Source organism: Callorhinchus milii, unplaced genomic scaffold (genome assembly GCF_018977255.1).
Source record: "Callorhinchus milii isolate IMCB2004 unplaced genomic scaffold, IMCB_Cmil_1.0 Scaffold10, whole genome shotgun sequence".
Classification (NCBI taxonomy): domain Eukaryota; kingdom Metazoa; phylum Chordata; class Chondrichthyes; order Chimaeriformes; family Callorhinchidae; genus Callorhinchus; species Callorhinchus milii.
This window is the reverse complement of record NW_024704751.1, coordinates 10,432,489-10,493,436: the sequence shown is the minus strand read 5'-3', so window position 1 is coordinate 10,493,436 and position 60,948 is coordinate 10,432,489. Positions and strand designations below refer to the sequence as shown.

The 60,948-nt window shown below is 41.7% G+C and overlaps 1 protein-coding gene across 7 annotated transcripts; it reads right to left on the bottom strand.

Moving 5' to 3' along the window:
• Nucleotides 1-2,505: 2,505 nt before the first annotated feature.
• On the bottom strand, nucleotides 2,506-30,893 carry mettl27 (methyltransferase like 27). Of its 7 annotated transcripts, XM_042338928.1 has the most exons (7): nucleotides 30,822-30,893; nucleotides 27,791-28,059; nucleotides 6,075-6,195; nucleotides 5,828-5,956; nucleotides 4,658-4,793; nucleotides 3,881-3,973; nucleotides 2,506-3,158 (listed from the first exon to the last, which is right to left on the bottom strand). In XM_042338928.1, exons 2-7 carry the CDS (start codon nucleotides 27,814-27,816, stop codon nucleotides 2,920-2,922), a joined length of 744 nt encoding a protein of 247 aa, XP_042194862.1. In that variant the 5' UTR covers nucleotides 27,817-28,059; nucleotides 30,822-30,893; the 3' UTR covers nucleotides 2,506-2,919. The 7 variants fall into 7 exon arrangements, with proteins under 7 accessions (XP_042194862.1, XP_042194863.1, XP_007894593.1 ...); XM_042338929.1 differs by lacking the exon at nucleotides 27,791-28,059 and having other exon boundaries at nucleotides 30,814-30,893; XM_007896402.2 differs by lacking the exon at nucleotides 27,791-28,059.
• Between the last annotated feature and the right edge of the window lie 30,055 nt (nucleotides 30,894-60,948).

Sequence of the window (60,948 nt, the reverse complement as noted above, 5' to 3'; positions counted from 1 at the left end):
GAGGGAATACTGTATTGGAGGTGCTCCTTTCAAGTCAGACATTTCAACGTTATAAAAATGAAAGTTCATCCTTTACATAATGGAACTCAGAAGGAACCAACAAAACCTGAGACGTTTTGAAGAGGCAAGTCATTTCAAATGCAATGATGACAGGCTTGGTCATCTGTTTGGAGTGAGTCCGTCATTTTAAGATGTTTAGTATTTATTTTAGTGGGCAGTAGCATTACCAATACTTCCCTTTTATGCCAAATTTCTCCTCTCTTTCATCTGAAGGCCCCAACTCTTTACTGGGTACGTTCCACAGGTGCCTCCCTGGCCATGTCCTTATCCAAGGGGGCAGCCACTCTGAATGATTATGTGCAATGAGTAGAAGCAGGTTATCCAATCGTGGGGATGGGGCAGATGACAGTCGAGCGCGATCCTGTCCTGATCCACACATGCACAGTTTCCAACAAAGGTCATTGGATCAGGTGCAGTAATATTGGTTGATTTTGGAGCTACTCAGTATTCCTAAACTGGGAAAAGTACAGCCAAGGATCCTATTCTTGTTCACTAGCCAATGGTATATTTGCTGGAAAGAGGGCACAAGTGAACAGTGATTGGACAAGAGCAGGCTTAACTATGATACTCCTGTGTCAAAGCAACAAGTTTAATTTATATAGTGGCCCTCACGCAGGATAGCGTCCCAGAGCATATACTGGCTGCCAACACTCACTATCTAAACTTCATATGTGAAGAATAATTCCTTGGTCAGAGTGTTGCCAGCACCCAACATAACTTGGTGTCTCAAGGGGAAAAAGTATTGATAAATATAGATAAAAGGCTAGTCTTTTTATGCTGTATTCTTTAACACTAAACAACACCTACCCAATGTACCTATCTGTATAGTTGAAAGTTTTTTTACAAAGGTATCTGGTGCCACCTAGCTGCACATATTTGAAATAAAAGACATGCATACAGTACCTTTATTCTGATGTAAGCAAACTTCATTCTTGATAGCCATTTATAAACGTATAGAATTTGAAAAGCAGGATATTTTCAAGCAATATCATTCAACGGCTTTTAGCCATTTAGTGACTGGATAGATTAACAATAAATGGCACTGAACGCTGTAAATTTAAACTACATGTAGGGCTTGTGTTAAAATTAGGAGACGTAGAGACCAGTGGAAGAAATACGATTATACATGGTGCAGATAGAAACATTTGGGTGTATGGAAATTGCCCATGTATAATTTGCCAACATTTGACAAGCCAAATAAAGTGCTATACAATGCAAGTACTTTTGAGGCAGCTCTTGGAGGCAGGTACATATATAATTAAGAGAAACAACAGACTCAGACGTTCAGCTTACCTGCAATCAGAGACACAACTATTTTAGAAAAATGAGGCAAGATTGTGAGGGAGGCATTACGATAAGAGTTTGCTTGGAGGAGTATCGCTAGATCCACTTTGGAGCCTCTGATCATCAAAAGATCTGCAAACGTGATCAATTCTCAATCATTTTCTTAGATCAAAATTAATAGCAGGAGTCAGCGGAGTTGCTTGCCAGATAGCAAGCATGCAGTGATCCACTGAGTACAGAACTATTAGCTCATTATTCAATTATCTGGACTATTCATACAAAACAATGTAAAATTGGCAGTTGAAGGTTAATTCTGATAATTCTACAATTCTGGTAGTTCTGAGTCAATGCGTAATTGGAGCAATGAACAATGTACACAAACAGAAGGATGAACATGTGAGATTTATTGAGTAATTACTGTCTACACCAGATATTCATTTTAAGTAGCAATTGTGAAGTACAATATTTTGGAAACAGATTAATCTGAAGAAAGTGACTGACTGCTAAGGTATTGGAGGCAAAGGGGATGAATCAATTCTCACAGGGCGATTTTAAATATTAAGAGGCCCAGAAGGCTTGCAGAAGTTGTGCAGTTGTTGCTAAAAATTGAAACCATTTTTTGAAAATCCTATAACTTCTTTCTTCTAACAAAGGAAGAGGCAAGCTTTATCTAATATCTAAACAAAAAATGGTAAATGAAACTATGAAAACAAGAATTAATGGCATTTTCCCAAAGTTGCCCCTTTATTCTGAGTAGGGAGAGAAGAGATTAATGTCCCAAACATTTTTTAAAAAGTACATTTTTTACATATAATTCCATAGATACAGCATTTGAAACAGACTACTTGCCTCAACTTGTCTCGGTCAGTGTTTATACTCCTTTCAAGTCTTTTTTTCCTCCACATTGTACCTGAGAGATATGTTCCATATTCTGCAGGACAGAGCAAACACTAGTAGTTTTTCAAGTGTAAATGTAGCCAACTATTGCTGATCTAGTCTACACTGGATTGAACTGAGGATTTTCCTCTTTTTCTACTGAAGATGATGACAGTGCCTCAGGTTTTCAGATCACACCTGAAGACTTTCCTCTTTGCCGGTTCCTATGGTCACCTCCTTCCTCTCCCCAGCTCAGTATCAAGTCCCACCATGTTAAGCTCTCTGAGATGCTACTCCGCTTGAATGGCACTATATAAATGTAAATTGTTGGTGTTGTTAATTGTTGGGATCAGACAGATTGGCTCTTTTTACACTATAAATAGTGACTTTACCAACTAAGCCATTGGTAGAACTTCAAACTGTCTTGATGCAAGGTAAATCTGGTTTGAATGGATAGAAATATGTTGACAGTAAAAAAAAAGTTGTGGCCAGATCTGACTAAAACTAAATCACATCTATTTGTATAATCATGTCATTTGATCAGTGTAATTAAACTTTACAAGAAACTTTAATTGATGAAAAATACTGTTCCACCAATCCAGTATTTTATAGTGAAATTGCACTGGTGTGCTTGAGCCAAGCTTCCTGTGTATCAGTGTCATAGTGTAGTGGGTAATGGACATTCTGTTCTCATTTTGCTCAGTTATTTTTAGACTGCTGATTACTGGATTTTCTGCAGATGTAGATGATCCCTGAAATGTACTCAGAATCCTGCTCAACACCACTTGCAGACACTGCCCTTTCCCAATGTTCCACTTGTTGCACTTTCACTATGTCCCACAACCTTCTCTGTTCCATGTCCTCTATCACAGCGACCAGCTGTTTCTTGTAAAGTTGATTTGCAATGTTAGTCCGGGTCGTCATACATACATATCCTCCTGGAAGAACAAAGGACAATATTAGACTTTCACATCTCTGGGAGATTCCCAGTCATTTACCTCAGTCTCCCAACTGTCATTGTGCTGGATCACCCACAACTTGCTTTACAAGAAACCTTTGCTTGGCTTCTAGACGTACAATTGAACATGAATAAGACAGAAACATTCAAAAAGATCAGATTTTTAAAAAAAGGGTGAATAAAGCAAAATTGTTCTTAAACAAAAATGTGTCCATTTGCATCTATCAGTGATTAATTCAGGCAACAATACAATCACTCAGAGCTTTTGCTAGTATCTATTTTTCCTTTGTATCTTGGAATAGCAGAACCTGACATCCTGTTCCACCTGCTTCTCCTCTGAGGCAGTCTAACCTGTGCCAGTACTTCTATGGTAATCAAGAGAAACCCCATGTGATTTCTACGGCCACTCAATATGTGTGTCTGACTAAATGGTTATTAGCTACATAATGCAAGTGAATTTCCAAATTTGATTCACTAAATAAGACAATGTCCAGCTCTTGATGGAGAAGGAAATCAGAAGGGACTTTATGGGGCCTGGAGGGAAAAAAAAATCCACTTAGTGCTACAGATTACCTTGGCTCCTTAGCTTTGCGTGATTCACAATATATAACTGTTAAGCATATATTTTGCTTCCATCAACTCATTGAGTTGTTGAATGAATTTAAGGAAAATCAGGTATGGCACCCATTGGTTCTTACGTACCTGACTTGGTGACTCGATGGAGTTCAGGCAGGATGGTAGGTGGCACCTGTCCATCACTCAGTGCTCCAACAATCATGGTGACATCATAACTGTCTGAAACAGGGAATCAGAAAATACAGGGTGTGGGGGATGTGGGGTCCAGTTATATATTGCAATGTTTCGGATATTATAGTTCAGTATCCTGTTTCTGGTTCATCAGATAATAATATAATAACAAGAACAACAACAAAATTACATTTGTATATTGCCTTTCATGTCGGGAGGACGTCCCAAGGCACTGAACAATCAGTGTTTCGACCTGAGCTGGGGTCGGGATCAGGGAGGGTGGAGGTCAGGGAAGGATGGAGGATGGTCAAAGGCACAGTCGAAGAGGAGGGTCTCGAGATGGGTCTTGAAGGAGGCAAGAGAGAGAGCGAGGTGGAGGGACTGTGGGATGGAGTTCCAGAGGGTAGGACCAGAGTGGCTGAAAGCCCGCCCGCCAATTGTGGGATGGGTGAGGCAGGGGACATGAAGCAGGCCGAAGCCCGCTGAGTGGAGGGAGCGGGTAGGTTGGTAGGGGGTTAGGAGGTTGCAGAGGTAGGGGGGAGCAAGGCCATTGAGGGCTTTGAAGGTGAGCTATATCAAATGCAAGCATTATTATTAATAAAACACAAGTTAAACTAAGTAATTAGAAATCAATGAGAAACTGCAAGTTTAAGATGCTCTGACGAAGAAAAGATCAAAGAGCAAAATAAATTCATGCTCAGATATTTACAAGGGGCTTTATCAGCAATGTACCTGGTGAAGCAGGGAGCAACTCCATACCCAACATACATTTCTGGAGGGATTCGTACAAGCCCTTAGACTGTGCTATTTCCAACATTCCTTCACTCCCATCCACACCATGAATATGATGGAATCCAAGACCCTGTAACTAAATCAAAGAAAAGTTTAGCTATAGTATGTACGGGCAGGTAATGGCATTCGTTTTTGGCGAGATTTACAAACATTTGACAGTTGATAAGGCAAGAATGGGAGGTGGGGGTGATAAACTAAATCTGTGTTGTTGAACTCTGCAGTACTGTTGATCCTATCGTGCCCCAAGTTTCATGCTTGAAAATGAAGATTCCAAAACCTTTGCCTATTTTGTATTTGCAAGTGAACACTATAAATGGTGAACAATTAAAAATAACGTATTGGCATGCTTACTTGTACACAATAGCCTCTGAATTAGCAGATTAGTAGACAAGTCAATGGTGACTTTCCTGAACTGTTATTGTAATTCAGTCAATGATTGAGAACAAGTTCATTCGGTGCCACATAATCTAACCATTTATTAAGTGCAAATATCACTGGATCAATACAGTATAAAAAAAGACTTCATGTCTTTAAATAGAACATGATGTAATCTGAGATATGGTAAGAACTACAGAGAACTGCAAGGATATCCACAAAGAATGACTGCAAGGAGAAGAATATCATTTGGGGATTAATAATTATTTGCTTGAAGTGTTTAAAATAAACTAGACATGGGATGATTCTTCCCTCTGCTAAAGGGATTCAATGTAAGGGAAAATAATTGTATAATTAATAATAATAGAATTAGAATGAGGACTGTTAGAAGTGAGATCAGAAAAAAATCTGTTTCTTAAAAACATTTTGGATTATAAAAGTATGGAATGCACCGACAGAAACTGCAAAGGCGGAACCAGCCTATAACTATATTTAAAAGGGAGATAGGTATTTTAAAAGTGTGAATAGCAGGAAAATGGAATTAAAAGATTCACCATGATCTAATAAACTGGCAGAACATGCTCAATAGGCTGAATTGCCTCCTCCCAATCTTATGTCCCTAATAAAAGGCAAGACACAATGAAACCAAGTATTCAGAGTCTTCTCAGTACCATCTGTATTACATCTGGAGGCCGCAGAGAAGCCAAGGAATTGCCATATCAGAGCATAATTTACCTGTTGTGCAACTAGTCCTGTCCCACAGGCTACATCAAGGACCAGAGCTTGGTCTCGGCCTGTGGTAAATAGAGCTGCGAGACTCTGTTTAACAAAGATGGGAGCTTGATAATCCAAAAGTGCTACATCCTGTGAACATGGAATTGAAACATCAGTTAAATTGAACCAACTTTCACCAGTAATCCAGTAACACTCCATCACACATACATCGTTTTACATATGTGGTACCATTACTTTGTTACATTACCTGTTCATAACATTTAGCCCAGGTATTATAAAAGGTCATTTTTTCGTCTATCGTTTTGTCTTTCTGAGCGAAGAGAATTGCTCTCTGGGCATCGGCGAATGTTCTTTGATCGGTTGCCATTCTGGAAATAAAAAACACAGCTGCTCACACCAATTCTCTACTGACATTTTATGAAGTGAGCAGCCATTTCCTTTTTGAACAAGGCAGTTATAATAATATAATAATCCATGCATTTGATATAGCGCTTTTCATGTCTTCTCGACGTCTCAAAGCGCTTCACAGAATAGACTGTAAAGTGAATTGACCGTATATTTGTAGGCGAAACGCGGCAGCCAATTGCGCACAGCACGTTAGGCCTTAAGAAACCTTGGGCAAGTTTCCTAATAATAATCCCTCCAAAAAAAAAAAAATGGTCATTTTCAATCCACGATTATTTATGGGACGCCACTGTGCGCAATTGGCTGCCGCGTTTCGCCCACAAATATACAGTCAATTCACTTTACAGCATATTCTGTGAAGCGCTTTGAGACGTCGAGAAGACATGAAAAGCGCTATATCAAATGCCAGGATTATTATTATTATTAAGTATATGAATAAAACGTGTATTATCTACACTCGCCTACAGGAGACACAGTCAGTGCACATTACAGTATATCCCGAGAAGAGTTCCTGACATGAAAGGCGCCATATGAAATGCAGCATTATTGTTATGATTATAAACATGGGTCATTTCGCAGGACATATTGGAGGTTTTGCATGATAAAAATCTCATTGTGCATGCTTCGAAATGTTTATTTTCATCTGGTTTAGCCAAGTGGGTGAATTAGGAGTTCTGCCATCTATTTGACAGGAGACGGTGCCGGTTGCTGTGTGAGAGAGCTCCAGTTTACTTGGCTCTTTATGGCAACATGTCTCCAAATTACCACATTGCATAACCCCCGCTCTCTTTCAATCTCTGTAAATGTTTCCTCGGCGCCTTCAACAAAAACAAACATTCAAATCTTACCACATTTTTGATTTGATTTTAAATCAATTAGTATCTGTTCAGAGAAACATCGTTTTGGGGCAATCGACCAGAAGATTTGCTTATTATGTAATCACTTCATTGTTGGAATTGTCAACATGATCACAAACTTAGGAAAAGTAACTTCATACCTCTGCGACACAATGGCGTCCGGTTTGTGAGAGTTGAGGATGATAATACTTGCATTTTGCATCGCAGCTTTGGGAGAACGTCTGAAAGCTCTTCACAGGATTCAACTGTAAGGTGTAGTGACCGTGTATTTGCGTAGACGAACCTGCGGTCGATTTGCCCACAGCAAATCCCTTCGTGAGAGTCGTGGCCGGTTTGCGGGGGGGAGTGGGCGGGCGAGAGGGAAGGTGGGGCAGGAGGGGTTGGAGCCCACAGACCCGATGTTGATGAGGATGCAGTGATGGGATGGACAGCGCTCACTCCCAGGTGATGGCAGGACTGAACCGAGCAATGACGGCTCCACTATAAAATTGTTTGGCCGAGCTCACGGATACAGAGGGGTCACTTAGACACCGACAGACGTCGGGGCCCGTGAATCATTCCAGAGTAAAGGTCTGAGCTACGTGGAAAACGATAAGAGGCCATAATGCGACGATCAATTTATTCCTCGTGGTGTACCTCACACACAACTGTTTAACGTGTTGTACATTTACTCTATGTTCATTCCCGCGCGTCTTTACGTCTTTGCTGCCGGAGATTTCTGAAACCATCGCGTTTCCTTCTCTCTTTCACACTTCAAAAACCCGACAGCCGTCACTCCGCCCTCGCGCCGCCCCGACAGCCGTCACTCCGCCCTCGCGCCGCCCCGACAGCCGTCACTCCGCCCTCGCGCCGCCCCGACAGCCGTCACTCCGCCCTCGCGCCGCCCCGACAGCCGTCACTCCGCCCTCGCGCCGCCCCGACAGCCGTCACTCCGCCCTCGCGCCGCCCCGACAGCCGTCACTCCGCCCTCGCGCCGCCCCGACGTCACTCAGCCCTCGCGCCGCCCCGACGTCACTCAGCCCTCGCGCCGCCCCAACGTCACTCCGCCCTCGCGCCGCCCCGACAGCCGTCACTCCGCCCTCGCGCCGCCCGACAGCCGTCACTCCGCCCTCGCGCCGCCCGACAGCCGTCACTCCGCCCTCGCGCCGCCCCGACGTCACTCAGCCCTCGCGCCGCCCGACGTCACTCAGCCCTCGCGCCGCCCCAACGTCACTCCGCCCTCGCGCCGCCCCGACAGCCGTCACTCCGCCCTCGCGCCGCCCGACAGCCGTCACTCCGCCCTCGCGCCGCCCCGACAGCCGTCACTCCGCCCTCGCGCCCCCCGACAGCCGTCACTCCGCCCTCGCGCCGCCCCGACAGCCGTCACTCCGCCCTCGCGCCGCCCCGACAGCCGTCACTCCGCCCTCGCGCCGCCCCGACAGCCGTCACTCCGCCCTCGCGCCGCCCCGACAGCCGTCACTCCGCCCTCGCGCCGCCCCGACAGCCGTCACTCCGCCCTCGCGCCGCCCCGACAGCCGTCACTCCGCCCTCGCGCCGCCCCGACGTCACTCAGCCCTCGCGCCGCCCCAACGTCACTCCGCCCTCGCGCCGCCCCGACAGCCGTCACTCCGCCCTCGCGCCGCCCCGACGTCACTCCGCCCTCGCGCCGCCCCGACAGCCGTCACTCCGCCCTCGCGCCGCCCCGACGTCACTCCGCCCGACCACTGCGCGCGCACTTTCTTCCCCTTCGCGAAGGTCCTCCTTCGTTGTGAATTCTTTACCCGCGACTTTACCGTTATTACGCACCTAAACCGCGGCCTCCGGACAGCACTGCCCTCGCGCTCTCCTTCCCGAACACAACACACGGGAGTGACCGCTCCGCGCGCCCCGTCACAACACGTCGCGAGCCGCGTCAGACCCTCGCCCCGACCCTCCCTCCCCCCGACCCTCCCGATCCCCCCCCCTCTCCCCCTGCCCCCCCCTCCCCTCGCCCCACCCCTCGCCCCCCTCCCCCCTCCCTCCCCCTCCCCTACCCTCGCCCTCCCCCTCCCCTCGCCCCTCGCCCCTCCCCTCCCCCCCCCCCTCCCCTCCCCTCGCCCCTCCCCTCCCCTCGCCCTCCCGCCCCTCCCCTCGCCCCTCCCCTCCCCCTCGCCCCGCCCCTCGCCCCCCCTCGCCCCTCCCCTCCCCCCGCCCTCCCCTCCCCCTCGCCCCTCCCCTCCCCTCGCCCTCGCCCCTCCCCTCCCCTCGCCCCTCGCCCCGCCCCTCCCCTCGCCCCCTCGCCCCTCCCCTCCCGCCTCCCCTCCCCTCGCCCCTCCCCTCCCCTCGCCCCTCCCCTCCCCTCGCCCCTCCCCTCCCCTCGCCCCTCTCCTCCCCTCGCCCCTCGCCCCGCCCCTCACCCCTCCCGCCGCCCCTCGCCCCTCCCCTCGCCCCTCCCCTCGCCCCGCCCCGCCCCTCACCCCTCCCGCCGCCCCTCGCCCCTCCCCTCGCCCCGCCCCTCACCCCTCCCGCCGCCCCTCGCCCCGCCCCTCACCCCTCCCGCCGCCCCTCGCCCCGTCCCTCGCCCCGCCCCTCCCCTCGCCCCGCCCCTCCCCTCGCCCCGCCCCCTCCAGCAGATCAGACATTGGGGCGGTGATTGCTTTCTTCCCACTCGGCTCCTGTTGACCTGACCCAGTGAAGCCCGAGCCCTACCCGGCCCTACCCGGCCCGGTCCGTGATCCCATCCTGTCCAGCAGTGGGGAGCTGACCGGGGCGGTGGGCGCCCGCGGTGCCGAGCTGCGCGGTGTCAGCTGCTTACACTTCCTACAGTCCCCGCGGTCTCCACTCGAGTACCCAAGTCATCTCCAAAATCAGGTCAACAGAATATGTCTCTCCGCCCAGTGTTCCAGACCACAGGAAATTCCATATATATATGTCAAACTCAGTCTGGTTTGACCACTTTTAAGCCTGACATTGTGTCTCAGCCCGACCAAGAAATCCGTTGAAGGCGAAACATTTTTATAAGGGTTTAATTTGAATGTAGTCAGGAGGAGCAGTTTGAACAGGACAACAGAATATACTTCCCCTAAACATCCTTTCACTGTTCAACTTCGGAGATCAGATATAACTCAACACAGACTTGGATTTCAACCCGCAAGTGTTCGGCCTGTTTTGGTAGTTTGTTTTGTTTGCGCGTGAAATTAACGGTACCGCTCGCACCCAATCGAACCACTTCTTGACATTAATGGGTGGGGGATTTTTCATAAAACTTTTGCTGGACAGTGAAAAAATGTAATACCGACATGTCCATTTGTGTATGTGAAAGGGTTCTGGGCCGAGATAGAGACTCCTGTCATCACGTGGCACAGGAATGAGAAAAGCACAGAAAACAATGTGTTTTGCGAAATTCCTTTATCTACTGACAATATGAAAATGAAAGTGAAGGCGTTGGCAATACAGTGAAGGAATAGCTGTGCCCCCAATGCATTGGACCATTACTATTGAGGCACAAATCCTGTGAACAAATACGGACCAAGAGAAAGCGGTACGTGAATCAGTATCTTCCCATATAACACTTGGATAAAGGTGTATTTTCATGGAAAGGTAATAACATTGAATGAACTCCTTGTTCAGGAAGGGGAATAATTTAATTATATTTCTGAGTTTCGCTGAGTGAATGAACGCTCTGCTGTCAAACATGGTAATAACTACTGTAGCTCAGTGGTTAGAGCACTCGCCTTGCAAGCGAGAGACCTGGGTTCAGGTCCAGGCAGCGGGAAACCTCGGGCAAGTTTCCTTACCCCACACAGAGCCAAATAGTAATCCCTCCAAAACAAAAAAAACCAATAATAAATTGGTCATCTTCAATCCACGGCTGTTGGTGGGGACGTTGCTGTGCGCAATGGGCGGCCGCGTTCGCCCACAAATATACAGTCAGTTCACTTCACAGTGTGTTCTGTGAGACGTCGAGAAGCCGTGAAAAGCGCTGTATCAAATGCAAAGATGATGATGATGATGATGATGATGATTATTATTGGGCGGGTGAAGTTGCTGTGTCGGCCACCAGGCGGCAGGAGAGAGCAGCTCAGCCCCCAGTGAAACCCGGAGCAGCGCAGCGACGAGTGTCCGTCAGTCGGAGCACTCCGGGACCGAGCGATTTTTTTAAACAAAAATATATATATATATTGTGTTGATTGTTTCCCTGTTCCAGGATCTGCTTATTATTGCAGCCCTTATATGGTCAATGGGAGAGCAGTCGGAGTGATGCAGTCGCGCCGCTTGGCCCTCCGAGGGCTGAGTCCGGTTTGGCTGTGAGGCCCTCACACACCACTCACACGGACTGACTCTGGGGAGTCCGGGTCCGCAGTCCGGGAGGGGCGGGGCTCCGGGGAGTCCGGGTCCGCAGTCCGGGAGGGGCGGGGCTCCGGGGAGTCGGGTCCGCAGTCCGGGAGGGCGGGGCTCCGGGGAGTCCGGGTCCGCAGTCCGGGAGGGGCGGGGCTCCGGGGAGTCCGGGTCCGCAGTCCGGGAGGGGCGGGGCTCCGGGGAGTCCGGGTCCGCAGTCCGGGAGGGGCGGGGCTCCGGGGAGTCCGGGTCCGCAGTCCGGGAGGGCGGGGCTCCGGGGAGTCCGGGTCCGCAGTCCGGGAGGGGCGGGGCTCCGGGGAGTCCGGGTCCGCAGTCGCTAATCTGATCAACAGCGCCGCGTTTGGACACTGCGCCGGAGATGTGCCGATACCGCGAGAGAGACACCGCCTCCAATTCAGTCCGTGTCGAGTTTCCACAAACACTTTACGCGGATGGGACCGAGAGGCACAGTCCCGGTATTCCCCAACGGGAGGCAATGGCTCGTGGCCCGAACCTCCCGGACGGGAATACTTCATACTCCCCAACCACAAGCCACTGCCCCCCACCACCGCACAGAGAAGGTTTCCGAGTGCGGTGGAGCAGGTGTCCCCCCCCCTCCCCCCACATGGTCAACTCCCTCCGTCCACAGCGAAAGGCACCATAAAGGGGACACTTCTCAGCCGCGGGTGGGTGGAGGGCTTCTCCCCCCCAACATATCTGTAGCCCACCTCTGTAGGGAAGCTCGGAAGGGAAAGCCATGAGCCAAGTCCCCAGCGCAGCCCCCAACCCCCCCCCCAACCCGAGGACCCCGCCCAACCCGAGGACCCCCCCAACCCGAGGACCCCCCCCAACCCGAGGACCCCCCAACCCGAGGAACCCCCCCACCCCGAGGACCTCTCCCACCCCGAGGACCCCCCGTTGCCTCCCTCAGTCCCAGTCTGTTGGGATGTCAGTCTCGCCAATCGCTCACTTGTCTTAGAATGGAGCCATTGACTTGACTGACGTCCAGCGGCCAAACACAGGTGGAGGATACTTCCCTCACTCACTCACTCACTCACTCACTCACTCACTCACTCACTCACTCACTCACTCACTCACTCACTCACTCACTCACTCACTCACTCACTCACTCACTCACTCACTCACTCACTCACTCTGTTCACCTTCGGGCTCTGGGGAAAGCTCCAATGAATTGTTAAACACTGGCGTCAGTTACTATTCGTGGTCAGTGTCTCCGTGTCTGTCCGTGGGCAGCGCTCTCTGACATAAATGTTGTTTTGTGTACCTCTTGTGAGTGCTCAGTGCTTTCCAGTAGATTTTAAAGGGTAAACTTGAGTGAAATTGCTCCAGTGCCAGTAAAGCAACATACCCCGATTCTAATTGTAATTAGTTGCACATCTGCTCTACATACAGTAATTAGATTGTAGAATGTACAGTACTTATTGGTTGCGTGTTTTTAGCATTAGTAATTTTCTCACTGGCACAGAAATGGTCAGACTGATTGGTTTATACGTCAAAACAATGTTAAAAAAAACTAATGTGAGTGTTTCCGTAACCTTAAATGTCTTCACATAGCATTAGCGCAAGTATCTCAGTAGTGTAATACATATTATTTGTAATTTCATGTTACTTATAAAAGCTTTTCATTTTTATTTACGATAATGGGGCCTCTCTTCACTTCATCAGATATTAAGGAGCTTCTGGCATAAATACCAGAAATCTTACCCAAATCCAATCCTGAGTGGGATAGATTTAGTGTTCATTGAGATAAACAAACAGGTTCCTACTTACTGCTCGGTAAACAGAGGCATGTGGAGTAAGGAAACTTGCCTAAGCTTTTGCCCCACCCGGGAATCAAACCCAGATCCTCTTGCTTGTGAGGCGAGTGCTCTAACCACTACGTTACAGGACTCCACACCATTATTATTTAAAGTTTCGTTCTGAAGCCAGACCAGCAGATTGGAGCATTTCCTCTATCAGCATTGTGGGATGGAATGCTCTGTATTGAGGATTGTAAGATTTTATTGTTTCCCGGATACTGTCCTGTAAAGTATGACAGTATCCAGGAAACAAGGAAAGGCACCTGTTCTTTAGGTTAGTTAGGGGGCAATTCCTTTTTGGGGATGAAAAAAGTGCGCTTTTTGAACTGAGATTTTGCTGCAGGGGATTCATAGGGAGTATCTTCAAGTAACACATAGTGATTTTTTGTGCATGAGAGGACTGTCTTGTTTTGGGTTAGCAAGAGACTGATTTCTCTTGCAGTTGGTGATACCCCTGTTTGAGGCCGACCTGCCTTAATAGCTTCCACTGTATGATCTTGATAGCAGCATTGCTGTCACAATCACCATTGAAGCCAGAAATGCCAGAAATTTCAGGCAGAAAGGGTGTACTCTCCCTTTAATATTCCCTATACTCTGCTGAGGTATAGTTATTAAATTGGAGGGGAAAGCTGATTTCCTTCCTTTTCCAGCATTTCTCAGAACTTCTGATAAAAAGATGCTTTTTCAGTAAAGTGAGGCCTGAACATACGTAAGCCCAGAGCGTTGTGTGTCATTGTTCATGTCCTGGATAAGATGTACAGCAGATGGAACAGTGAACCAACAGAGGGCTCTTGTTAGTCATGAAAGTAAATTCTTTCTGAAGAATTTTTAAATCCATAGTCAGTTCTGAAGCAAGTCTGAGCTCAACACCTGATCCTATGGGCAAGCAGCAAGAATTTCAATGTTAGAACCATTACAAACTGACATCCGTGATTTGCAGAAATATTTCCTTCACATACATAGTGTTACCATTTTTGTTTCAAGATGTTTTGGGTTTTGAAGCACTCACAGGTTCTGAATTACGAAGCATCTTTTAATAGTCTGAAGCGGTGTGCCAGCTGGCAGCAGTGTGTGGATGTTGGCATCCTTAGATACTGATGAAGTGACTGTTTTCCAGTTTGCCTCCCATCTTCTGTTCTCAATTTGCTTTCACTGTTGAGATACCAAAGTGTGATATCACTGTCTGCCAAGGGATGCAGTGATTGCCAGGACCTGTGGTTGATTAGATTCCTTCTAAATATTTGCTTATCAAATTGATTAAGTGAAACAATCTGACAATGGATATTATAACAGCAAGCAAACATCATGGCTCACTGTCATGCATTTTAAATCAGCTGTATGCTTGACACTGCTATCAGGATTTGATATTATTAGAGTCTACTAAGAGTAAAAGTATTCCTATCCCTAATATTCTAAACAGCTCTATATAAATAATAATTATAATAATCCTTTCATTTGCGATGGTTCATTAAGATGTCTCAAAGTGCTTCGCAGGATTCTACTGTGAAGTGTAGAGACTGTGTATTTGCAGGCTAATGTGACAGCTTATTTGTAAACAGCAATGTCACACAGCAACAGAGTGGATGATAATCTTTTATTTGGCCGATTATTGGCCAGGTCGCCGGAATAAACTGATTTCTCATTTCAATGAGTGCCAATAGTGCCATTGGATCCCCCTTAAGAGACAGAAGTGACCTCGGTTTAACATCTCACGTTCCTCTCATGTTCCACATGGAATTCAGATTATTTCCAACCATAGTGATGCACTCCATTTTTCTCTATCAAAAAGACGGGAATCCTTTCCAAATAGAATCATTGTGTTGTTTATAATCTTTCAGATTAGCTTGCATACACTAACCTAGCATTAACCATACAAGATTGAATGAGCAATTTGCATTCTTCATAAACTCCGGTCAAATGTCTTCCTGTAAAGACGTCAGGCAGTATATGGCTTTATGGTCTTATAGTTGGGTTGTGTGATTTTGCTGGTTCCTCATGGATACCCAGCAATTTATTTTTGAATAAAGTGGAGAAGATTAATCTACGTGGTCTTGATCTGACAGATCTTGATATGGCTAGTACAGGATGCTTCTGTCCTCGGAAAGGTGGAGGGAAGCTTCTCCAAATAGCTTGTTAAACAATGTGTGCCTCAATTCAGCAAATCAGAGCGGCAGGGAACAATTTGCTCTGTTTCATAACCACTTGTGAACATTTGAGACTTTCTGTGGCTTGGCTGTGCTCTAGGCCTGGCATTGCTTCTGAGGAGATGCCAATATCATTAACGATGAAGTGTATAATAATGTACACTTAAGGTGTATGGGGACATGTGTGGATTTTTTCCAGAAGGCATTTGATAAAATTCCACATTTGAGGCTTTTGAGAGGTTATTGCAATTAATGGCAGATTAAGTTGTTGGAATAAAAACTGGTTTAGCTGCAGAAAGCAAAAGGTGATGATAATGGAAAAAGTGTTGTCTGGAATCAGTGATTAATGGAGTTCTACGGGAGTCTGTTCTGGGGCCCCTGCAGAACTGTTTATAAATGCTTCAGAGAACACATAATTTCAAATGAGTCTAGGAATGGCAGATTCATTTTAATGTAGGTAATGAATACACAATGCAATACAAAATTACATTTGTATAACGCTTTTCACGTTGGGAGGACGTCCCAAGGCGCTAAATACAATATAGGAATACAAGGAAGTTTTAAACATGTATACAATGAAGGGGTGTTCAGTAGCAGTGGAGAAAAATTGAATATGATTATTGATTATTCACTGAAAGCTTCTAGTCAGTGTGAAACTGCTAACAACAATGCTAATCAAGCATCAGAGGTTGCATCTCGAGTAGATGTGACTGCCACTGAACTTAATCTAACTTTCTTTGATGAGACCACATATGCAATACTGTACACAAATTTGGACATATACAGGAAGTGGTGGGGGTGAAGGGGAGCACTGAGAAGATGAAGAGAATACAATTATGAGGAGATTCCTACTGAGCTGAATTTATTTTCATGAGAGGGAATAAAAGACACATTCAGATATAGAGATGTAAGTTGGCTGTTCGATTTCGACCATAAGCAAAAGGCCAGGTGGCTAAAATAATGCATAAGCATTGCACTTAATCTCGGATGGCACATATAATGTGTCTAGGTTATAATATTGAGTAAGGCAGTTAGCATGAATTCCTAGCTTTAGTTGTTCTCTGTACATTCCAACATATGATTAGGAGTTGGTGTGGTCTGCATTTGTATCTTACTAAAATATTTCCAGTTCAATAAAATGCAATACAATACAAAATTACATTTGTACAGCGCCTTTCACGTTGGGAGGACATCCCAAGGTGCTGGACAATCAGGGATTCAAACCCAAGCTGGGAGTCGGGATCAGGGAGGGTGGAGGGCACGGAGGGTAGGAGGGTGACCAAACTCGGTCGAAGAGGAGGGTTTTGGTACATGCCTTGAAGCAGTTAAGGGAGGGAGCGAGGTGAAGGGAATATGGGATGCAGTTATAATGGGGGGAGCAGAAAGGCCGAAGACCCGGCCGCCGATGGTGGGGTGTGCTGGGCGGGGGAATGTGGAGTAGGCCACAGCCTGCTAAGCGGATGGGGAGCGAACAGGTTGATATGGGTTCAGCAGGTCTCAGAGGTAGGAAGGAATAAGGCTGTGGAGGGCCTTGAAGGCAAGGACAAGGATTTTAAACTCTACCCTCTGGGGAATGGGGAGCCAGTGGAACCAGGCGAGGATGGGAATGATGGGGTTGGAATGATGGGGTCACGGAGCCCGGCGCGGAAAAAGGACACGAGCTGCAGAGTTCTGGATGATCTGCAGCTGGTGGAGGGAAGAGTTGGGAAGGCTGACAAGCAGGGAGTTAGTGCAGTCGAGCCTAGATGAGATGAATGCGAGGATGAGGGTTTTGGCGGCCGGAGGGGTGAGGCAGTGGCAGAGCCGGACAATGTTGCGGAGGTGGGGGAAGGCAGAGTGTGTGAAGTTCACCTACTCTTTTGGAGATGTTCATGGGAAAGGTTTGAGGTTATGGACAGTCAGGAAAGGGAACCGCATTGTCTTATATTTTCCAACAATTGGCAGGAACCATTCAGATCCATTCTGATTGATGCATGGCCAGCAATTTGAATTCTATGAATGTTTTCATGTGTACAATTACCAATTACATGCTTGAAGAAACAGTGTACAATTAAGTTGTTGAATAAACGTACAAAATGTTTTGTTTTTAGTTCAATAGAACAAATCATTGTTTTCATGTTCTTAACCATACGCTTTGGATAGTTATTATCTTTGAGCATATTTTATTCAGAAATAATTTAAGTACAATATATGGCATCAGTTATCTACATCTGGGGAGAAGGAGGGGGAAGGGATGAGTGTGTCTTCTTGCTATTAACAATACCTGGGCTGTATGTTAAGAGGGAGTCTCTTGTTTTCCCTTTGGAAGATCATGATAAAGGGCACTGGGTGAGATTGGGAAGCCAACTATGTGTTGGTGAACTCAATAATGGGTTCATTATTGGCTTGTACAACTGGAACATTGTGACTGTATCCGCAAAGGCATTTTTCCTCTGTCCGACCATTGCATTTGACTTTCTCCTGTCCAGCCTACACCGAAAAACTCTTCAACTCCTCTTAATGCAAAATAGCTCTGAAGCATGTGCCAACAATTACAATTCACCCTGGGTTGTTAATGAGTCAGTACTTGTAAAACGTTTCCTATTTATTTATCTGTATTTTGTGCGAATAGTTGAAAAGGTATTATTGGGAAAATGATAGCCTGAATTGAGCTTCAATGTCAGCAAAAGTTTGTCTTTTCTGGAGAATTCCATATATATCACAATGACTCTGATCAAGATGACCTTGGAGCTCAGGTCTCACTAACAGTATTATTACATCTACTCTCAGGAGGAGAGCTATTTTGTCTTTTGAGGTGCATTTTCCAGCTTCCAGTTATAATAAAAATAATCCTTGCATTTGAGATAGCACCTTCCACATCGAAGTAATGTTTCAAAACACTTCACAGGATTCACTGGTGCCAAGTAATTGCTAATTTCCAAACATTCTTCTGAAAAAAANTCAGATATTTCATCATTTTAAAGAAGATTTATTCTTTTAAAAAGCTGAGTTTCTGTATGACACAGTTGGTTTTTCATGAAAAAAATCTAAGCAGATGGTGCAGGTGCAGTTGGAACAAGCACTGAACTGGGACAGATATAGTGGCAATAGAAGGATCTCCTTGATGGAAAGCAGATGTATACATTGAAATATTGCTCATATTCCCATAGATTTCCCCATTGCTAACTCAGACTGTTTCAAAATAGAAACACTACACTTACTGTGACAGAACAATTTGCATTAGACATGCTCTGTAACTAGAACTTTGTGACTGGGGTAGCTTGGGAGTCCCTAGTCAATCATCAGCAATTATTGTAAGAGTCTCAGTTATTCCTCTAGACACACACCAACAGAAGGGAAATTGAATCTTAGGAATGGTTGTTGAAGCAAGAAACAATGATGTGAGGCCTATGGTCAGACTGAGAACGTTTGAATGTTATTAGAGTATAAGAGTAGGGAAGTCTTGCTGCAACTTTATAGGGCCCTGGTGAGATCACACCTGGAATACTGTGTCCAGTTTTGGTCTCTTTATTTAGGGAAGGATGTACTTGCCTTGGAGGGGGTGCAGCGTAGATTTACTCGGTTAGTACCAGGGATGAAGGGGATGAGATACGAGGATAGGCTGACCAATTTGGGCCTATATTCTCTAAAATATAGAAGAATTCGATGGGATCTTATAGAAATCTATAAGATCATAAAAGGGCAATGATAGAGTAGATAGTGGGAGATTGATTCCCCTGGTTTGGAGAAACTAAAACCAGGGGTCACAACCTTAAAATCAGAGGCAGCCCTTTCGCACTGAGTTGAAGAAGAACTTCTTCACTCAAAGGGTAGTGAATGTGTGGAACTCACCACCCCAAAGGGCTGTTGACGCTCAGTCCTTGAACATATTCAAGACTGAGAGAGATAGATTTCTTATTGCAAAAGGGATTAAGGGATATGGGGATAAGACAGGATTAGGTTATTAGCTGGAGTTAGATTAGAAGATCAGCCATGATTGAATGCGGGGCAGAGGCTCGAAGGGCCGAATGGCCTACACCAGCTCCTACATGTTATGTTATGTTATGAATTGTGTTATTTTAAATAGTCAAGACAATGAAATTCATACTTCAAAAATCTCAATTCTACTGACCATTAAAGTTCAAACATTTAGGAATACAGTTCTGGAATACCTCTAGTTACAGAATGAATTCTTTACTCATACATGTGAGTCACTCCCAAATCATTTTTGTTTAGGTCGATGAGGGTAAAACTCGTGAGAAATGTTGGTCTCATGATGGATGCTGGTAAACTTTTTGCATTATTTAGGAAAAGGATGATATTCATGGAAAAGCCTTGTTCAGAAGCAAACAGTAATGATACTTGGAAGCACTGAAAGAGGCTGTCCTCTATTGAATTTCTGGCAAAGGCAGTAATGTAAGCAAATGTGTGTCTGTCAAATTGTTTACATTACTCATCAGTGTTGCCACTGCCGTGGTCCTTTTAACACATCCAACATTGTCTTTAATGGTGTATTTTTGATCTTAGCTCTTGTCCTTCCTGTTTGTGTAAAGTGTGCAACAGATGTACTCAGATGGTTTTTAATGTTTAAATTTTAGTCCATTTAGTCCAGTTTTTATTTACAAGGACCTGAGCAGATGTAGTAATAAATACCACATGGGTCTGAGTTCACTGAGTAATAATGTAATGTATCAAAGTGGACTGAACAATTGATCTAATTGATTCTAATAGACTAAATAATTATACAGAGCTTGGACATACTCAATAACTAATAACTAAGTAATAACTAATTTCTGAGCAGAGTGGACTCAGTAACATCCGACTCCATGAACCTCCATGTGGATCTTAGTGAAATCAGTAATAATTAATGAGTTGCAGCAGACTTAGTAATAACCACCCCTTGCTTGCTTAGATGATTAAATGCCAAAGTTACAACATATGGGAATTATTTATTAAAAAAAATAAAGGATGGAATTTCTGAGTTTAAGATGAGGCCAGTGATTCCCATTGTCTGAATAAAGACCACAGGATGTTTTATTCATAACTAGACAGGGAAAAGAAGGCTGCAACCCTTCTTTCCTGTTATAGTATAACACAAAAATACTAGAATTTTTAAAATGTGAATTTAGTGTATTCTAATTTTCTTCCCCATTGGCATATGTCACTTTACTCCTTCTCTGTCCTCCTATTGATGATATGCAGGTCCACATGCTCTGGTTACCCTCCAGTACCCCATTCAGTGGCCGTTGTTCATATGTGAGGGTTAGCAGTGAGTGTCATGGCAGCTACTTGACTGCCGAAGAAGTCGTAGCCAAACTTGTCCTCCCAACACCTGGCAGCTATGCAAAAAAAGGCAGTAGTGTGTGCTGTAGAGGGATGAGGAGCAGGAATGCTGGCTGGTTGTCCCCTTCCTAACCCTGAAAAGGCCACTACAACAATGGGCTGTCCAAATGCTGTATTTATTATGAAAAAAAAGCATGTTTATAGCGTGATTTGAACATAAGAACAATAAGCTCATGTTTAGAATAGTGATGTTACCAGCTTTAAGTCTGTGGCATTAAATGTTCTTCTGTTGTATGTGTAGAATTTGATTGATTAAAGATAAACAACCAGAAATTGCACCATTTAAGAACAATACAGAACCAGAGGCGGTATTCAGAAACTGCTGTAAAATCGATTGGAGACTAATTAGTCAAAATCTAGGGAGATCATGGCGTGCAAAGGTATGTTAGTTACAACAACAACAAAATTACATTTATAAAGCGCCTTTCACATCGGGAGGATGTCCCAAGGTACTGGACAGACAGAGTTCTGGACCTGAGCTGAGGTTTGGGGTGGGGGAGGGGGGAGGGCAGGGAGGGAAGCGGGGAGATCGAAAGCCTGGTCGAAGAGGAGGGTACTTGAATAGTGGGGTGAGCAAGGTGGAGAATGTGAAGCAGGCCGGAGCCCACTGAGTGGAGGGAGCGAACAGGATGGTAGGGGGGAGCAAGATCGTGGAGGGCTTTGAAGGTGAGGACCAGGATCTTGAACTATATCCTCTGTGTGATGGGAAGCCAATGGAATTGGGCAAGGATGGGGGTGATCAAGGAGCCTAGTGCGGGAGAGGACACGGGTTGCAGGATTCTGGATGATCTGCAGCCTGTGGAGGGAGGCGTTGGTGAGGCCGACAAGCAGTGAGTTTGCATAGTCGAGCCTCGATGTAATGAGGGCTTGTATGAAGATTTCGGTCGCCTGCAGTGTGAGACAGTGTCAAAGCCGGGAGTCGTTGCGGAAGTGAGGAAGACAGAGCTTAAAAAGTTAATTTGTTTATCAAAGCAAACTTGGAGAAAGCTGGTGTCAAAGTATACTTATTCCATATTTTTCTGCTATCATGTTTGAAGATCTAAGTACAAATCAAAGCAGGATACCAATTTAAATATTGCTGTGCATTTATTGTAAAGAGAGGGTAGCTTGTACATTATTTTTACATTCCTGGTTTTCTTCCTGAGTCAAGCCCTTCTGTGGAGGCAATTCTTATTGGAAAAGCAACTAGTTTTTCTGACGCCAAAATTGAGAGAACCTTTTTCAGAGTCGGATGTTAATGAAAAAGGTCAGCATCAAAGTGATTGGACCCAATGACATTTTGCTTACGCACCAACAAATGACAGCATTAGTGTAAGTAGCACAATGATATCAAGCATTCAAACTTGTGTGAAACACCATTACAAATTTATGTTTGCAATCTTCCCTCCCCAAATAACGGTAGCAGAACCAGGGAAAAGGGTGAGGGCAAAGTGACGTGATATTCAGTTGAATCTCATGGCATCTCATTGCTGCAAGGCCCTCTAGAAATCTAAAGGCAAGAATGGTGGAGGCTTGAACTGCAGCAGCTCCTTCAGTTTGGCTCCCCATTTTGAGTCTCCCGAATCATAAGATAAAAAAAGCATTAGTAAAGCGAATTTACTGTCCGTTCTTTCAGTTCCTTATCCAAACAGTCACTATTCATTGTGACTTCCGGAAAAAAACAAAGGGAAGAAAGAAAAAACAGCAAAAATGGGGAAAAATTAAATGGAAGTCAGAGAATGCACTACAGTAATTCACAGATTGAACATCGCTGAACGTAGATCAAGGATATTTGGGAATAATAATAATACTCCTTGAATTTGACTGGCTAATATATGAATACATCTTAATATCTTCAATATCATTTGTCATGAGAGATTGTGAGAAATTTTGACCGCAGTAAGCTTGCTTATAAATAAAGAAATGTCTTGTGATTGGGAACCCAACACAGGCTTCCCAAAACATTAAACAAACTTTATTGACAGATTTAGATCCTAGTCCTGAAAAATGGAAATTTCCAGGTACCTCATCATTAATTCTCCATTAGGGTTACTATTCCTTTTCTTTACAAAAGCATTAAATTAAAAAAAAACTTTACCAGGAGCTGTGGTTACACCAAGTTGGACCTGGTATAATTTGAATACCATAATTCAGAATATAGCAGATCTGAGGGAATTTGGAAAAAAGTCAAAAGTTCATTGGTGCCAATTGGCCCCTTAGCTGGTAACCAGCAAAGTTGTTGCAAACTATTTAACAATTACACCAGAGACATTCAGGAACAAGGTCCACACACTTGTGAAATAATAATTACAAATTGTTCAGCTGAAATTTTATGAGAATTCTGCAGAGATATATGACCAGCTGCAAATGATTTCTGAACTATTATTTTTTATTGGATATTTGAAAATTGAATAATGCTTCTGGTAATGTTCTTGGACGAGATGGCTAATTTTGTCAATCCATCACACCTTTTCTTTTCCATGACTGAATACCTTGGAATCTGTTGTTTGTGTGTGTTCTTCATCTTAGAAATCCCACCAATGAAATTTTCTACATCATTCACACGAGACAGAAAGACGGGATTTCTCAGTGAAATTGTCCTCCCTGTCTGAATATCAGTTTAAAGTATTTTAAAAGATTTCCACTGTCAGTCAGGTTTGAGCGTCCCAGCTCTGCTCCTTTCTCTCTCGCCATTCCCTCTTTGAACCCCTCCAATCCAGCTTCCGTGCTGCCCATAGTACGGAAACAGCCCTGGTCAAAGTCACTAATGACGTTCTGAACATCTGTGATCACGGCTCCCTCAGCCTCCTTGTCCTCCTTGACCTCTCTGCCGCCTTTGACTGTCGACCACTCTATCCTCATACACCGCCTCTCCTCTTTACTTAATCTTCACGGACCTGCTCTTGCCTGGTTCGATTCCTATCTCTCTCACTGTCTCCACTTTGTTGCCACTTCCAGTTTCTCCTCCAGCCCTCACACTGTCACTGGGCTCTGTCCTTGGCCCTCTCCTCTTTAATATCTACATGCTCCCCCTTGGTGACATCATCCGCAGACATGGGGTCAACTTCCATATGCAGGCAGATGACATCCAACTCTATCTTTCTGCCTCCATCCTCAACTCCAGGACCACTGCTGTCCTGACAGACTGCCTCTCGGACATCAAGATCTAGATGAGGGGAAATTTCCTACAGTTGAATGTGAACAAGAATGAGGTCCTCCTAATTGGCTCACGCCAGCGCCTCAGCACCTCAGGCTCTGGCAGCATCAATCTCCATGGTCGCACACTTCAACTCACCGCCAGTTAGGAACCAAGGTGTCTTGTTTGACCCTCAGCTGTCTTTTCTTCCCCACATCCAAGCCATGACCCCCTCTGCCTTTCCTCTGTAAGATCGCCCGACTCCGCCACTACGTCACCCCTCAGGTCGCTGAAACTCTTGTTCATGCCTTCATCACCTCCAGGCTCGACTATGCAGAGGATCCAGTTCAAGATCCTGGTCCTCACCTACAAAGCCCTCCATGGCCTCGCCCCACCCTACCTCTGCGACCTCCTAACCCCCTACCAACTCCGGCCTGCTCCACCCCGACCCACCCACCCCACCATTGGTGGGAGAGCCTTCAGCCACTCTGCCCCAAACCTCTGGAATTCCACCCCCCAATCACTCCGCCTCGCCCCCTCCTTAGCCTCCTTCGTGTCCCGCCTCAAGACCCTCCTCTTCGACCATGCCATCGGTCACCCCCTTTCCCTTCCCCTCTCTTCTCCCCCCCGACCCCAGCTCAGGTCTGAAATGCTGTATACTGTCCAGGGCCTTGGGACGTCCTCCCGACGTGAAAAGCGCTATACAAATGTAATCTTGTTGTTGTTGTTGTTGAATTCCCTTAAGCATGATGATGGGTTTCCACTTGTGACCGACACCCAGCCTGACTAAAAAAGAAACATCCGCCTTTGTTCCTTATCAACATAGATAAACTTGTGCACTCCTCATCAATTTTACTCACTCTTTTGTTGATGATTCTATTGTACAGACTTCCTCCGGGCTTCACAGCCTTTACTGCTCTCACAGTGGAATGTCTGGTGCACTAAACCTGGATTCCTTCCATGTTCTTCAAAGGGATAATAATAATCTTGTCTTTTCAATTCCTCAAAGACATTGGTTTCTTCATTTCTTTTGTAAGTCTAACAGTTGGCTTCAGTCTTAATCCTTCTTCATCTATCATCACGTTGGCCTTCACCATCTCCTCTGACCTCAATTAGAATTTCTACATTTTCCTCAATCTTTGCGTTTAATCCCAAGTCCCAGAGGTGAAATGGAGTTAACTCCAGGTCCCAGAGCTGAGGTGGATTTTCTGCTTTGGATACCCCTAAAGATATATTTGAAGACATTGTGGTTTTCATGTCGGGCTAGGCTATCCAGTGAAGGTTAACAATGCCTTGCTACTTAGATTGTCTGACTTTCTCTTGCCAAACCTTCAGTGGGACCACCAGGATTAATTCATCGGTACTCAGAAATCCAAAGTTACTACATATGAAATTCTGTGCTGGAAATCAATTCTTTCCTGATGTGCTGACAGTGTCCTTGAATTGTCAGTTCAGCTTTTGTTGAGTTTAGTTGAACGTCTTCCAGACAAGTGCTATGGCTGCAGCTGTAATGTAAATATCTGATACAAGATAGTACAACCAGCAATTCTTTTCTGTGAACATTCATACCTGTACTGATCGGTGACCAAACAGAGGACTTTGAGATCAATATCTATCACAAGGTACTGGAATGCAGCAGCAGTATGTCATCATAATCAATAAAATGTTGTTGGCTGTAGTTATGTTTTATGATTCCTAGTAGATAAATCATTTTCATGAGATTTTCAGATGGTAAAAGAAGCCCAGATGTTGCAGAATAATTTATATTAAATGGCTGCATACTTCAACTCAAGAGTATGAATCAGTCTGTAACACTGACATTGGCACGGCACATAGGCTACAAATAGACAGATTGTGTTTGATAATTAGTGACTGTCTGTTTCCTCTCCCCCTCTGAGCAGTGAGAGCACAACCTGCTGATTAATGTGGTTTCATGAGAGCAAAACAGTTGCTTAATAGTCTTGTCCTCAGTCCAAAGATCCCTCATGGGATAATATGAAGAATGCTGTATTCTTCCTCATTTGCTTGAATGCCATGTACAAGCAGAAATGTCATCCTATGGAGTCAAAACGTTTTGGAAAGCGTGTGTAAGAAAATCTCCACCAACCCCTGAAACGTAAGGCTTTTAAAACTCAAATTTAATTGCTGCTTCTTGATTTATTTTTCTCTCTTAACTTTTTCAATCTTGGTGACGTCCTCCATAATGGAGTGTTCTTGTACCTTTACTTGGGTTTCTGAGTTTTAAAAAGTACACATTTTGTTTTCAGTTTAGACCGGAAACAAGTTTGTGTGCCTTTGAACTAACACCATTTTGGCATGCAGCCTTCTTATCAATTTATGTTTGCCTCAATTTATGTGTCCTTTGCTCAATCCCAACCAACTGCTGGAGACATGGGATTAACTTCCACATGTATGCGGACAGCACCCAACTGTACCTCTCTGCCTCCACCCTTGACTCCAAGACAACTGCTGTCCTGACCGAATGTCTGTCAGACATCAGGTCCTGGATGAGATATAATTTTCTTCAGTTGAACATCAACAAGACCAAGGCTCTCCTGATTGGCTAATGTCAGCGCCTCCACAACTCAGGTGCTGACAGCATCACCATCCATGGATGCACACTCCACCTTACTAATCTAAGCCAGTCGGGAACTTTGGCATCTTGTTTGATCCTCAATTATCCTTTCTACCCCACATCTGTGCCATGACCCGCTCTGCCTTCCCCCACCTCCCCAACATCGCCCGGCTCCGCCACTGTCTCACACTGCAAGGCGCCGAAACCCTCATACACGCATTCATTACATCGAGACTTGATTACACAAACTCCCTGCTTGTCGGCCTCCCCAACTCCTCCCTCCATAGGCTGCAGATTATCAAGAAATCTGTAGCCCATGACCTCTCCTGCACTAGGCTCCATGACTCTATCACTCTCATCCTCGCCTGACTCCACCGGCTTCCCATCACACAGAGGAAACAGTTCAAGATCCTGGTCCTCACCTTCAAAGCCCGCCATGTTCTTGCTCCCCGCTATCTCTGCGACCTCCTAATCCCCTATCATCCTGCTCGCTCCCTCCGCTCAGTGGGCTCCAGCCTGCTTCACGTCCCCCAACTTGCTCACCCCACTATTGACGGGCGGACCTTTTGCACTCTGCCCTACCCTCTGGAACTCCATCCCACAGTCCCTCTGCCTCGCCCACTCCCTTGGCTCCTTCAAAACCCATCTCAAGAAACTTCTCTTTGACCGCACTTTCGATCACCCTGCTTCCCACCCTGCCTTCCACCCTTCCTGATCCCGACCCCCAGATTGGGTCTGAAACACTGACTGTTCAGCACCTTGGGATGTCCTCCCAATGTGAAAGGCGCTATACAAATGTAATTTTATTGTTGTTGCTCTAAAACTCATAAGTATTCTGCTCCATTATATTGAAGAAAGCAATATTTCCTCTCCTTATCCAGTTAAATTGGATGTAGTATTTGCTGTTGCATGCCTTCGTGATAGTGTATTGGAACACAAGTGTGACTCTGTGGTGCTCTGAGTTGAATATAAAAATCTAACCTCTTTTCAGTTGTATATCTTTAAAAAATCTTTGAAGCCAAAAATAGAATGGAAGATGAGTGAGAGCAGTGGAATGCTGCGTGCCATTCTTAATCAGATTCTCTGGTGAAAACACAGATTTCCATCTGTATGGAGCCTGGAAAAAAACAGCAGGAAAGTTACTTTGCTGTTTGCAAAGCTCTGAGGATGGGAAGCTCAGGATTCCCTATGCTTGCTTATTCCTTGAAATTGCAGCTGCTGTGAATTAATGTAAATCTTTCTATAGTACAACAAGTTTTGTTTCTTAAAGAGCCATATATTTTTCCATTTGGATAGCCCAGTAGCTTAGAGCTACAGCAAATTGGCTCCATCCACCGATATAGGATAAAAGTAACAGTTTCACATAGGATTACAGTGATGTATCTTACTGCACCTATACCTATTCTGCACAATATATTGCAGTGTTTACCTGGATTTGTGGAGCTGTGACTTCATTTTCCTATGTAATCTTCTGCATGGAGTGTTTGTGTCTTCGTCCTTATGGGCTGTGGCGTTGATGGGGGATTACAGGGGTTAAAGTGATGTGTCTCAATCTTCCTGCACAAAAGAGGCTAGTCTTGAGGCAGGCTTTACAAGTTTGGTGGGTGGGGGAGAGTGCGAGTCAGAGGGGTTGCAACATCTCTCAGACTCATCTCCTCTCTCCCACTTTTCATGTGGATATTAAAGATTCCATGTCATCTGAAAAGAGAAGATAGTTTCTCCCAGTGTCCTGGCCAACAATCCCCTACATAAAATTATCATTAATTTCATGCCTATTTGTGGGACATCATTGTGCACAAATTTGTTGCCATGTTCCCCTACAAATGCACATTTATAGTAATTCCTGTGTAATACTTTGAGATGTCCACAATGTGCTATATCAAATGCAAAGATTATTATTCACATAAATTAGGATGTGTATCATGAAACTTAGAACAAATATCTTCCTCACTTTCTGAGTAGTGAGCATTGCTCTTCCAGACTTTGAACTTCTGCTTGAAAATTCTATAGTTACCCTAATTCACAGCCTGGTTAAAAACACTCTGATATGTGGTAGATGGACAAGTGTTACGTGACATCGCAAGCTGCATATCCAAGATCTTCCAGCAATCAACCATCCTGTTTTTGTTTCCCTGGATTGAGAGTGATCTGTGTACAACAAATGGTGTGTTCTTCTTGGGTATTTGTATTTCTTCCTGTGTGATCACAGACCATTTGAAAATATGGAGAATGTAATCCCTTATGGTTTATATATGCCAACAAATTACTTGTGAATGCTCAGAATTTAATGAGTAGAGACAGTGTAGCTGAAATCTGATAGAAATACTAAATCTTTTGCTCATTCCATGTTTCTTCTGAGACTTCTTCTTTAATATTGGAAAATGCAATGTGATGCACTTTGTACACCAGAATCTCCAATTTGACTACCTTATGGGAGAAGTTCCTTTTAAGACAGTTGATCTGGTAAGGGTGTTAGGGGTGATCATTGATCACACTCTTTAACCTCAAAAACAACGTGAGCAGCCATTACCAAGGCCAAAAAGTGCTGTGATAAACTGGATAGCCAATGTTTCAGATATCCGGCTGACCAAAAATAAATAAATTAGTTAATAAACTCTAAAGAATTTGCTTGACAATGTACTATGCTCTGGTCTGACCTCATCTTGAGTACTGTTGTGACTTACCTCCCCAGACAATGACCCACTGCTTCTTCCCTTAAGCCAATTCTGAATCCATAACCATGTCTTACCTAGTGACCTCAGTTTCAATCTTTCATGTAGTACTTTATCAAAAAGCCTTTTGGAAGTCTTATACATTGTATCATATGATTTCCTACAGTCAATTTGGGCTGCCATCTTCCCAAAACAGTCTGTGAGATTGGTCAGCCAAACACCTCCTCAAACAACATCTGAGGTCGATCAGACAAGACCTAACTTTTCTGAACCCATGTCCTGAACCCATGTTGGCTGTCATTTATTAGATTAGTAATCTTCCATTTTCCTACTGATGATTGATTACTGTTTGTGCAAATAGCATCTCAAGAAAATTTAGACAGAGATTCCTTATTTCCTCATGAAGAGAGGATCGACAGTGTAAGGGAAATTAGATGGGACCTTGGTTTAATGTCTCATCTGTAGGATCCTTAGTAGTTTGGTTGATGTTCAAATATGATTGCAGTCTCTAATTAAACCTTTTTCATCTACGATAAGGAATTAAGTAAACTACCAATTATGAACCTTCCTTAATAAGCTTTTTTATAGATTACCTGTAGATTTTACAGTAAAACCTCAATATTTGTTGATTATTTTTTATCTTTATTCTCAGCCAAGCCAAAGTCAGTTTTATGCTAAAGCAAGCCTGTTTTGTTTTGGTCAGGTAGACATTTGTAACATACAGAAACCCATCACCATGCTTATGAGTATCAAAACCAAACTGAGAATTCCATGCATCCCACCTAGACATGGAAATTCCGCTGTATTGGAATGGAATGTGCACTCTTTCTGGAGGGACACATCCTAGTAACCTAACACCAGAGGATATTAGGCACAAGTTGGCAAGAACCAAATTATGGGGACCCCAGAATCTGTGTTGAGGGACGGCTGGAGTCTAACCAGCTTATACCAACCAAGCAAGCCTTATGATGTGTTGAGTGTAATTCTATCATGGCACATGGCATGTTACTGACAAGCAATCTGTTTCTTTATCTTAAGAATTTAGTCTTGTATTATTTTTTTCTTTCACTGATTTTTGTCTCTTAAATGTCTTGTGTCCTGAGGAGTTTGAATGATTTATCCTTGTCCTGTGATTATGATTCTGTGAGTATTGGGCAGTCTATGTCCACATGGCCATTATTCATTTTGTGATCCTTGATGATGAGCGTTGGCATACTGTTTGACTGTGGATGATACAGTGTTCACATAGGCACACCTTTGCCAGGGACATCAGAGGAGTGTCAACTGCTTTTGTTTTGCCCAGCTGTCTACAGCACTACATCCACATTTGGTCATGCAACGAGACCATCCTGTGCCATAGTGAGTTGGACTTGAAGCTTGTGATCTCAATGCAAACAATGTCAACTATAGAAATAGATATTAGAAACATAGAAATCTTACTTCTTCAGTACTTTCTTATCTATTATTTCTCTTGAAATATCCAACACCATTTGTAATCACCTGCACTGGAATCATTCCAAACTCCATAGCAGTAACACCAGCACAGCAATCAACAAAACCACTGCCATACTAACTGTGATAATAAAAGATACTGCAGCCACTAAAGTGATCAGCATGGAAATCATCACAGCAACTACTGCGTGAACCATTGCTCCAATTACTCCAGCAACTGCCAAAGCAGTCACCAAAGCATCTACCATAGAAACCTCACAGAACCCACCATAGCAACATCTACAACAGCTACCACAGTAACCACCACAAAACTTGCCATCACACTCACTCTTGTACCTGCTGCACCACTCACGAGCACTGCTACAGCACACGATAACGATCCCCTCTTCACCAGAACAAACACCATAAAAGCTTACACTGCAGCTGTAAAGTTGCCAGTACACCAGTAAACATGGAATGGAAAATTACTATATTTAGTGATCATGTAATGGATCAGGTGGTATATCCAAATCCCAACACATGCTTCTCTATCATTGAACTCTGCTCTATTCTGCAGCCACACTTCCAGTAACATTTTCCAGCAGCTGTAGTCCCAGGCTTCAGAGTTTCATTATTAGTCAATTGATGCACACCTGCCTTCAGCATGATAGAAAGACCGTTGCATCTTTGCTTTGGCCACCACTTAGACATTTAAGAGGCCCGAGTCTGAGGTCGAATACCAGGCATGTTGGATACCAACTGTCTTTATGTAAGGAACTTTGGCAAAGTAACAAGCCCGTTGACTCCAACCCCAGAGTGCAGTGACATGGGGATGCTCCCTCCCCAAAGTCGTTTCCCTCTTTTACCAGAGTTTCTCCTTAATTTGGACTTGTATCATGCACATGGGTCACAATAAACTTTCCACTGCATGTAGAGGAGTGCTGAACTATGAAGAATCTTTTAGATATTCGTTTTATACACCACAAACATAATTGAATTTTACTTTGCTTAAAACAACCAACCAAAGACTCCGCCTCTTCTCAAAGAACTGTTACTATATGGCTTAGCTACTCACTAGGTAAACTTTCTCAAATAGTGAAGGAACTCCTGATGCTTTGATTTGCTCAGCTGTGTCAAGCACTGTATTCAGCACAGGAAATTATGAGATTATGCTGGAAGAGTTGGCCTCAGAAGCCATGGACTCTGATTTTCAATGTACAAGGTAGATATATCAAGGTAAATATTGGAAACATAAAATACTAATTCTCAAAACACAAGCCTGAACCATTTGGGAACCCAAGTATGCACAAAAAACACCAATGCTCGAATCAGTCCTCAGGTCATGCCCAATGAATCATCGTCGCAGCGGTCATTAGAGCAACCGCCATACCACTCGCCACAGCAACTTCTATCGTATCCATCATAGCAACCATCACCACAACTGCCACAGCACCTGTACAGCAACTCCCATAGCAACCACCATAGCAACCATGACTACGGCAGTTACCAAAGTAGCCATCACAGTAGCCACATAGCAGCTACTCCAGCAAATCAATACAGTAACCCCACTCCCCACTTCGGTACCATAAATGGCCCAAAGATCGCAGAACTGCTAATGTGTCTGATTATGGAGCGTGGCTTCTCAATACCATTTAATAGAATATCTGGGTTATACAGGAATTTAGGGACTGGAGTAGTCCATATCTCACATAGAACTTGCAGCTAACTGACAGAAGACTTTGTACCATGTCTAGGGTACATTTGAACCGAAATCCAAAATGAAAAGCCAATGGGAAAATTGTCATTCAGCCGCCATAACTCTCTTATGTGATTTATGTCTGAAAAACTCTTACCTGTGTGTTTTTCGACTGAGTGAGCACAGTCAGTCTGGTAACAATTTCCTGGTATCCCTTCTTTTCAGTGAGTTTTCACAACAAATCATGGTGCAATGATGTATGTGAAGTCCTGTAGCTCAGTGGTTAGAGCACTTGCCTTGCAAGCAAGACACCTGGGTTCAATTCAAGGCAGGAAACCTTGGCCAAGTTTCCTTACTCCACATTCCTAATAATAATCAAACAAACAAAAAAAAAATTGGTCATTTTCAATCCACAACTGTTTGTGGGACACTGCTGTACGCAATTAGCTGCCGCGTTTCGCCCACAAATATACAGTCAATTCACTTTACAACGTATTCTGTGAAGTACTTTGTGACATCTAGAAGACGTGAAAAGCGCTATATCAAATGCAAGGATTACTATATTATTATTATTATTTCTATAAATATTGACAATCGTGAAGCGATAGCCTGGATTGCAGATATTTGCCACGAGACAAGGGCTATGTTTCTTAACACTGAACAATCTGGCCGGGCGGATGATGCTAATGGAAAAGTTTGGAAAGGAAGCCGGCAAGATTAAACATTTGTGATTCTCAGATAGATTTTAAAGGTATCTGCATAATAAGCAGTAACATATCAGTCAGAATGCCAAGCCGATGAGTTACCGTCATCACATGGGGCAATTGCTTTATTCTTGGAAACCAAACATTTTCCATAAATAGACAACTGGCTGGTTTAAGTCGTTGGCACATTAGTGTTACATTTGTGTTTGCAACAACATTCTTCAATATTCCAAAGGCCCCACTTGACTGCATTCCTGACCCCTCGTTCTCCTCTGTTGGCAGTATATACAGTACCGTGCAGTGATAGCTTGGAATCTCACATTTATTAATCTAATAATTATCTTCTGCTTGAGCTGTGATTAATACACTTAATTTTGAGCTATTGGACTAATGATTATTGATTATTAATAGTACTGTAAATGACCAGAAACAGTAAAAATAAGAGTAGACAGCCCCACCCAAATGTTCACTTGCAAATGTTCTGTACTCGAGACCCAGGAGACGTTCTGGAAAGCATCAAATAATCAATTACTCATATGTCAGTGTGGATTTTGGATTCCTTTACTCAAGCTTTTAATCATCCAAACCTCAGTTATTTATTCTTTTTCTGTTCGTGTTTTGACAAGCTCACTGCTCCTCTTGATCTATGATCATGAAGGGACAAGAAAAACTAATATCAGGACCAAAACGTTCTAGAGTATTTTGTGGCGAAATGTAGTGGTTATATTGGTTATTCTAAATCACTGAAAGGAGTGATTCTGATGAGGTGCATAATTCATTAAGAGTTGTGAGAATGAACTTCACAAACATATCTCATTTTTCATTAACTGAAGCCAAAGGCACATTCGTGTCAATATTGATTTGCAAGCGAGACACCTGCATTGATTTGTGTCACAGAGAAGACACTGGGATGGAACACTGTGGAACAACAACAACAAATGACACTTGTATTGAGGCCTTCACGTCGGAAAGACATCCGAGGGCGCTGAAAAATCAGTTTTTTTTTTGGGGGGGAGGGGCACACAGTGAATGGAAACACAAATGATTCAAGACCCAAGGAAACTTCACCTCTACTTTACAGATTAATCAATGTTTATCAACAAAGGAATGCTCATATTAAAGGCTGTGTATTATCCTTATTGACTTTCACCCCTTGAGTAACCAGAACAACTTCAATAATTAGAGCTATATTGATTACTCATGCTGTTTCCAACAAATGACCTTGAGTGCAAGTGAGTGCAAACACTCATAATTGTGGGAGTTATTGATATGGAAACGTTTGCAAATATTACAGCATTTGCAAATTACACAAAAATAGAAGAGAGTGATAACAATATACAAAAAGATTTTGACCAGTTACGTAGATAAGATGAATAATGACAGATGAATTTTAATGTATGTAAAGGTAATGCATTTGTGAAAAACATATGTATACCACAAAAGGGTATATGTTAACAGAGGTAATTATGAAAAAGGATTTGAGTCCAAACATTGATTGTTCTCTAAATGTGTCTGGCCAATATCAAGTAGTTGTCAACAAGGCAGTTCAAGTACCGAAAATATTTGGAAAGCATTGGAGTACAAGTCAGAACAAATCATACTAATATTGTGTATATCAGTGTAGATCAGTGTAGATTCTGAAACATGGAGCTGTGCTCACCACCATATTTCAGAAAGGATGTAGAGGTATTGGAAAGGGTTCAGAGAAGAGTAACAAGAATGCTTTAGACCTTAAAGGCCTAAATTATGAGGGAATACTCAAGTGTCTGGGCTTCTTTTTGCTGAAAACATATAATATTGAGGGGAGACATGAAGTTGCAGAATCATATTCAATCTTTGGATGAGACATTAAATGTTGATCCTGTGAATGCAATATACAGAAAGGCCTGTGAAGTGCTTTGAGATGTGATGAGGTGCTATATCGATTGCAACAATTATTATGAATAGATGTATTGAAGCAGGAAATTTAGCTGAGTCTGTGAGCATAGGATTACACCCATTTGAGAAATGCCTAGAAGTACACAGTCACTACACTCTACAGTAAATCATGTGAAATGTTTTGAGATATTTTGATGATTAGATGAGGTGCCAGATCAAATGCAAGGATTATTTTTATAAAACACCTAAAATGTTGAAGCATTTTAGAGGAATAACAGAGGTTTGGGGCATAGAATCTGATCTTAAGACTCAGCCATAATGGTGGTGCGGAGAGGGCAGGACACATGCAGCAATCAATGTTGATTGAATGGAGGGCATGAATAGAGTCAAGTAAGAAAAGGTCAGAGAAATAGGGAGATATTAGGATATGAAGGGATTTGTAGGTGAGGAAGAAATACTTGAAATTGATCCGCTTGGAGACAGAGATTGAGTGGAGTCTGGCGAGGACTGGGGTAATGGGTGTGCCGAGTTTGGTGCAGGTGAGATTTGGCTAACTTGGAGCTTATGGATGGTGGACCTTGGAAGACCAGCAAGGAGTGTATTTGAAAAGATCAGGCGAGGTGACAAAGTTATGGATAAGAGTTTCAGCAGCATTTGGTGTGAGAATAGGGGTAGGGTGGGCATATATTGGCCAAAGTCAAGAAAAGCAGCCTTGGTCAGAGACTAGTTGTGAAGGAGAAAGAAGAGCCGAAGATCAAAATGGTGGGACTTAAAAAGAAGTTTAACCAAAATTGCTCACTGGTTCAATGAGTTTGAGAGAGGCTGGGGAAGTTGACAAGGTCAGAATCGTAAGTGAGGAAACATTGGCAGGATCCAAGGAGAATATAGAGAATATAGAATATATAATATCTATCTTTTCTATAATGAGTTGCAAAAAACTAGGCTTACCCAGCCTTGATATCTGTTAGGCAAGTGAACAGAACCTAGAATCAAGAGTGGAAGTAGAAAACTAGATTTGGGTATCATCCACACCCAACCACTTAACATCTGTTGAAACAATATTTTCAGGTAGTACTGTAACCAATTTGTATTTTGACTCATATTTAGTGTAATAGGCAGCTTCCATTCAAACTTTATGCACAATCTGCTTTACTTCCATCGGTTTGTTGAGTGGAGCTTGGGTAAGCTACAGTGTGATCGGTGAGCTGACTGTCAGCACAGATCGACTGAGGCGTTTCCCACTCAGCTGTTGGTGTGCAGTGGAGAAGTCAGAATTACTTAATGGAACATGAGACTTGTGAGTAAAGGGGCAGAACTAGTGGGAGTTGCAGCCTAAGAATAAAAGAGAGACAAACGTGAATAGAAAGAAAGTGAGAGGGTCTAGAAAGCCAAAAAGATGAGGCAGAGTGGAAATGAGGCGGGTCAAGAAAGGATGAAGGCAAGACTGACTAGTGATAAGAACTGACAAAGGGAATGAAGGATGTGGGGGACGGATATAAAGGGGAAGTGGCCAATGTGGGCAAAAGAAGAGGGGTTCAGTATGGTGTCTGGGAAAGAGTCTAGCAATAGCTTTTGAGAGATGACGTGGCCCCTGTTTCTGTCCTGTATCTGGCTCAAGCTGCTTCCCCATGTTTTTCATTGCAGAAGCTACCAACTCTAAACTGGCAAACAGTGCGGTGAACTGCAGCAGAGGGGAGAAATATCAGAGAATTATCGATATGATCTAGCAAGATGTTGTGAAGTAAGTAAACTTTATAAGTACATGGAGTGATTTATTCCTCTGCAGAGTAGTCTTGGTGCAGCAGAACAGACATGACAAGGAGCTCAGCTCAGACATTTATCATGCTGCTGGCTGAATATTCAGACATTTTTTCTTGGCATTTTTTTTCTCTACTTCAGAAAGAAATCCATATGGAGAACATCACATTGATTTTACCACTGCACGTATATTACTCATTAATTCAATTGGTGGCTATTGGTTGAAAGCTGCACTTGATATTTCACTATGATCCTTCTCCAATGTATAAACAGGCTTGACAATCAAATAAGCTTTGGATTTGACAAAATATTTAGTACTGTAGCTGCTCTATATTCTGTGCAGATGATTTGGGGTTTGACTTTAGATTGCCTCTAGAAATGGAAGAAGTTTCACAACTCTCTGGGACTGGAGTGTGATGTAATTAGTTGTTCAAGGCTGCTTGCCAGATATTGGGTGTGAATAATAAACAGCCAAAGCAATGAAACGCCTGTACTAATCATTGTATAATGTAGTATTGTTCATAATACAGTATTTCTGTACTGTATACTATGCTATGTGTCAGTCAGGCTCAGTTCATAGCACTCTCGCCTCTGAATCAGAAGGTTGTGGGTTTAAGCCCATATCAAGACACACAGTTTGGGCTGACAATCCACTGCATTGCACTTCTTCCTCTCTCTCAACAGGAGCAGGAAACCCTCGTTCACCTTCTGTCACACCTTCTGGTATCCACAACATGATCCAAGCACCAGACACTTGTTCCCTTTACCTGTTTTCACAAGGAATTGTCCAAGTGTTCCTCTTATTATAAGCATGGAATGAAAAATGAGTGCTGCCAGGCATCATCAAGCACCTCTGTATGTTATTTTTTATTTTTTATTCTTAACTTCTTTAAAGTGCATAATCAGGTCATTAGTTGTTACCAATCTTTTGGTTTGTGCAACTAATGAGAATTCACCATTATGACATTGGTAACATTACTATCCAGAGGGATTTCACCCCTTGCTGATTCTCAGCCCAAGTATTTTAAGCACAGAATGCAAAGTTCCAGTTCTGATGAAAAACTATACCTGAAACATTAACTTCTGTTTCAGATTCAGAAGGATCTGAGAGTGTGAGGGATTTTGATAGGCCAAATAGGAACAAGCTATCTCCATAGTTACAAGAATAAGATTAGGAGATTTTTTTTCACACAGAGATTCGTTGGGTGTGGAATGCCCTGCCAAGCAAGTTGGCAGAGACATGGGATGTAGAGTTCCAGTTTTGATCAAATTATACCTGAACATTAGCCTCTATCTCAGGCTCTAAAGAATGCGGATTGTGGGTTTCAAGTGGGAAGTAGACAGCATATGAAAGTTGGAGGCTTGAAGAGATATGGGAATAAGTTATGGTAGTGGGATTGAATGAGCAGTTTGCTTTGCTTTGAGAGCCAATTCGAATGGTCTCCTTATGTGCTGTAAATTTCTATGATTCTATAATCTTTTTGCATTTCCAGCATTTCCTTGTTTGATTTCAGATTTCCAGCATTAGCAGTTTTTGCTTCTTTTTGTCATGTGAACCTATGTGCCATTTATACAGTATTTCCACAATAGCCATCCTTAAGAGGCAATACAGCAGATTGAAACTATTCAATCTTATTCTTTCCTGTGTTTAACTGTGCAGATGTTTATAGTAATATTCTCACCCCGTTTCCCTTCTTTGTGTCATATTTTGAGATTCTGTCAGTTAACAGAATGATCTATGGCTAGATTGTGGGCTATTCTGCTGCAACATCTTGTCTAGGTGTGATATTTACCAGGTTAGGTTGTGTGATTGCCTTGGAAGACATAGGAAACAATCCAACATTTCATGGTTTGAGTCATTATGGGGCAATCATGCCAGATAGCAGCTGTCTGAGTTCCAAGACAGACTGTAGAGAATTCAACAATGCATGTTTTAGAGAAGTTCCCTCACAGCTGCAGTCGCTCTCTCCCTGATCTATCTATGCATACATTCTGCAGAGGTTAATTAGGTTCAATTAGCTTTGTGCCGTTATTGATACAGACTGTTGAATGTTCAAATACTGCTCTGTTCTTTCTTTCTTAACTGAATTACATTTCAGATTAATTGTCTTTTTTAAAAAACAAATTCTACTGCAAATGTTTCTTCCACAGGTGGTTATATGATTCTTGATGCGTTCATACCCATTACAGTCATGCTGAACACTGCAAATGTTTAATATTGGATGGGCAGTTGTAATTTCTATGGTTTAACCTTTTATATACTAATACTTGGAAAGGAAGGGTATTAAGAGTTACAGGGAAAAGGCACGATAATAAGGTTAAAGATTGTCATGATCTAATTAAATAGCAAAATATGCCCAGCACATTGAATGGCCTCTCCCTGTTGTATGTTTCTGTGACCAATGTCTCAATTTCCAATTGTGTATTCTGCATATACCATAGCAAATGAGTGGATATCTTATTCCTTGTGTGTCTAGTCTGTATGTACATAGAGGTTATTCCTTTAGGTGAATGTGACTTCTGAAATAAGTAGTGACCCCACTCTTGGAGCAAGTAGCCTTCATGAAAGAAATATAACATCAAAATGCTTTAAAGCGTGCAACATGCTTTTGTTTGCAGCAACAATTCTACAAGCACAAAGTCTCACACCATGAGATGAAATGTTCAGTTTATCGGGAAGATTGTTGACCAGGTCAAATCCTGCTCTTTTTGAATAGTACCGTGGGATCTTTAACCTGGAGATTAAGCAAACAGGATTGCACCTATTCTGAGGTATAACATCTCTTTACAATACACTATCTTAAATGGCACAGATTTAAAATGAGCATAATATGAAATAAGGCTCTTTACACAAGAAAGAAAATCATTACACAGAGGGTGGTGAGAAAGTGGAATTTTCTGACGCAAACTTTAGTTGAAGCAGAGTGCACACATTACTTTAAAAGAGCATTGGATGGTGAGTGATCATCAGAGTTGGATAAGGTTGATTCCTGGGGGGAACAGCAGGGCAGATTTGAATGGCTATTTCTAATCTGTAAAAGTTTATGTTTTTATGACCTCTGATCACTCTCTACAGTGTTTTCCTTGTGCTTTCTGATGGATCAGTAGTGTATTTGGGTTACAGAATCATATTGTTTCCATGTGGTGTAATATATCTTGTAGGTCAATTTAAGGGAAGAATAGGAGAAAAGACTAACACAGAGGTCATTGTAAAGAAGAGGAATTCCCTAAGGATTTCTTCATTCATATCATCACTTCTGTGATTAAAGTACAATCCTTTTGAGATGGTAATCCCAATGCAACCTGCGGGAAAACAAACACATATTCCAAGAAAAAGACAATTCAATGAGAAACTGGCTAACTTTCAATTGTGTTGTTTGCAGGAATCTAACCTTACAATAAACTGAATTCGTAGTCTAGGGAGAGTTCAAAGATCGTTTGAGTCTATTTCTCTCTTTCTCTCTTGGATACTTCTTTGTGATCTCTGCGGGAATCAATCTCTTCTTTTGTTTGTCCCGAGAAACAGTCAATCTCTTAGATCCCAGGAAACTGGAAAATTCAGGTTATCCAATACAAATACAAACTCACTGGTTTTGAAAGTACTGCCAGAATGTAACATGGATTGTTTAACTGTTCCTGTGTCAGCCACTCTAAAGATGTAGATACAGGATATAACACACATCCTTTAAGATCATGGAACTTTAACACATAAGAGATGTAGATTCAAGATGTAACACATGAACTGTTAGAGATGTGAGATATAACATGTGACATGTGTATGTTGGTTCTATCACACAGTCAATGTTGAATAGTGCATGCATTATTAATAATTGATATCCTAGCACTTTCACTTAACTACTTTTGGGGCTTGGAGAAATATAAGAGTTTCTTGAAAATTTTTACCTGTGATTATTCACTGGTTATAGGAGCTCAAACACATTGGGTGGACTCCATGTCAGTTTGACCTGAACATTACCTATTAGACTTGCTTGCTTGGTTGGCTAGGCAGATGTTTCTCATTCCAGAATTTGTTATATTTATATTCCAGCATAAAGCTTCTGAAAGCTTCTGAGACGCCGTCCGGCATGGAGGGCGCTATATAAATCCAAGTTGTTGTTGTTGTTGAAAGGTTTGTCGGACATACCAGGAGGCTGAAGAAAAGGATATGTCATAAAATAAGGCGGGGCTTTTATAACTGACAACGAGGCTGCAATCTAAGTTATAGGTTATTGGGTTATACAAATTATACAAGTTATACCTGTTATTGCGTCCATTTTTTTCAATTCTACAACATTTTCGATATTGGATCTGAAGAGCTTTGAAATCCATGTACACCATTTAGTCAACAAGGCTACACTCACACAAGCACAGGCACACAGCAATCATGGTTCATACACTGACTCAAAAGGCCACTATGTGCAGCATCACAAATTACACAGTTATTAATCTCCCTGTTTTGATAGTTGTTTCTGTATTGGTACAATGAGAACTCTTCAAAACTTGTCTTACTGTCTATATCCTGGGGATATGTTTAAAACAAAATAGATTCTTGTTTTCCACAAACGTTTCTCATCAGTATAAGTTGAAGTATAGTGACTATAGTTTATGAGCACAGCATAACTTACAAAGACAAAGCTAGTGTAAAGGTTTGGATGCAATGATTTTTTATTTATCTGATGTCAATCTCAGTGAACTCAGTGAAGGAAAAAGCTGCAGATGTTGGGCAGAGTAATGAAAGAATGTTGCTTTCTTTGGGCAGAGTAACAAAATGAGAGGCATGGCTTAGGTCAAGCAAATGCAATGAAATGCCTCAATGCTTAATCACTAAATCTCTGTAAATCTGTAAAACATTTCTAAAATACATGTTTAAATAAAAGACATTTTAAGAAACATGATAATACATAAGAAACATTACATTTTTTAATTGATTTTCACTGATTAAATAGTATTTTTTGATGAAAATCAATGAGTAATGAACAATTTTAACCTGAATTTCATTTCCTAAAACAAATTCACCACTTTTATTTAGCATTGTGCTTAAATAGGAGTGCTGTAGCTCAGTGGTTAGAGCACTCGGTTCATAAGCAAGTGACCTGGATTCGATTCCCGGCAGCGACGAAATGTTGGCCAAGTTTCCTTACTACACACGCCTCTGCTTACCTAGCAGTAAGTAGAAACCCGGTCATTAGTCAATTGGCGTATCGCTTTTCCGGGGGTCATAATTCCTTCAAAAGTAATAATGATAATAAATTGGTTACTCAATCCATAACTGTTTGTGGGACTGCTGTGCGGAATTGGCTGCCATGTTTCGCCGACAAAATATACAGTCAATTCACTTCACAGTATATTCTGTGAAGCACTTTGAGACATACTGAAGACTTGATAAGGTGCTATATGAAATGCAAGGATTATTATATATCCTGGAATCTTTTGAGCGTAAATTAGTTTTCAAATGTTATTCATCTAGAAGAGTAATTTGTTCTGCCTAGTATCACATATAAAGATCGAAAACAAGGCTGGCTGGCCTTCTTCAAAACATTTAAATGAAAATTAAACGTTAATGACTTAAGTAACAAAAGGGCTGAGGAGCAGGTGCAATGTCTGTTACAATTAGCAAAATATGAGGCGTTAAATTGAGGCATTAAAACTCTGTACTTTTTCAGAGAATAGACTGAAACACTGCCGAGAATGATGGAACAAACTGATCTGCATTGTCTCAGATTAGGAAATGGTCTGACTTTCAATGAGCTAATGACTCACTGCTAGGTTAATACCTGACCATGTTATAGGAATCAGTTTGAAAGTGCCAACTGTCAGATACATTTTCCTTAATTCAATTAAGGAAACCAAAAGACATTAGCCAATTTCCTAAGAATTTAGGTGCTGGAGGCAGTCTGTGCAGCTGGATCCTTCTTCCAGTATGTCTACAATTGTACTAGCAATGATGCGCATCATGACTTGAATCACAACTTTATCAAACCCAGTAATAATAATAGGAATACTTGGCTTCTGTGAGGTCTGATCCAGAGCCCAACATCTGTTCTTCTGACAGAGACTGGGACACAGAAGGTTTGGGAAGTTTATTAGATTCAGAACAAAAATATATTTATTGGTTTGTTATCTGAATTAAATGGAATACTACTCTACTTAGATAACAATTTCAATAATTTAATAATGCAATCTTAAAGACAAAATGTTCTTAGAAGCTTATGACTAAGGTGTAATTTTAGATCGTTTTAGAGTTTTTGTCAAAACAAATGGTGCTGTCTCTAGCTCCATGGTTGAATATTTTCCTTTAACGAAAAAATCAAAAAAGCTATATTAAAATTCAGTTTGGCCATCCACTCCTGCTCCATGTATGGAAGGACAATCAAGCACAGTATCTTAATTTAGTTCTTGACATCTTGTTAACCTTGTTCAGTCACTCAGGACTCCAAAATAAATGAATAGTGGCATTAACAGAGTGCTAGTTGCTAATTATAATTAGCACTATAGAATGGTAACTATCTGAATGATGAAGCTTTAATTTTCTAATACTAAGACACAGGGCTCACAGTGTGTACAATGAAACTATACCTTTCACTTCATACGGTCTTCACATTTGTAAATTACAGTGATCGTGTTTCTAAGTCACACATGAGAATAGCCAAGTATATAGATGTAACCCAAATACACAGATATATAAACTTGCTCCCAAATGTGACCACAAACAATTAAGAAATGGAAATAATGGTGACCTTATAACTATCAATTCAATGTCATCATCAGTGTCACACAGTAATGTTCTGGTAATCGGCAGCAGTTCTTCAAAGGTGATATTTATTTGTCTCGCAGACAATCGAGGAGCCACATATCTGACATTTTTGGGTCATTGAACTGTGAACACAGTTGTCACACAAATCGAAGAGATGCTAGCCATGAGCAGTGGGTCATTTCAGTCAGATTATATTCTTTCTCAGCTTCAGATTGTATCTTGCATTTAAGGAAGGTGGGGAAGGGTTGTTTCTATGGATCTCCTATGGATCTCCAAGAATGCAGCAATGTACATCATGATGGCTGGAGAACTTGGCTACTGCTTTCTTGGATCTTCAATGGAAGCCTGGCCATTTGAGCCATATTTGAAAGAGGCCATCTGCCCTGGTTGTTGGGTAAAGTGCTGTTTATGCACCAGGAAATGGCACAGGAGTGTTGGGGTGAAGGAAACCGGTTCAGTCACCCTGAATCTGGCAGACAAGTTGGAGGTAATAGCTCAGCAGATATGAAGTGGGTTCCTCGGGGAAAGTAGTCACCCAAAGAATCTTGAAGGTTGAGGGGGCAAAAATTATGAGCTTGTTATGAAATTATTATAGGTATAAAGAAATATTTTGTATATAAGTAGGGGGATGTTATTCTATTGACAGGGGAGTCAGTAAATAGATCACATAAGATAGCCACAAGAATAACAAAAGGAGAATTTAGGAGGACGCTGTTCTGATGGGTTGTTGTTTTGCAGGTGCATTGCTCTGTGGTGTAATGCTTACTCGGTGTTAGGCCTGTTATTAGCATGATACTGTCTATCTACCTGTTGGGATTTTGTGCATTGCAACAGCTGCTCCAGAGCTAAGCCAGACATGCATGGGATCCCTCAGTTGTTCGGGGCTTCTATGTTATGTTAACGTGTGGATACGGGCTTAACCACTCATAAACATTCCAGCAATCAGTCTAATACAGATTACATACACGTCTGTAATTCATCCCTGACCAATCATTAATTTCGATTGATTTGATTAATTACATTATGCTGACAATCCATCTTCTATGTCTTTTCGGCTGTAATCCAATATTTTATATAAATCCATCTCATTAAATACAGCTGCGTACTAACTGCATGAGTTACAAGAGCTGTGTTCTTGCAGGCTTTGGATTAGTTCTATCTTTCTAGTATTTGCTTGCACTAATAAGAGCGCTCTCTACTGACGCAGTGAAACATTTCCATTTCCCACACGAGCCATGTTTCTTAACTGCTGACATTGGCCAATTTAGGAACAATTAGTTCCAAATTCTGAAGAATTTGGTGCTCACGTCAATTGAGATCTGGATTGAGACCTATGTAGACTGATTTCATTCCAGATTCTTACTACTGTTAAATAAACATTTACTGGCAGGGCAAAGTGTTTGAATTTTAGATGCAAATCCAATAGCTTAATATTTCTGTTCTGTATATTAGATTGAAATACAGTATTCTGTAGTGAACAAGCACACATTTCACTGAAGGAAAAGGAGAAAGCCAGCTGATACCGATGGAAAAAGCATAGATTCTCAATTTGTACACATTCACAGAACTATTGGCTCATTAAATAATGATTAGCTCTGCATTAGAGCCTCTGTGTTAAAAAGATTAGATTCCATCATTGTCTTAGAGAGAAAGAGGATTCTACAACAGTCATGTGTGAAACTTCACTGACTGTCTGAGAGAGATTCCCACAGGGAGGAGTGATGTTGAATACTGTCTTGGAGAAAGTTATGTAGGTAGGAGAAGCAGTGTGTGAAGCTTAGTTGACATTACCTGGGAGAGGGTGCCACACACAGGAGAAGTGATGTACAGACAGTTAAATACTTTTACCAACAACTAACGGATAACAAAGAGTGTAAAATGTAGGCCTGTATCCGGATTGTGTGGGAGTGGGTTGGGGGTGAGGAAGCAGAGTGCAGTTTTGTGTAATCTTTGGATAGAAAGGATTTGTTTTGGGATGGGTAGATGCTTGAAAAGTTTAGACAGATCAAGGATAGATTTTTGAAGAAGGGGCCATGACACCTTCTTGCTACCATTGATTCTCCTGCAGATTCATAGTTGCATAGCTTAATGGCTAGTAATTTTGTGTCACCTAGCCCAGTTGATAGCATTCTTGCCTCAGAGTCAGAAAGTTATCAGTTCAAGTCCATGTCAGGACTTTGAACTCATCGCCTAGGCTGACAGTCCAATGCAGTGGTGTGGACTGTGCTGCATTGTTGGAGATACTGTCCTTTAGATGGGACGTTAAATCAAGGTTCTGTCTGCCTGTTCCGGTGGATGTTTAAGATACCATGGCACTATTCAACAAAAGAATAATTTTTTTCCCTGTGTAGTGGCCAACAATCCTCCCAATAAAATTGATTATTCACTTTATGGCTGCTTGTGGGACATTACTATGTGCAAATTAGCTTTTGCATTTGCCTACAAAAAAGTAATTATACTTTACAGCATATCCTGGGAAGTGCTTTGAGATGTCCTGGTATGAAATGCGTTATAACAAATGAAAGGATTATTATTTTAATATAGGTATGTAGAACAGAAGAACAAGCAACACTGGGTAAAAGTTAAGCGAAGGTGTTGATGGGTGAGGGGGCGGGCAGATTGCAGCCATGTTCTATATGTAGTGTCTATCCAATTACAAACTCTCCAAATTCAAATCCATAAAGACTAAACGGTATTCCTGTTCACTTTGCTTATCTGAATTTTTAAAAAAATGCTGTACACCAAAGTTGGAATAAAAGCAACGGGCTCCTTTAATGCATGTGTCAAGGGGTTTGAATAAAATGCACATTTGAAATTCTGGAAAGCTGTCCATCAACATCTGTAATGAAATCTTGGCCTTAACAGATTTCCATGTTTGCTTTGGTTGGTGAATTTCCTGACACCATTGCAATAATACTTTATTGTTGTCCTTGGCTCCAAAATTATTTCCAATAGTTTTCAGATCAAAAATATAATGGAATGAACATTTATTCCAGGCACTTTTGTCTGGGAAACTTAAAAACACTAACTACAACTGTTAATTGCTGTGTGAGAAAGTTAGATCTTGTTGTTTTGGCTATGACTGAGTAACTGATGAGCTCTGGCACTAAAATTGCAAGCCTAAGCAAAACCAGATGAAAAGGAACTCCATTTTTTTTTTACGTTTCTGCATGTCATGCTGAGCACATCTGACCTAAGACAACATGGATTGGTAGTTGCAATTGTTTACTTTTGCTGATGCATCCTATGATGGCAAACAATCGAGATCCATTCAGATACTGCCTCTGATACCCTTCTTCAGTAACGTGAAATATGATATTCCAATTGTGCATCAAGTTTAATTTCCTTCACAACATCTCATCCCTCTGTTTACCTCAGCATGATGCAGCCAAAAATCACCCATGGCTTCATCACCTCCAACTGATATCTCTCATTCCCTCTTTTCCAGCATTCTCAGCTAAATCCTCCACGGGCTCCAGATTATCCAGAATTCAACAGATTGCTTTGGATGATACATAAAAAAATAGGTCCCATCTGTCCAGGTGGATATTAATGATCCTGTTGTACTATTCTCTCCTTTCCCAGGATCCAAGAGCTCACCACCCCATCCTCACTATTAGCTCCCTTTTCCTTAGTAGATTAACTTTAAACTCCTCATTCTAATTTTAGAATGCCTCCATCCTAGGTCCAACTCTCCTGTCCACCCATTCTCTCTGCTTTTTACTGTTATCAGCAATAATAACAATTACAAATGATTTGGTTGTACAATATTGAGCAGGTGAACAGACCAATTCAACATTGAACTCATGCTTATTGAATTATGGGATCCTCGAATATTTGTTTACAGACTGCTGATATCTTCCTAGTGTTCATTAATTCCTTCACAATATTTGCCCATGCTTCCCAAATTTCCCAAGAAACCTGGGATATACATCATCCATCCCGAGGATTTCATGCTTTTTCAGTCCCATGAGACAAAATAGAATCTCTGTCTTGTTCACCAGAGCCCCAATGTTGAGTGACACATAGTTAGCGTAATTCCTGGGTTTAACAAAAGCTCTAGGTCATTTCTAGTTGAAAAAAAACTTCAAGAAATAGTCATTTAATATATTTACTATCTCCTGTTAGTCCTCACTTTGAACTCCCTTTGGATTCCTTAGAGCTTTAACTTCTTCCCTGACTATTCTTTTGCTGTTTAGAATTTTTGGCATTGTTTTGCACAAATTGGCTGCCGCATTCACCCACACTACAGTATATCCTGCAAAGTGTTTGGGACATCATCCTGTTCAAGTGGACGATAAAGATTCCATAGCACTATTGAAAAACAGAAGGCAAATTCTCTCAGTGTCCTAGTCAACAATCCTCTAGATAAAATTACTCACTTATTTCATTGGATGTTTATGTTCTATAAGTCAACTGAATCCATTATGGTCTGAAATCCAATTCTTTTCATTTGTGTCCAGAATTGAATTTCATCCAATAAAGTTTGATCATAAATTGATTCCAGAATGGTCTGAAAGTGAATCCAGCCTGATATGTATTTTTCTCTTTTCATATATCAAGCAACATAACATACCAGAGGCATTCAGAATCAGGCCAGGCAGCCAGAGAGCACAGAAAAACCTTCAAGAAATTAGAGCAGTGTGGGAACATAAGATCCCATTTGTCACAATGCTTTCAATTATTTTTGAACAATTTGATGTATTCATTTATTTTGAGGGTTTTGCTTTTTATAATTAAATAAATTTCTTTCACATTAACTAATTATTTTCAAATCACTAACAGATAGATGGCAGACAGAAGAGTAACAATAAAAGTGGAGCGGGTTGGAAACAAATATGTAGTGAAGTGCGATTGTTGGGAATGTGCAATCACAGGCGGGACAAATTGGCAGAGAATAGCAGCTGTAACCCAGACCTAAAATGGGATTCAATGGACCTCACCTCGACTAACTGCACTTGACAACTTGGGACAACTTCCAATCGGGAAAACTGCCACACATTTACAATAGAAAATTGAGTTTGAGTAGTTCAAACATATGCATCTCTTATGATAATAGACTAGGAAGTAACCATAACATTAGTGTCTATGTCTGCAAAATTTGAGTTTTTATATGTTGTTTCATTGGCTGCACATTTTTCATTAAGCTTATTCTGTTGAGTAAATTAGGAGATTGCGTTGCATGAAAGGCGCTATATGAACGCAAGCTGTTATTATCTGAGGAGGTAAGCACTTTGGAGCTGGCTCCAAGGTAACATTTTTGAGAATGGAATGTCAAAATCGAGTCAATCATCTTGGTAGTCTAGTTCTTGTGCTAGGCATGTTGATAGTATCCCAGGTCACTGCTGATGACAGACCAGCTAGCCTGACTCATCAGCAGGATATGCAGGGGCAGACCAGTCACTGAGAGTGGGGATTCTTCCCAATGAGCTCCTCTTAACCTTGGAAGCTAAAGGCCTAACAAGTAGACTAGTCCTAGCTCGACAAGCAGAGGGAAGTTTGACAGAAACTGCTCTCAATTGAAAGAAATGTGGTTTTAGCTGGTTGGTCCAACAGTATCTAAACATACACTCTGAGATCTCCAAGCCTTGGTTCTTGCTGCTCTGTGCCTCTGGAATCTGCTAATCAAGGAGAGAATGTGTATTCCATTCTGGACACAGATACATTTTCACATGCAAGTTGGGATAAATACGTGAATTCTCAATCTGCTTTGAATGTTTTTAATCACAGTGATGCTGTAAGGGTTAATCTAAATCTGTGATCTTGGGGTGAAGTAAGGACTGACACAAATGTTGTACAATTAATCAAGGTTTATTAATTCAGATTAATAATGATTATAAGTAATTAAAAGAATACATCACAATAATACTTATGCATCCACGTACAGTTCACAATGATTTAAGTTGATCAAACCAAATGCTGCAGAAGAGATAGAGGAGCAATGTCCAATTTAATGTCCTTTTATTACATTAATGTCCCACCTGGATTACTCAAACGCACTCCTCGCCGGTCTCCACAGCTCCACTATTCAAAACATCCAGCTCATTCAGAACTCTGCCACCCGCATACTTACCAAACAGAGTTGTTTAAATCGTAGTCTTGATCTTCCTTCTTTAGAAGCTGGAATATGGTTCGCGACTCCAAGTTCCAATTTCATTATTTCTTCTTCCCAATTCTTTCTTCTGATTCTGTTTTTGAATTGATCTCCGTTTATACAGTTGGTTAGGTGACCTTTCAGCTGTTGTCTTTTGCAAGATAGTTTCTTGGGTAAAAAAAATGCAACATAGCTCTCTCCCATGTTAAAACAGCTGTAGACCATTTTTCCATGAGAAAATTACTGATGAAGAATGAAAACAGTTTGTTGTTTATAAACAGTCTTTTGTTTCTATTCCTTAAGAAAGGATCTTCTGCGAAGCTAGTTATAACCAACTCCCATCATAACTTATGAGATTGATTATAAGTCTCAAAAATATAAACTTTGCAAATATAAATTGAGATATTACTTAACATACAAATTACAGAATCCTACAATTGGTTTCCACAAGTGTTAGACACCAAAAGAATACTTATTTGTTTATCGCTCAAAGTACTTTCTGCTTATATTCTATAATCAATTACTTATTTAAGTTAAGGTGTGAAACTGCATTTTTAGCAATCTCAAATAAAATTGGTCGTTCATTTCATGTAGATGTGGGACACTGCTGTGCACATGTTGGCTGCCGTATTCGCCTACAAATATACAGTCACTACACTTTACAGTAAATCCTGTGAAATGCTTTCAGAATGTTTGATGACATAATAAAGCACAATATCAAATCCAAGGATTATTAATTATTACTTAATTATTCATTATTTCTTAATTTTCCTATTGACCAATTTTCAAACATGTTATTTGGTCAGTCAGGTGTCTAACACCATCATTATTCTTAAGATGATCCAAACCAGACTGAGAGTGCCAAGAATGCCACCTACACATGAAAACCCCAGTGTCTGGAATGGGATATGCCCTCTCTCCATGGAGAGACTTATATAATTCCAGAGAATAACAGGCACAGGTTGGCAAGAGCTAAGGCTTGGGGATCCCAGAGTGTGCATTGGGGTGCTGCTGGAGCTTAACGAGCTAAAACCACACAGCTTGGCCATTGAAAATACTCTTGGGCAAATTTCCTGTTTCTTTTTTAACAAACAGCAGTAGGAGCTGCCCTACCCTTTAGGGCTTTGGCTTTCAAGGTTACCGGGTATTGACTGAGAGTGACCAATGTGCCTCTTCAAGTCCTGCTGATAAGATAGGCTGGCTGATCGTTCATCAGCCGTGTCCTGCAGAGGCGCCTGGCACAGGAACCAGACAACTGAGATCACCACAGAGAATTGACACAATTCCAATATTCCGTTGCCAAGCATATCACCTTGAAGCCAGTCCAAGAAGAACCGAAGGAGGAATCACCAGTTGGTCACCAAGGAAGATAATCATGAGTTGGTCAAATTTTCAAACATCTTTGATTAATTGGACCGTGTATTTTGGCACGTACTCCCAGTGTGCTTTGCATAATGTTTTTGAAGGATGTCCATTTATCCTCAAACATTTTACATTGCTTCTAATTCTTGAAGCTCAACCATCCATCAGCTACATGCTTCTGTCTGAAGTTGTATACTGGTATTTCTTTGCATGATTTTTTGTTTTTGATATCAAATCTGGTGACTATTACTGATAGTCTGGCTGGGTCACCGATGATGAATAAATCTAAGGTAGTTTTGTCTGGTGATTTCTGTGATGCATTAAGTTAATAAGCAACCTTGCACTACAAAAACATGCTCAGTGCCCTTGTCACTTTGTTGGGTTTACTTGTACTTTCCTTTCTGTTCATGTTTTTAACATTGTCATGAAGGGATAAATCAGTTTCTTTACTTTGACTTGATGGTATGCAGCAAGCCCCATATATTGTAGTAATTTGGTGACATTCCCCAGAGAATGGTTAATACTCCATATTACTGCTCCAGTATAGGACTTGCAAAGTGCTTCCACAGTGCCATCTCAAATACAGGGTTACAATCCTTGAGAACAGAGCTGGCATTTGTACTATCTGATCATATTTGAGTTGAGCACCTGTGAATAGCAAACATTTTTGTAGGACATTGTTCTCAAACATTTCACAAGGTTTGCCATGTTTCTCTCAGATTGAGTGCCAATTGGATTGAACAAAAACATTGTTCTAGTCTTGTGAAGCTTGTAAATCCCCTGGAGAAGTTGAAGGCAATTTGTATGTTCCAAGAGTTTAATGGCTGTTTTCCAAACTCTTATGGAAATTCAGAATCTCCTGGAGCCCACTTGAATAAAATATTGTTATATTGCCGACTGCTTTTGTATTATAAACATTGCTGACTGTTTTAAGATGATGTAGCAACTTTAAATTAAAAATGTTAAAAAGAAGATTTTAATGTTTCTTGTATGCTTTTTAATCATCTGAGTAGACTAGCACAACTTAGTTTTCCATCAAGTTTTCTTAAGTACATATATTATGTGCCCGCCTTTGTGACTAGATATTCTCAGTCTACATGTCAATGTGGAAGAGTATTTATAATGCAGACAATGTCTCTACTTCAGCTATAAAACACAAATCTGGCATTAAACCTGATTACAAAATCCTGCCTCAGCTACACAGTTAGAAAATCTTAACTCTAACTTTAGGCTTGGAATTCAAGTTCAGTGTTGGAATCCCAAAATGGAGGAGAGACAAGTGTTGGTTTTCTGGGTCTGTGGAAAAGCACAGCTTTATCTATGGGCTCAATAGTACACTCCAGACTAACAGATGGTGTATTGATATACTGAGGTCAAACATCTGGTCTGAGAGTCTTAGTTCTATCATGGACAAAGGGAGAGTGTTCTGGGCCAAAGTCCTCAGACACAGCAAGGAATCAGTGGCTGCTCTGTGGATCTCAAAATTAGCACAGTTGAGACATCAATTCTTGGGATTAATAGGACATAAACTATGATCACAGAATAGGTCCTCACTGATTAAATCCAATGTCAAAAACTGTTTCTTAAAACATAGTGTAGGACATACTGCTGTGCATCAGTATATACACAATGCACAAGATACACAAAACGTAATAAGCCCTATTTCAAAAGGCTGTAATTGCCAACCAGTTTGCGTTAAACAATGCAATTGTTTCTGATGTACGTATTACATTACGAGAAGAATTAATGATTTGTTACAGAAATTACATGTTGCTTAATTTAGTAACTATGTACTGACTCCCAACCTGAAACTGCATCTCTAGGGTCTTATGTACTGGATACCTGCTATAGGCCAGAGACGCCAGGCAGAGAGATGGACAAACATGAATCTAGGATATGTCCTGAACTACCTATGTACCGTATCCCATAGAACCAGTTGTGTTTACAGTTCACATTTCTGAAACTGTCAGTCACCTCCAGGTAATGTCAAGAGTGAGTCTACAATGTATTTCATATTGGCTGAATCTTCATTTATACTGTATGCTTTTGCAAAAATTGTGAGTTTATAAAGTGTGGATTTGGTGTTCAGAAACATCAATGTCCAAGAAAACGGGTACAATTCCAAGATGAGTTACTAACCTTGACATTCTGTCATGTAATGCGCTCTATATAGCAACTGTCCTGACGTGAAAGGCGCTCTATAAATGGAATCTTGTTGTTGTTGTTTAGTATACTGTTATCCTCCGTTATTCCTTATGTAAAACCATAGAAATTTACATCAAAGAGGAAGGCCGTTCAGCCATTGTGACTGTGCTGGCTCTTTTAAAGAGCAATCTAAGTGAACAAATAACTCTGTGGCACTTTTCTTAACATACTTATACATCATTGTAAAAGGGACAGAACAGGGATAAGACTCCTGTCTCAATCCCTCCATCACACACCCTCTTTGCCTGTCTTCAGATCATACCTGAACACTTTCCTCTTTGACCATGCCTACGTTGTTGTAAGAAGAATGAGCAGACCTTAGAATAAGGGGTATGCAGACAGGAAAACCTGAGTTCCCATCAATTCGAGAGTTTGTTGAGTAGTTTATTTAATTCTTCTCTGGCAGAAACTCTGCTAACCACAAGGGGTTGCTTTGTTGGAGTGTCAGTATGTGAAGACAGTGAATCTCATTTTGCTAGATCCTTATTTGAAAGGTTCTTAATGAGAATGTGTTAAGGAATTTAATTCCAGATAATGGGAGAAAAATCCCACATGGGTCTAGATTTACTTCATTGGTATAATATTTCCAAGTCTGCAGAATTAGACAAATCGTTGAATTCAGTCTTTGAAGTTAGATTTCTGTAATTTTTAAGAAAGTGTAGAAAACCTGCTTCAAAATTAAAGTTAAATTAATTTGCCAAATTTTGTTTGATTTAAAATGCTACATAAATAGACTAAAACCAGCCTCAGGTGGAACTTCTCGAGATCTGCAGATATTTTTCTTCTTTTTCATTGAACTATCTGCGATCTGTAAGAGATCAAGGACAGTTGCATACAAAACTCTGTGACATGAGAGGCGGTATCTCTAGTCTTGGCTTTATTGTAGTGCAGTGCGAGCAGCTCTGTAGGTTTTGTTAGTAATTAGAGGTGATTGAAACATAAAACATGTACATAACCTTTGAACCTTCAGGAGCAGGATCATTACTGAGCTATTCACTTAGTGTCTGTGTAAATCGGGTTCGCAGTACAGACTCTTGAGCAACTGAACATCATGTTAGAATCTCACTATACACGTAGAACCACTCTGAAGATTAAATAATAAGGAAATATTGGCAAACCTTAGGATCAAACTCGAATAATTTTCAACCCATTCAAATCTGAGATCAATCTGGACATGAACAACTAAATACTGTAGAATAATTAGCTTGCTGTACATCATCTCTCAAAGGTTGTTATATATTGGATCTAAGGGGTTTGTGGCTGGCATTGCCACCCTCACCCTACTATTAGAGCTCTCAGGATGCAGCTTAGACCTCAGAATTAAACCACCAAGAATTTAGCGCAGGTTTTGCTCAACCAACCGACACTAATTCCTCTCCATTCCTACATCGAAGGTTTTATATTCTCTACCTCCAGGCCAGAGACTAGCGACACTGAGTCAAGATACTCTAATGTTCTTCAATTATAGCTAAAGGATTAGGTGATATCCAAAGTCTTTCAGAGACTATGAAGAATCTGACATGGAAACGTGGCTCCTTATTTACCGATGAACAATAACAACAAATTACACTTGTATAGCACCTTATACATCGGGAGGACGATAAAAAGATCCCAGATGTATTATATGTATAGATTCCTTTTTGTTTCCTCCAGACTGGATGTTTCTATTTGTGCAGCTGGAGCGTTTGGACAAATAAATGAAACACTTTCAAGCAAATTACAGAAATCGTCAGAAAAGCTTTGCCAAGTCACTGGGTTGTTCCTATTATAAGGAGATTTAACTTTGTGTATATAAGAGAATCTTTCCTAGTGTTGGCTTCAGTGTATACATCTTTATTGTTTAACAGAAATTATGCACAATCCAATCCAAACTAAACCAAGAATACAATGTACAGCTCACCACTTGACCAGTACAATACACAGCTCATCACTGGACACGTACAATGCACAATGCCTTATTAGACACGTACAATGTACAGCTTTCTGCTTGAGACTATTCCAGTGGGTCTAATAATTCAATAAAAGTCCACACCTTGTATTTCTTTCAAAATATTAATCAAAAACTACTTGGAGGCAAGTAAAATATGAGGCACATTTACTCAATGGATAGGATCAAATGTGCCAAAGGGGAAGTTGAAAAGGACTCAGGAGAATTAGTTGATTCATCACTCACTGTGCAAATCAGTGAGGCAGCAATAAACAAGGTGAGCAGATGCTGGTTTATATTGCCAAATCAGTTGAGTTCAGTTCCCCAAAAGTCATGCTGAAGCTGTAAAGTATTCTTGTCATGCTGCACTTGGACTGCTATCTAGGGTCACCGCAACATTGTTGGGAGGTAGGGAGAGAGCTCAAGCCCTAGAGGGAGCAAAGGAAATATTTTGCAGTGTTAAGAGGGATGAGTTATGTGTAATAATTGGATAAGATGGATTTTTCAGCTTGCTTTCCCAGAAACTACCTGAGAGATATAAGATGAAAAAGTAAATCCAGCAAATGCTGTCAGTTATGGCAAAGGCAACAGAATACAATGGCTCCGATTCAGGATTGTGTTGAGTCATTTCAGGTCAGTATTTCTTTGAAGCTGGAACAGGTTTCTTGAAAAGGTGGTTCAGGTCAGGATGCTGTGCTCCAATATGAAATAGTGTTATGCTATATGGGAATAATAATAATAATCCTTGCATTTGATATTATCACATGGTCAAGACCTCTCAAAGCAGTTTACAGGATATACTGTAAAGTGGATGACTCTGTATTTTGTGGGCGAAACACGGGAGCCAATTTGCGCACAGCAATGTCTCACAAGAATCCATGTAGTGAGTGACCAATTTTATTTGGGAGATTTATCGGCCAGGTGCATTGTTGGCTAAGACACAAGGAGAAACTCCCTTCTATTTTCAAATAGAGCCATGGGATCTTTAACGTCCACCAGGACAGTGATTTCTTTGACAAGGTCATTTGAAACTGCAACAAAGCTACGACCTCAGGATGTTTTGTTTTATGCTTCTTAATCAATATGCATGGAAGTTATTCAGATCAGTGATCAGGGGAGTGAGCCACTTAATGGTCGATCGTAGATGCTAGAAGCCCTTGGGGGATCCCAGATGTACGGCATTCTTTTCTCCAAGCTGTGATTACTTCCCTTTGGATAGGCGTCTGTTCTGATTTGGTTTCTTCCTCTACCTGTTGTTGGAGTGAGTAACTTTAGTAAAGTAATCTTAACTCTTCAAGTTTCTCCATATAACTCTGCACCCGAATCGCTGCTGTATCCTTTCAAGACTCTTGTGTGCTTTTTGTAATGAAGTGCCCCAAATTGAATACAGTATTCCACCTACATTCGATCCAATTGCTTGCACAAATGTAATATTATTTCTTGTATTCAATGCCACAGTATATAAAACTTAGAATTCGTTTTGCTTTTTATAGACCTACACTTGAAAACCTGTGCTCCTAGCATTTCTGTTTTTCTTGATGAATACTACAATTTGGGTTATATTTCCTCTCATTAAGCTTACTCTAGAAATACAGCACTTTGCATTTTATTAAATTTATGACCATAGAGATTTCCTCTTTTTTAGCTGTGCTTTCCTCTCCCCTCCCTCCTTCCATGACATCTTTCTCCCTTTGATTTTTTTTAAACTTGTATCCTTTTGGAAACCAGGTTAAATCTCAGATTTATACATGATTGTAAAATTAGTTTATGTGGGGTAAGCAGGATGTAATAATTCGAGCTTTGTATATGTATTTATGATCAGCTTTCATACTGTGGATTTTAGACTCTGTTACTTGGACTGACTTTAAAGTCATATTTTATGGCATCAATTAACATCATGCAGATATCTGTGAAGTGTCAATGTATTGTTGCTGGAAAGAGATGTGAGTGAATGGCTAGCTCATGGCTGAGGGTCGCTGGTCAAAACCTATTCTCACTTTGGGTGGTAGTCACTGCTGCAGTCATCACAATGTTTTGAATTCCAGTGAATGGCTGTTGTGGTCTGAGTTACTTTATTAGTTAGTAAATGATGCATGTTATGTGTAGAGGTTCCTTGTGCTGTCCTGTTTATGGCTGATCATGCTGGCCTGTACAAACCTTTTCTGGCACACACTGCAACAGATTTCAAACAGATGTCTGGATCCCTGTCTTATCCCCTACAAGCAGGATTAGATCATTTGGTGTAAATCACTTTTCTTTCAGAAATCCAACTCAAACTTAGTTGTCTTTCAATTGGCACCAGAAGTGGAAATATTTCTAGTTCAGTTGCCCTAATGTCAAAGAGCAGTCTGCAACCCCACCCCCCACCTCATACTCCCACACCCCCCAGCCCCCATTTGAACACAGTAAAACCAGTGAAAGCAAACCAGTATTAGATCAAATGGTATTGTGTCAGGCCCACATCCATATGATATCGTCCCTACAACAACAACAACAACAAGATTCCATTTATAGAGCGCCTTTCACGTCGGGAGGATGTCCCTAGTGCAGGCTTGGACTCCAACCCACACAAATATTGTGCAAAACACAAGGATTAACATTGTAGGATTATGTCTATACACCCATTGTCATGGCTGCTAGATTAAACCTCACACTGCACTTGTCTAGACACATGCTGCCTTACCCAGATCCATATCCCTCTGCCATTTCCTCAAAACTGAAATATCTATATTCCCCCTGCCCTAGATTTAAATTGGTAGTGCCCCGGACAAACAATGTGGCCATGAGTATGTAGAATTCTCAGTTTGATTAGCAAACTGTTAAGCATGGGTTTCGGAATGTGTCAGCCACGTGGCTGACCAAAACAAACATGCCCACAGTACAAGTTCATGCCTCCTTTACCTCAACCCAAACTTCAGAGGAGCATCCTGACAGCAACATTCTCCAAGTTGGCCATGATTGTGACTGTCCAAGTGAAGCTGCTGATTTAATGCCATGTTTGTTGTTTCATCTCTGGGGTAAATTCAAAGGCAGGACCTGGGGTGAAAGGGCAGCGTGCTGGATTGTTTTTAACATCAGCAAGGTTTCACCTGGCTAAACATTCCTTGTCTCTGTGTAATGTGGCAGTGACAGACTAAACACATTTCAACTCAAAACAAATGTTACAACATGGCAGGTTTCCACTGAAAGTTCTGGGCCTGCAACAAATTAAGTCTGGCAGAGTGAGTTCTGATAATTAGAGTCAAACTCCGGCAGTTTATCCGCTCCCCCACCCTTCAAGCATGCACCCATTCTTTCTCCAGCAGTTAGACTACACAGAAACATTTTACACAGTCATAAAGTCCTCCGATCGAGACAAATATTAGAGGACAGATCCAGTTCACTTAGGCTCAACCTGATCATGTTTTGTAAGAACAAAATTTAAACCAAATTTCATTGGAAATAACTACAGTGAGAAAACCGAGACATCAGGCATTGCTGGATGCCACAAGTTTATAATGTAAACCATACTATTGCATACAAAGGAAATCTTTGTACAATGTGCTGTGAGAATTTGTTTATGAAAATAATATCTGTATGAGGGGTGTCTAAATTTTGCTGTTTGTTAAAATTGTTTTTGTTTGCTTTTGTTATTCATCTAAAGAATTAGTTAGTGAAAAAAATCACTATTTTATTGAAAACCACAACTTATACCCCTTTGAGGAAATTGTAGTCTATTATGCATCCTTTATGGATATGTAAACCAAGGCAGCACCCAGAGGATGGAAGAGGTGGCATGCGGCAGATTTCAGCAACTCTTCACCAAATTCCTCAGCTGTTCTAGCAAAGGTAGGGCTCCAGCGCAACTTAAGGCAGAAAAAAGACTGAACACCAGTTGTGCCAAGCAAAATAAACAAACACAAGACTTTCACTGCTAAAATATTGAAAGTAGAATTTTGGTAAAAACATGGTGGAAACAGCTTTTAAAAGTGAATTGAGAAAAGTAATTGAAACAGAAGAATAGAATAGGGTGTGGGGGAAAGAACAGGGCTAAGCTGTGTCAGACAGACCAGGCATGGGCCTGATGGGCCAAATGGGCTACAATTCTGTATGCCAGGGGTCTCCAACCGGTCGATTCACGCTTAGGTGGCACTCTTGCGCATGTTCAAAAAGACAAGAGGAAGGAGCAATAGAAGCTACCTTGGCTATATACTTTAGATATAAATTCACACTTGCCTTTTGGGTCAAAGTCCTATGTCGACACTTGACACTCCATTGTAACACTGGACAGCACTGGATTGCTGAAGATGCTGTCCTTTGAATGAGATGATAAGCCAACATCCAGTCTTCCTCTTCTACAGATGACATTAAAGATCCCATAATATTATTTGAAAAATGAATTTCTCTTGATGCCCAGGTCAACAATTCTGATTAATTTAGTCATTCATCTCATGGCTGGCTGTAGAACCTCACTGTGTGCAAAGAGGCTGCTGCATTTTCTGCAGAAAAAAAGCAGTTACTACACTTGACAGTAATTTGAAACTTTGGAGATTGTTAAAAACATGAAAGTTATTTTAATTTGTGAGTTTCTCAGTGGTTGGACCTGAGGAGATTTAAATATGGCAAGGACTTTCTGTCCGTGGTAGTACCTTAGCTATAGAAATCAATATGCACTCAGATTCTCCTGAATACTTCCAATATGGAAACACCCCTTTGTTAATATATACCCAATCTCTTTCTGATATGTGCACCACTACCACCACCACCACAACAACTTGCACTTATATAGCGCCCTCCATGCAGGGCAGCGTCTCAGAGCACTTAACAATGGCCGAGCCTGACTCTGAGCTGTGGGGGACGGGAGGTGACCATAAGAACGGTCGAAAAGGAAGGTTTTAAGACGGGACTTGAAAAAGGGGAGAGAGGGGGCAAGGCGGAGGAATTGAGGGAGTATGTTCCAACATTTCAGGGCGTGGTGGCTGGAAGTGCGACCTCCAATGGTGGAGTGGAGGGTGCGAGGGACAAGCAAGAGATGGTGCCAGTTGAGTGGAGGCGCCGGGTGGTGGATTGGGAAATGAGGAAGTCGGAGAGGTAAGGATGTGCCTGAGAGTGAAGCGATTTGAATACACCTACATAACGTGCCACATGTTATTTATCTATCTGTCGATCATACATTATCTATAGAAGTGGATCCACAGATTATACACATGCAGTAAACCTCTGTTTGATATGCTACCAATAATTCTTAGATGCAACATCAGGCACATTTCAATTTAATGCAAGTTTCTCTCAGATATGTCACCAACTGCTTTCAGTGCTCCTCCACCTCCTCCCTATTTATTCTGCCAGTTTCTCTTTGATACACTGCAGGCCTCTCTGATACATTCATCTGTATTTTATACAGTATTTGGCAAATTAGTCAAGAAAGTTGGAGGAATTATTCAGGGCAAAGTAGCCAAAAAAACAGCTCTCTTGATCGCTACAATAACATGACTAAGAAGGAAAACATTAGAAATCAGAAAGTAATGCCAAGGTATTTGTAAAATGTAATCATTAACCTAGTCATGCCCATGAAGTAGATATGAAAAATATATATGTATATTTCCTGCTTAGACAAGGGTATCCTTGAGGTGTATGCAATGGTAAGTGGTATTTCCGTGATAGTCAAACATTAACATGAAAGGGGCATTTCCATTGTCCCTGTGCAGTATCTGTGGAAGGTTACTTGTGTGGTTCTTGCAAAGTTTGGAAGGGCATCCATGGGGCAATGATATTGTATTTATAGAAGTATATTCACAATGCGCACATTCAGTAATTTGTGGATAATAATCCTTGCATTTGATCCTGTGCCTTTAACATCAGGAGGAAACTCAAAGTACTTTGTAGGATTTTACTGTAAATGTAATTACCGTGTATTTTGTTTGAGAATGCAGGAGCCGATATGTGCACAGCAATACTTCACAAATAGTCATGAAGTGAATGCTTTATCGCCATGATGGTAACAGTTTTATCAGGGATATTATTGTGATTGATGTCTTTGTTAGGTATAACTACAGGTAAATTATGTTGGACTCAATAACAATGACACTGAATTGACGTCAATGATGTGATAAATGATTACATGGAG

What these genes read in the sequence shown, in the direction of transcription:
- mettl27 (XM_007896400.2), bottom strand. Translation starts at nt 7,291, where the DNA reads ATGCAAAATGCAAGTATTATCATCCTCAACTCTCACAAACCGGACGCC. An exon ending in GACGCCATTGTGTCGCAGAG is followed by an intron (nt 6,196 to 7,229) that starts GTATGAAGTTAC and finishes TTTTATTTCCAG; the next exon opens with AATGGCAACCGATCAAAGAA. An exon ending in GGGCTAAATGTTATGAACAG is followed by an intron (nt 5,957 to 6,074) that starts GTAATGTAACAA and finishes CCATGTTCACAG; the next exon opens with GATGTAGCACTTTTGGATTA.